Genomic DNA, 66,577 nt, shown 5'->3' on the forward strand with positions numbered 1-66,577 from the left:
CCCAATTTCTAGGGTTTTTCCATACTCTTTTTGGGTGAAATTAGATTGTCGAAATTTGGGGAAAACTATCTTGGTGTTCAATTGGGCAGAATCACAATCTCCTTGAGGGTTTCAAGAACCCTAACACTTATTTCTATTCTCAATTTGATTCTTTGCTGATTTGGGGATTTTATTTCAGATCTGAAAATTCAAAAATCTAATCTTTTAATTTTCTATTTCGTTTCAGATCTAATTGTTTAAGGTTTTCGTAGGAGTTTCTCGTGACTTGGCAACTCGATCTTGGTCCGCGCGCAACCCCGTATCAGTTGTTTTAACCAATATGATGATAAAAAGTAAGTAGCCATTAACGTATAAATGTCAATTTAAACAAGAAATAAACAGTTTTGCATTCAAAGCTTTGAGACACTGATGCCTATATATAGCACAAAAGGGCTGAGTTGTAAATTCCAAATTTTATTTTTAAAAAATTAAAATAAAACATAAACGTATTAAATATGTAGATTTATTGTATAATTCAGTGATGAATTGATATTAATATTAATTTTAAGTTAATTTCTGCTATTAGTACTCATACTTAGCAAAACTTATGGATTTAATTCATGTACTTTTCAAAGGTTAGAATTTCAGTTTTTATACGAACAATAATTGTTAAATCCATTAAGTAAAATTTTATTATTTCCAAAATCTGATGTACCAAACATATTATCTTATGTGTAATGCCATGCCAATTTATCATTTCCAGATACTACTTACTAAAAATCCGATTAGGGCTGGTTTAACATTGCTTTTGAAAGATGCTTTTAAACAAAAGCGTCGTGAAAAAGTGTTTTTCAAAAGTACTTTTTGGAAATTTTAATTTAAGATTTAAGTGTTTAGTATTGTTGTCAAAAAGTGTTTTTGAGAAATAAAATGTCCATTTTAGACATGATATTATAAAGTTACAAATACGCATTTAAATAAGGTTCAAATTAGTTAATATTATGATATTTTAGCAAGAATATAAAAAATAATTTATTATAACTCGTTAATATTTTAATATAAAAATATAAATTTTAAATATTTTTAAGAATTTAATATTAATTATTTACAATATATAAATATAACTGTTAAATATTTGTAATTAAATATTAATTGTATTATTTTAAAGTTTCAAAATCATGGTTCCTATTGGAAACCCTAATCGAGACTCCATTTTCGAAACTTTGAATTCGTTGAAATTATTGTTCATATTAATCGTCATTGTTGATAAAGTCAGTCGGTCCCAACCAATATTGTTTGCCATTTTGCTAATTCCATCCCCACCTTTATTGTGAACACAGCACCTTTTCTAACTATAAATGTTACGTACGTTGTGTGGTGTGTGAAATCAACTTAACATAATGTATATCATGGAACTAGATTCCCTTTTATGAGGGTAGTATTGAAGGGGTTCAGAGTGATAGAAAGATAATATGTTTCAGCAGTACACTCGAACTTAAATATCTTTCAAAGTGAAATAATGAATTAAGCCAACTAAAATGGTGAGGTTGTCTTTAATGCTTACTTTCCAACGTGATTGAATTGTTCTTTTCTTTTACGTGGGTCACGCTGGGGTTCTTAAAAGCACCTCTATAATTGGTCCCATTACGTGGAAAGGACACAAGTTATTTAAACTAGGATTAATGCTGTTCATCAATTCCTCAAATACAACATTGGCAATCAATCTATTGACTGCTTCTGTATAATGGATTCCATCCCAGCTCATATACGAAGAAGGGTCATTGCAACATTGTCTTAATGGCGGATAACCACAAGCTCTCGAAAGATTGTAATCGTAAAGACCTCCAGTTCCACAGCAAGCCTTCAATGTTTCTTTAAACCCTGGAACCATTCGAGAAAAAATCGATTAAGGTTGATGACAGATTATGTTTCTTGTTTCAAAGAAACTGATCAAACCAAACCCTACCAATTTTGTTTGGAGAATCGAAAATCCTCAATGTAGTGCTGTAATAATCAGCATAAACAATGTTGGTGTCGGGATGAAGGTTTCGGATTTTTTCGAGTTCTTTTCGAAGTAATTGACTGTGGTGTTGAGAGAACTGGTTCAACCATGTTAGACAACCAGTTAAGGGATCATAATGATCCTTGTCTGAACCTTGAAACAGTGTCAAATAAGTGGGAGAGCATCCAATTGGGAAGTTTCCAGGGACCAGAAATGTAACTGCACCCAACTCGATCATCTCCTACATATCAAACTCAAATGTTATAATAATCTGAAACACAGTACCGATCAACAATTGCCTTAAAAAACTGGTGATTCTTACATTAATTGATGAAGTTATAGAATCAATAACAGGAGGAACAAAGTTTCGAATATACTCGATGCTTTTTCCTTGCTTGAAGGCATGACCGTAATCATTTCCCCCAATTTCTCCCATCATAATCAAAGAGTTCCGTAGATAATGTGTTTTAGTGCACTCATATTCACTTCCTCTTACATTGACAACAATGTGCATATCAATCGAATTAAAACTCAATCGATGAGTATCAATATATTAATTATAAATAAAAATTTAATTAAATAAACTAAATATTTAGTGTGTCAACTATTCCAACAAATCATTTTTAAATAAAAAATCTTGCTATAGACTATATATATATATAATATGATACAATAAAAATAATTAAAATTAGATTATGTGGCATCTAGTGTAGGGAAGGAAAATTTTTATAGTATTTTAAAGTTACAGTTTAAACTATCTAATTTAAAAATCTTAATTTATATTGATCAGGAGGATCTCTCAAGTATTGGGTAGCCGTCGTTAAACCCGGCAAAATACTTTATAAAATGAGCAGAATAGCTAAAAATATAGCCAGAAAGGTTATTTCAATAGCAACGTCAAAAATGCCTATAAAAACTCAAATCATTATTTCAGGATAGGAATATAGAACCAAAGTAAAAAAGTTTTGTCTTGGGAATAAAAAACAATTGCTAGTTTTTTTTTTTGACAAACAATGTTTTTTTTTCTTCGTCCTTTGTTACATTGAAAAAAGAGATTTAAAAAATGATTCAACCTCAGACCCATTTGAATGTAACAGATAATAGCGGGACTTGAGAATTGATGTGTATGAATGTTTGATACCAATTCAAACCTTGTCACCTCTATATTGTATAAAAAATTATCTAATTTAAAACAAATTATAAAATTATTTAAAGACAAATTAAAAACTTTTAGTATTTTAAACTTGTGATACTAATTCAGCTTGATCAATCGAAAAATCAAAGCAAAAACTATTTGATTTAAAAATAAATTATGAAATTATTTGATGACATAAATTAAAATATTTTAGTATTTAATCTTTTCAGTTGGTATCAGATTAACTTCTGATATCAATTCAGCTTGATTAATCGAAAAATCAAAATCAAAACTATCTAATTTAAAACAAATTATAATATTATTTAAAGACAAATTAAAAACTTCTAATTTTTAAACTTTTTAGTTGATATCAAATTAACTTATGATACTACCTCAGCTTGATTAATCGAAAAATCAAAGTAAATTTAAGTCGGTTACTTCAACCAATTTAAAAAATAATTATTTATATATTTATGCTAAAATTATTTTACATTATAACTAGATTATAGTACACTCAGACTCACATGTGAATAAATATATAGAGAGAGAGAATATTTATAAAAAAATTAATATAAATAACAAATAAGACTTTGATGGAGGAGTAAAGTATAATGTTTAAAATTATAGGGGGAAATCCAAATCTTATTATGTATATATTTTTTATATAAAATATATAAAAAAGACAAAAAGACACTTAAACTATGCAATTTACCATGTAAAGTAAAAGTAATTTCATCAACTAAGATGATGCACGTAATACTGAACTTAATAAAATATTTAATATTTATAGAAATATAAATAAATAAATGAACTAATTAATGGTCAAATTAACCGAATAAATCTATTAAAAAAAGACCCAATTAATCTCTAAAACCAAGAGAGAATCAAATTTGATGGGTTTGATCGAGTTTAAAGCCATTAATACTCGCCCCTATATGCAAATATCTTTTCCAATCAAGTTTTAGCTCGATTGATATGAACATTGTCATCAATACAAGAAGACATGAATTCGTTATCGTCTTATTTATGGTCGGGAAAGGACTATAAATAATTCTAAATATTATATTAAAAAGAACAATTATGATCAGAACTTATAATGAGATTGATAATATATATTGACATTCGAACAAGATTTATAAAGATCCTGAAAAACCACTAGATTAAACCCTTTTTGTATGAATTTATTTTCAATAAATTTGTTTGTTGACGGTAGATGAAAAACACAAGCTATTTGTATAAGGAATAGCATATAATTCTTCTAAAACACCCTTTGAAATCCATCTGTAAGTTGCCTCAGTATAATGTAAACCATCCCAACTCACATGTGAAGAAGGGTCGTTGCAGCTTGCCGTTAATGGCAGATCCCCGCATGCCATTGATGAACTGTAATTGTATCGACCTCCCCCTCCACAACATGCTCTAAGTGTTTCAGTAAACCCTGTAATCATTCAACAAAAACAGAAAAGAACCATGTAAACAGGCCGAAATTCAATCGTTATGTATATATTATACAGATTACAACACTTTTACGTGCCAGTAATCTGCATACAAGACAGAAACCGGTAAAAGTATTATGGAGGCTCAAGTAAATTAGTTCATATACATTAGATTAAAGAGCAAATTAGTTCTTTAGTTAAAAATTTCATTCATTTCTACTGTTAAAAATTGGTTCTTGTATGTCAGAGTGAGGTACATATGGCACAGTAGTGTAACTATTTGATTATTTTGTCAGTAATGTTAATTTTAACAGTAAAATGAATGAAATTTTTACTAGAAAAGACCAATTTGCTCTTTAATCTAATAGATAAGGATTAATTTATCTATTTTTTGAGTAAAGGGGATGAAATCCAATCTAACTTCTAATATAAAGTTCTCTATAATACTATAAGGTATAAGCCTTACCGAATTGGTTCAGGGAATGGTAGAAACGCATTGCAGTGTTGTAATAATCTGCGTAAATGATGTTGACGTTTCGATGAAGCTTGCGAACCTGATCAAGCTTTTCCTGAAGCTGTTCGTTGTGGAACTCGGAGAATTGGTTCAGCCATGTTATGCAACCAGTTAAAGGATCATAATCCGCCATATCGGAACCTTGAAAGTATGTGAGATATGCTGGGGAGCATCCAATTGGAAGGTTTCCAGGGACCAAAATAGTGACCGCCCCTAGCCCTATCAACTCCTGCATAGCATTGTCTTTTATCAATTAAAAAAGCTTTTTCTGATACGAAGAAATTCTGTAAAAGATTGTCGTCCGTTCGATAAAAGTATATATCCAGCATGGGTATGATTAATTTTTTCTATGTTTTTTCATGTATTTAGTGTATTATTCAAAGTTATATCCCTATGTCTGTGTCAAATACAGGCATGTATGCGACACAGAGTATATTTAGATTTTCCTAAAATTTTCAAATATTTGAAGGATCTTTTAAAGTCATGTTACAATATTTAGATGTTAGACACGGGCAAAGTCAGAAATTTTTTTAGGGGCAGTCGAGATGAAGTTATATATTTTTCATAAGAACTAAAATACAATTTGATCCTTGTATTAGCTAATATCGTTATGGTTTTTAAAATGATTAAATTAAATTTCTAGCATTTTGGGGGCAAACTATAATTTTACTATATGTTAATTTATGATTTTATAAATTTTAGGATCTAAAGCATAAATTTCCCGTTTTAGGAGGGTCGGGGCCCTTGTCTACCCATCCCTTGGACCTTGGTTGGACATGAGTGTTGAATACAAATTTTTTAAAAGTTTTTCATGTATTTGATGATCTTTTGAAATTAAATAATTATATTTATATGTCAATATATAAGTGTCAAACACGAGTATCTATCCAACATGAATAAATTTGTTACCGCGATTGCTGAAGCAATGGTATCAACAACAAGAGGAACAAAGTGTAGAATCTCCACAGTGTTTTTGCCTTGAAGGAATGCATAATTGTAATCATTTCCTCCTATCTCTCCCATCACTATTAACGACTTCTTGAGGAAATCTTTACAATCTGTGAGTCAAACCACATTGCCATTAAAAGAAAAAGATATTTTAACTTTACAATTTTTCCTTTTAAATATAAGAATTAAATATTAAGTAAATTCTATAAAACATAACAAAAGTAGGAGACATGAGATACTGTAGCTAAACACTGTAGATGTCCTTAGCTCATACCTGCTACGGGCTATGGAGACATCCTTTCAGTGTTCGTAGTTGTCATTGCCAACAACTTCAATTCACAACATATCTAAAGGATTAGATTTGCACATCCATTCACGGATCGACTTATATTCGTACTTGATCGGTTTGCAAAATTTTATTCTGTTTAGGGTTTAGGGTCTATCTGCCATATTGAAATTTGTTTGGCTTATAATATTCATTGTTTTGCCTAAATGCCTTTTTGTGGAAATTGCTGAGTCTATAAGAGAATCTGGACTTGTAATGGGATCTTCTGTAAGCTTCCTCTTGCCATAATGGCAAAGACATTCAGAGTCATTCTTTAAGCATTTGATTTGCAGTCCTAAAGGGAAAGCACAGGGGTTTTGAGGCACTTTGAATCTGAACCATGTTCATGATCTATTTGTGCTCATTGCAAATCATATCAAGGGCCATATGCATAATTTTGTATAGATCTCCAAGGCGAACAATGGAGATAGAGAGGTCTCTTGCAGCTAGTAGGCTTTAAGTTTTGTCACTGAGTTGTTTTGGGATTGATATGAGGAACACTTACTATAGTTTGATATTGTTGAGTCCTTCAAGTATGAAGTAATACTTAGAGAATTTTGTAATTTCTATCAAGTGAAGAGAACAACATTTCAACTTGAAAAATTGCTCTCGGATCTTATCAATCCTATGCCCCTGTTGTCCACAAAATACTGTTGCTAATTCTTGCATAGCTTGTTTGTATCCTCCTAATGCATCCAAAACTCTTTGAACTATCCTATTACTCTTGCAACAAACTACAATAGGACTAAGTTTGTTGTAGCACCTACTTTGAATAATTCAATGTACGTCCATGCCTAGTACTCTTGAAATAGTATATTCCATTTGCTCGATGGAATGTCATCAATGTTTCTACTTGAGGTTCAATGAGAAACATCTAAGGAAGGCATTCTTTCAGCATAGTATTACACTGTCACTAGGTATTATGGAGTCTTTTGTATATCCTTGGGAGGAGTACTCAGAGGATTCTTCTATGTCAACGACTAGTATGTTATCCCTAACCATACCATTTAGTATAGAGGAGAATACACTCGGTGTATCTGCTTCCTTTGTCATCAACTATGTTGGTTGCCTGGATGAAGCACCAATTTTGGATCTAGAAAGCTTGTTGCAGTCTTGGGCCTAGTTGAATTTGGTAGAGGAGTGTTAACATGCCTTTTCTTTTTCTTTTTCTTTCTACAGTTGTTGTTATTCCTATTTGAACTTCTAGACCCATGCTTTAGTAACCCTTACACCTGGTGGAGCCTGCTGTGCTTCTAAGTTCAGGGGAGTGAACAAATCTCGTCGAACAGGAGGAGATGACAGTAGAGAAGGTGTTGTCAGAGGAGCTGACTAAAGATGTTGGGAGGAGTAGAAAGGAATATGTCATGGTGCCTGAGAAGCTTGAGGGTATGTATCAAACATCCTTGGCGCTAGCTGGTAGAAACTTTTAGCTTCTTGCTCTTAAACCTTCTAGTTGTATTGCCATTGTAAATCTAGGAATTGCTTTTGGAGAGATCTAATCTCTGCTTATTTTTCCAGACATTGTAAATATGAATCCTCGGCTCGTCTTTGAACTTTGTTGGAGTTCCTTGTTAAGAACATCTAGTCGCATTTGGATCTCATAGATTACATTTTGAAGTGTCTGGAGATGGTGGTCAAAATGTTCATTGATCTGGTTGATCTTGTTTTCAATTCTCTAAAGGTTGGCATTTTGTGCAATGGATTTTGGGTTTGCCAATTTCAAACTTCTTCTAATGCCACTGCTTTCTTTTGGTTTCTCTTTCATCCCTATCAGTAAGGTTAAGGGCTTTCAATATGCATCTCTTTTGGTCTCTTTGGTAATCTCGTAATAGAAGAAACTGTGTCATGCAGGGTTTTTGGTTGGATCTTACAGACCTAAGAAATCTGTGCCTTCTGTTTTTCTTGTCTTTCTTTTTCAATGTACGCTAGTCCTATTGCATTTCAAGGGTGTGGCTTTTATCTTCTTAGTTTTGGAGAAGGTGGAAGTGTTGGCTCATCTGAAGGAAGAATGTCCTCTTGCACTATTGTTGCCAATGGAGGTGGCGTGTATTTCACCATGTACTGGTTTGTGGTCTTGTCCAAGTGGTGTGCAACTCAGGGATCTCCATCAAGGTATCTTTTTGTAGAGTGTTTTCTCAGAAGAACATCTGTTTTTGCTTTTATTTTTCTGTCTTTGGTCCGATTGGTTCAAAGCCTGATGTGAGACTATCTTCATGGCATCCATCACAGTCATAGTTTATATCCCATGGACAATGTATAGTTGAGGAACCTTTAATATATCAAAGTTCCTTCAGTGTAGAAACTGTGATGATGGGTGTTCATCGACCAAGACCACAATCATATCTTGGTAAATACATCTAGAACCGCACTGTTTGAGACGTGAACACTGACTCTGTCATGAACTAGGTTGGAAAGACAAAAGATGCGACCTATTTTCTATCCATTTCTTCACGTTTGAATTTGGTGGTCACCGTTTTGTCCGAATTAGTGGTGCATGTTGCCTCCATAGACTGGACTTTTCATACTTTGCAATCCATGAGAAAGGGAGTAGAGAGATCCATCTGTTACCTAGTTACAACTTTAAGAACATTTACAAAAGTGACTAAGTTTTCTTGTGCATCAAATTTCACGAACAGGATCTCATGTTTGAATGGGATGAAGTTGTCAATCGCATGACCTTTAACTCTGTAAGCCAACTAGTAGTGGAGGGTTGCTTCATTTGTGGCACTGACCATTTTTGCTCCAACTGTTTCGATCTAAAGTTTGAGGCATTTGAGGAGTATTGGATCTTTGAGTGCCATGTAGTTGGGGAAGAAAGATAGATTGTTCCTGAGTTAAGGGAGGCTTCTATGATACCTATACAAGCATGTTTATACTTGAGGCATCTTGAGCCTAAAGGTTTATCCTGGCAAAGTTGGTTGTCCTTTGGTGCCATGGTAGCTTAGAGCTAAGCTTAATGCTCCAAAGTGAATGTGAGAGTAGCCATGCTCAATCCATTGCTATAGAAGTCACAAAATGTTCTATTATACTTACTGGGAGAATGCACTGGTCAATTTTGTTAACTGGATGTATGCCATAGGAGCTTGAGCTTTTGAACAAACTATGAATTTTATAGAAAGCCTAAATAATTTTTAAAAGGATTGGTATGGGTTTAAAAGGGGAAGACGAGAGCCTTCTATTTCATTAAATTCTGGGATATGGACGATTTCTAACCAATGAAACTAACAAGGAGGAGAAGATGGATGATGTGGAAGTTTACCTAGATTAAGGCGATGAGTCATTGGATGGTGGTGGGAAGAGAATGAGAGGAGATGGTGGGTGATTTTGTGTCTTGACCTTTTCTCAGATGTTATGGTGAGCTATCTTATGCAATGGCGGAGTAAGAAAATTTTTTTTGGACCGAAATTAAATTACATATCTTTTTATAATTTACTATTTTAATAATTTATATCTTTATAATTTAAAGGATTAAATCAAATTTTTATTATTTTTAAATCAAAGTTTAATTTAATTATTATTTATTTTGAAAGTTTAATTTTATCATTATTAATTTAAAATTTTATAAATTATAAATATTTAAATAAAAAATTTTCTATTTTAAGGGTTGGAGCCCTGCCAGCCCTTTTGACTCTGCCACTGAGCTTATGGATAGGAGACAGTAGAGTGATACACTGTTCACTTACAATTGTTGTGAGGTGACGTCCTAGAATATGATTTCTTTAAGATAACTGGGTAATCAATAAGCTTGAAGTAAGAACTTTCAATTGGTAGGTTTTGATTTTTGTTTATAGTTTTCTCAATTCTTTTTTCTATATTTAATCTTGTGGTACTGATCTCTATCAATGGAGGTGCCCATTCTGTAAACCCTAAACTGATGGTAAGAAAAATGAGAAGGGGTTAAGGCTAAAAGAGAGTTACCATGGTTGAAATTTTTTGTTGGTTACTCTGCTATCTTAGCTAAATATTAACTCTTGATCCTATTTACATTTTGAACTACTGATTTTTTTCAAAATCTGGGAAGTTCATGCCCTCTCATTTTCCTTCCAAAACCAAACAGAAGACACCAAAAAGAAGAAAAAACTTACCTGAAGAAGATGAACAAAATGAAGGCAAAACATCTTTGAAATATCCCAATTGAACACCCAAAGAACCATTCGTTAAGGGATTATGGATTCCTCTTTCTTTGAAAAACACAACATCAAGTGCTGTAGCACCCGCTATAGCAAAATTCACACCATTCTCTATGTTACTGGGTTTTCCATTTTCACCTCCAAAATATGGTGCTAAAAATGGAAATCCGAAATCTTCAGCTGCAAAACCATGAAAAAAAAATAAGGAAAAATATAAAGGGAAAAATAAATTCATACAATATAAACATAACCCATTTTAAAGCATGTAAACATACCAATGAAATCTATAACCAAGCTTCCATCAGAGCATCTCCCAGTTGGATAGCCAAAGAAGGTTCTTCCATAAGGAGGAAAATCAAAGTGGGAAAGTTTTTTTGATTCTGAAAGTGAAAGTTGATGTAAGTTGCCGGTATCAGTTAAGGAATCACCAAAGCTGAATATTGATGTAAAGCATCCATTGACATGTGAGATTGTGATGATGGCTATGTTAATGACAAAGCTAATAATTAAATGGTGTTTAAACAAAGAACACGATGAAGAAAAACCCATTTCAGAAAAGTAAGAAAAAGAAATTCAGATCAGTGCCTTGGAGATGCAGCTGGTGAACTTCCACTCTGCACACAACATGTTTTTTTCATACCCACCATTAACTTTCCAGATATCGTGTTAGGTATATGATATGATTCTCTGTTTTTTTTTTTTTTTTTGAGTAAATTAACTACAAGTCACTCAATTTTAGACTAGTTGACAAAACAGTCACTATTTTAAACTAGTTGACAAAACAGTCACTATTTTGAATTAAAACTTGAATGAATATTTTGTCGATCCAAAATTAAGTTATTATTGGTCTCTAATTTACCTTTTTCTTTTAATTGGAAAAACTGTTCATTTACTTCATTTGAGCAAACATCTGTCCCAATAAGTTTCCTTTAGCGTTCCAGCAAAACTGGACATGATCTCCTTTTCAGTACATCAATGGAGTTTTGAGTTAGACACATTGGGTAGTTCTTATTTTAGCCACCTTTTCCATTTCATCATCGATACCATCGGAGATGTAGTAACTCAAATTTAAAGGACTCCAAATGTAATAAACCAAAAATTTCCTGTCATTACTCCTTTTGTCTTTTTTCAAATTCATTGTTCCAGTTGTGCAGGTAAACATTTGACTATGTTTTATGATTGAATAAGAAACTGACATACTACAACCGGTAAACGGTAAACAACACCGACCAAAACTGGAAAATCGTATCGTAAAATTTACGAGTGCATTGAGTTTAATAACTTAAGAGCAAGTTCTTCTTGTTCTGCCAGAGAAATGGATTCGGCCTTGATACTCGCCGATCCAGCCTTATCTTCTTCCTTTTCACCGTCATCGCTATCACTATGAAAGTATATTTTCGATCTTTTCCGTTTTCTGTTCGCATCCGGTTCTCCTTCTGAACCTGAAAGATCATCCTCCTCCTCTTCACCATCCTCTTCTTCCCTTTGCCCTTTCTTCAACTTCATCTTCTTCTTGATCCGTTTCTCCCTAAGCCGTTGCCGCTCTAGAAGTTTGTCTTCCTTGTCCACCTGCTTCAGCTCTTCCCTCATTTTCTTGTAGAAATCATTCTTTTTGTCTGCAATGTGGAAACATGAGTTTGAAAAACATCAAGAAGCAGCGATGCATTCAACATCGGCAAAGTACGGAAAACACAGTATTTGATCCTTCTTTATGCCAGGGGATGAACCACTATTATCGGAAGTAGCATCAAATTTTGAATGGCATAAGATGATGTTTAAAACCATTCAAGCTTTTAGTAGGGGAAAGAACTGAATTCGTCCTACGATTACATTTTCAATTTGATACATAAGTAGAAAAAAGGAGACCAAGTTAACTGGCAATTTATACATTAAAAGTTGCAGAAGAGTAGCCTATAAACTATATTGGGTTGTGAATGTTGAATACAGGTATGTGTCTGACACAGATATATTCAATTTTTCCAAGTTTTTCCATAACTCTGAAGGGTCATAACTCTATACCCATCATGTCCAAACATGAGTCAAACATGGGTGCCAGACTCAGGTATTTCAAGAATAATAAAAAATCGCAGCAACATAGGCCAACAGAAGGGATAATGTAATACCTTGGTCAAGCAGTATATCGCCACTTGTCTTGTCAGCCAACATAGCAAGTGGAGCTTGTGTGTTGCCTTCCTCATCAAAGACAACCCTTGTCCCCACAGGCCTATGAACATTGATCTTCAGCTTTTTTTTCTTCAAGACCCGTGTTGCTGACCTGAAAATAAGAAAACCAACTCAAAAACTGATTTCAAGTAATGGACTACAAATAAAACAAATCATTAAGGTAAAACTACCCAGGGGCATACATAATTGACTAATGTAAAACGATCTACCTATTCCCAGAAAAAGAAAAACTAGAATCTGTGCAAGTTACCACGTAACCAGTTAAGCTTACGAGCCAAAGCAGCTATATAAAAGAATTTGCCATTTAACCTACTAGTACATAAATGAAATTATTTTTTCATTACTGCAAGGCCATCTTATCATTGCTCTGTATGTAAATATATAAATAAGGAGTATACACGATATCTCCGATTTCGCTAGTATTTCCTTCAACATCTGGTGCATCATCCTTCAAAAGAAAATCTTTGTCCCCTCTGTTGTCTTTGACATCTTCAACAAGTAGCTCTTCCTTTGGAATAACTGACTCATTTTCTTCATCATATATTTTTGGTTCAATGAGAGAAGATTTTTCTGACTTGGTTTCTCTTTTCTCTTTTTGATTCAAGAACTTGACTTTGGGGGTCATTGGCAAACCAAGTGATGCTGAATATTCGTCAATAGGCAATTTCGTGACATCAAAAACCTCTTTATCTTTTTGAATATAAATAGAACGCAGATATGTGATAAAGGCCCTCTGTGCCAGCTGCTGCATGTCTGGATATTTAACTAGTAAAGCCGACAATAATCCAGAAACTGGTTGTAACCTCTTTGTATTTGCCTGGGAAACCAGTACCATAATAGCAAGATTAACATACAAGTCACATATATCAAGATGTGATTCAGAAACGAAAGAATATCATGATTAATCTACCTTAATAAACTGTATAGGTACTTTTGCTGCCTGTAACTTTTCAAGCATCTTCATTTCTGAAGGCGTCAAAAATAAAACCGACCTTCCTCCGGAAAGATAACGAGCAGTGCGGCCAACTCGGTGTATATAGGATGCAACATCTTCGGGACAATCTACCTGTTAAGACAAGAAATGAAGCTCATTGAGATAATGAAAAAGAAATGCTGCTTCTGTTTTGTTTACTTTTATAGAATATTTACCTGCACAACCCAGTCAACGGCCTTGTTAAAATCAAGGCCTCTGGAGGCCACATCGGTTGAGAAGAGAACTGATTGAGACTCGCAGAATTGGGAATATATACCCAGCCTCTTCTCTTGGTTCATCCTTCCATGAAGACATTTCAAGGGTATTCCAGGACGCAGTTTCTTGAAGGCTTCAAAGACAAATTTAACCTACAAAACAACATTTTTCACATTATAGAAACTCCCAGGATGGCAAAAAAAGAAGAAAAACAATCACTAAAAACAGAAAAGCAGTCATAGAATTAGGACTTGGAGCAACAGAGAGTTCTTTTCCCCCTAAAATCTACCTATACTAGAAGAGGATATAAATTAAAAGTTCCAAATCCAAAAATTAAAATTCCTAAAAGACCTAAATGGGGATATGGGCAGGCAGAGAAGTTGCTTGTTCTCAATACGGTGCTGCTAAATTCTACCAGGATTTGATGAGATGCAAACAAAGATATCAAATTCCAACCAAGATAGCCAAACATTTATGGAAATTGCTGATGAAGACCCAACTGTAAATGAAATCACTTGCATTTTGACCCCCGAATATAAATACTTTAAACAGAATATACTAAGTTTATGCAACATAAATAATGCAATATACCTCTTTGCAGCTTGAAAGAAACACAAGGATCTTTGATCTAAGATGTGCCTTTATGAAACTCCACAACATGTCCAACTTTTGTTCAAGAGGAACAATCATAGCAGTTTGCTGCAAGCGACTAGGAGTGGCCGTCACAGCTTTCTCGTGCACACTAATATACTCTGGATCTTTCAAGCTAAGCCTAGCAAGATCCTGAACAGACTTTGTTTGCGTTGCTGAGAAAAGCAATGTTTGTCTACGCTTTGGTAACTGTGATACAATTGCATTTAAGGTCTTCTTAAAACCAATGTCGAGAATACGATCAGCCTCATCAAGGACCAAAACCTGTTCATAGGCCAGAAGTAACTACCCAAATCAGCAGCTAACAGAGCAGTGGAAAATATCAAACAAAAAAAGCGGAAACAAGCCATTAAAAAATTAATAACCAAATTAACTATACATTATGTCAAGTTGTTGACCTGAAGCTGAGAACAATCAAAATTTGGAGTCTCATCCATATGCTGAAGAAGACGTCCAGGAGTACAAACTAGAATATTCAGCTCATTCACCCGCTCTTTCTCACTGTCAACTTCCTTTCGTCCACCAATTAGAAGGCCAGCACTAAAATTATGATGCGTCCCAACAGTTTTTAATACATCAAAAAGCTGACCAGCTAGTTCCCTTGTGGGAGATATTATGATGCTGCCTACTCCATCCTCAGGACCCCATCTCTCTCTATGCAGCTTCTCCAGGACCTGACATAACAATTGATTCAGCATTACTGTAATATTCAAAAAGGTCCAGAAATACTAACAAAACAACACATAATTAGTTAGTTTTAAGATAATCCTGCATATCACAAAAGCCATCTGTCTTAGTTCATTTTACATCTTCATCTATAGACTTAAATCCACAAAATAAATGCCATTGTGCTTGCAAGATACTTAGGTTGAGCTCGAAAAAATTCGAATTCAATTCAGTCATTGCAAAGTTGAACTTACATACTCAATCAAGCCTGAGCTAAGCTTTGAGCTTCAACTTTCAAGTCGGGCTCGAGCTCGAGCTTAGCTCAGCTTGATTACACCCTTCACTTAACACTTAACCAACCAAATGCTGCTCCAAACCTCAAAATAACCTAAGAATAGTCCCTTCTTTCAAAATCACAAACTTTTCCTCCTAATTTTCTAATAAAAAGAAGATTAATATTCATGAATTGATAGAAATAAATCAACTTTTAATAAGAAAACCCACTAACCGGAATAACAAAAGCAAGAGTCTTTCCGGACCCAGTTTTAGCGGCACCGAGAATATCTCTTCCACAAAGCGCGTGAGGCAAAGACGCCACCTGTATATCCGTCATCTTCTTAAACCCACCTCCCTCCAACCCATTCTTCGTCCTCTTTGATAACGGCAGCTCATAAAATTTCCTCGCTCCCGCGTACCTCGAGAATGAAACGGCGCCACTTTCAGGGTCGACAATTCGGCCGATTGGCGACTTGGATTTGAGCGGGTCTAGTGACAAAGGATTGGTACCGGATTCGGGTTTCTGGGATTCTATCCATTCGTTCAGATTCTCTATTTCTTGGAGCTCATTGTTCTTCTGTTGTTTTCGGACAGCTCTCGATTTCGGTCTTCGCATCCTTTCTAAGCTTTGGATTTAAGAAGCAGGGTTTAAGAAGAAGAAGAAGAAAGTTCTTCCTCTAGTTTATTTATGTAGGGTTTTACAATGCTTTTTACATTATGATATTTATTAATTAAAACTGATAATTATTCTAAATATTTAAATTTTTATAATTATAGAATATTAACCAAATTAAAAAATAGGATAAATTTCCAAATTAGTCACTTTTGCTTGCCTTAGATTATATTTTAGTCACTTATGTTTGAAATGTTACATTTCGGTTACTTACGTTATCGCCTTATAACATTTTAGTCATTGAGCAGTAAGTTGACGTAACACTTAAGTCTTCATTTCAAACAAAAAATTTTAAGTTAATTTATACGATCGGTCCCAATATTTTTTCATTTTGAGCAAATTTTTTTCTTTTATATTTTTTTAACTTTCATTTTTTTACTTCTCATTCTCTTCTGCTTCTCCCTAGAGCTGTCCATGGGCCGGGCCGGGTCGGGTTCGGGCCGACTCTTAGGCCCGAGCCCGGTCTGTCTCGAAATATGGGCCTGAAATTTTGCCATGCCCGGCCCGATTTTTAATAAACATAAAAAAAATATTTTAAAAATAAAAAAATAAAAAAAATATTTTTAAAGTATTTTAAAATTAAAAAATAAAAAATATATATTTATTATATTCGGGCCGGGCCCGGGCCAAAAAGTTGAGCCCGAGCCCGGCCCATTTTTTAAACGGGCCTCTTTTTTTTTGCCCAAGCCCATATTTCGGGCCTATATTTTTACCCGAACCCTCCCATATTTCGGGCGGGCCGTCAGGCCGGGCCGGGCCGCCCGGCCCATGGATAGGTCTACTTCTCCCTCTATTTTCTTCATTCTTCATTTCTTTTAACGTAATTTTTCTATATTTTTCATTTGTTAAAACTAGTTCCTATAATTTTATTTTTTCTGAACAATTTAATTTTTTTGGAGTGAGGCGAGCTTGTGGACTAGTTTTAACAAACGAAAAAACATAGCAAAACTACGTTAAAAAATCAAGAAGGAAAGAAAACAAAGAGAGAAGTAGAAGAGAATGAAAAATTAAATAAAAAATTATAAGAACATAAAAGAAACAAATTAAATTACTCAAAATGAAAAAATATAGGAACCAATTGTCGAATTTAACCAAAAATTTTCATTTGAAACAAAGTTTTAATGTAGCACATCAATTTACCGTTACACAGTTAATGACAATTAATGGCTCAGTGACTAAATATTACAATATAATAACGTAACTAAAATATAATATTTCAAACATAAGTAATCAAAATGTAACCTGAGACAAACAAAAGTGACTATTTTAATAAATTACCCTAAAATAAATTATAAAAACTATAAAATATAAATATAAAGCTAATAAAATATACAATTTCTTTTAAAGTAAAAAGCAGTTGTAAATCCAAATATTATTTTTCTAATTTTATTGTTTTATTTATTTTTATTAAAATACTATTTTTATAGGGGTGGTATTGCTTGATATATTGATCACATCGCCTTTTATTGTTCAAAATGAACTATTCTCATAACAAATCCGCTTTTTGCCCCATTTTCGTAATTATTTTTCTGCACTATTAATATAAAAGTTTAATGCTAAATTTGGTCACTAATGTTTGCATGTTTTGTCAAAATGGTTGTAATTTTTTGCCATCAATCTTTGTTCTTCTTTTCAATTTATTTTTTCTAACAGATTTAATAAAAGTATCGTTAAAAAATTAACGGGGATGATGTAAAATTTCATATGTGGAATATTTTTAATAAGATGTAATTTATTACTTAGATAACCCAATAAGATAATTACATGTGGAAATAATAAAATAAATAAATAATACATTAAATTAAAAAATAACTCTTAATTTAAAAAAGTTAAACGTAAGTATCTAAAATATTAACTCAGTAAAAAAACTTCTCAGTAAACAAACGTATGAAAGATTAAAACCTTTTGAAAGAAAAAATTTTTTGAAACATTGAATTTATGCATTAAATCTGTTAGAAAATACAAATTGCATGGTCAAAAAATACCCAAAAATACAATTAGGGTCATTTTGACAAAACAAGCAAACGTTATTAACCAAATTTACCATTAAGCCTAATATAAAAAAGAACCGGATATGTGTAAGGCGATAAAGATGTGTTCTAGGTTTGAGGCTTTAAGGATGAATTTGGGATACAAGAAATTTTAATTTTTTGAGTAAATTATCTTTAAACTTTGTTTAAAATTACATTTCAATCATTTAATTTTTAAAAGTTACATAACAGTCACTGATATTATCTAATTTTCACATTCTTGTCACTTGTCTGAGGATGATATGACACGTTAATTAACATATATGATTGTTGTGTAACTTTTGAAAGTTAGATGGTCAAAACGTAATTTTAAACAAATTTTAAGGATAGTTGGTTTAGTTTACCCTAAATTTTTTAAACAAATTTAGGGTAAACTTCACCATTAGTCACTAAACTATAGGTACTTTTTTATTTTGGTCACCTAACTAAAAAAAGTTATAAATTGGTCATTGAATTATTCAGAAATTTTCATTTAAGTCATTAAACTATGCAAAAAAATTATTTAAGTCACTAGACTAATATTTTTTTTAAAAGTTCCACCGACGAGCTTCAAGCAATGATTTAGCAATGGTACAGTAGATCCGTATCCATCAACGAATAGAATAATATACCTTAGGTCAAAGTCGATCAAACAGTTAGTGTCGGAGATTAGATAAAAAAGCTATTTAAATTTCAGTTCGCAGATTCATAATGTCTAAAGTTGTTTCATAAAAAAAAAACTACATTATAGAATAGAAGGTGCAAGAGAGCTTCTGATTGGTGTAGGTATTAGGAACAAAGAAAGTCCTACAGTACCGATTTTAACAATTCAATTAGTTAAATGAAAATTTTGAATAATTTAATTACCAATTTGTGATTTTTTTAATTAAGTGAACAGAACGAAAACTTACCAAAAATTTAAAATGATTTTTATAATTTTTTATAAATTTTTTTATATTCTTCATAATTTTAATGCAAAAATGACACATCAGCACTTACCTTCAATACCATATCATTAATTGACTAGGAGTTTCCATCCAAATGGAATTTACTAGACAAAAATTGAAACAATAAGATTGACATTGTGGAAAAACGATAAGGAGAATGATGTAAAAAAAATGTAAACTTTAAGGGCAAATGGTGTTATTATGCCAATTAACTATGCATATATACGATTAGGGTGAGCAAGACTTGATTCGTTTAAAAAAATTTCGAATTTTGAGTTAATTAAATTGAGTTATTCAAATTATTCGATTCAATTCGAATAACTCGATTCGAGTGTCGAGTTTGAGTCGAATTGAATTTCACAATTCGAATAACTTGAATAATTTGAATAATAAATTGGTATAAATACTCTTTTGATATCTGTCAACTTTGAAAATAAGTAAATTTCTCTCTCACAACAAAAATTACAAAAGAAAATCAAAATAATTTTCAAAAATTCAAAATATTTATAAAAATTTCAAAATTTATATTTAAAAAATATAAAAATTTCTCTCTCTCTCTCTATATAAGTCAAAATTTTCTAAAATAATAATTTTGAGACCTAATTAATGATTCAAATTTATCATAGTCAAGTATATTATTTTTATTATTATTTTGCTTTGAAAAAAAATTCAAATATATATGGTTTCAAATTTATGTACTTTAACATAGAATTAATTATACTATAATAATATTTTTATTTAACATGTTTAATTTTTTTAATTTAACTCGAACAATTTCACTCGATTCAATTCGAATTTCATTTCACTTGACTCGATTTGAAAAAATTTCAAATTAAATTAAGATGATAAAATAGGACTTGTGAACTCGATTAACTCAATTTTTTTTTACTCAATTCGATCTGAACCCTTCCCTCTATCTACGATAACAAAGAATGATATATTGTCTAACCATTGGCCATCGTTTCCCATGATGGTTCTCTGTATCTCAAATGTCGCTCTACTTTCCTTCCTTTTTCAACTTTCTTTTTTCGATATCAAAATAGGATTTCAAATAAAGGGATTTGTGTGTTGGGATGGGAGTTAATGGGTTAAATTAAATAAATATATTTTTTAATATTTAAGTAAATATGTCATATGAACTAGCAAAATAACTTCATAATTATCTTTGCAATTTAGTCCATCAACCACGATGCTCCCGACTTTGTGAACCACCATGATGCTCCCGACTTTGTGAACCAGACTTATTTGGCAGCCGCTCATAACTCAAACATTTTATTTGATAAAATATATGTAATTCAGTAATTTTCTAAAGTTCAACTAAAGTTTTTTAAATCTTTTAAGAGTTTAAGTCTGCCGTATTGGCACGTTTCTTTGTCTGCCGTATTTTGGCACGTTTCTTTATTTTTCTGGTTCAGGTTTCTTCTTCGGTGTTTTGGTCAGATTTCACTGGGGGCTTTACATCCAATTTCATTTCTCTGTTCGTTTTGTCGGCGTATGGTGGTAGGGATGGAGGATGCGTTGGAAAATTTGAGGTTATTGGACGATGAGGAGGAAGCACTTCAAGAGCATGATGGAGCGTTGGTTTGTGTTCATCAACTTTGTTTGGTGGGTCGTTGCCTAACTGATAGTGTCGTTCATTTTCTGTCATTGCGCAACACAATGGCGGATCTTTGGCATCCCATAGGAGGGATTTGCATAACGGAGATTGGGGAAAAACGATACCTTTTTCAGTTTTTTCATGAGGTGGATATTGTAAGAGTTGTTGTAGGAATTCCATGGTTTTTTAATAACCATTTAATAATTTTACAAAGGGTTCCAATTGGGGTAAACCCTGTGGTGATGGAGTTAAACCATACGGAATTTTGGTTACAGGTTCATGATTTGCCTCCGGGGTTGATGAATGTGTCGATGGCAAAACAATTTGGTGATTTTTGTGGAAAATTTCTTGAGTATGACACGTCCATTCCGACTTTGGGGATTCAGAATTATTTACGCATACGTGTTTGTTTAAATGTTGCCGCCCCTTTGAAGCGTAAAAAGAAAGTTTTTATTGGTAAATCTATGGTTGTTTATGCCCGGTTTAAATATGAGAAGTTAAGTTTGTTCTGTTTTATTTGTGGAAAGTTGGGGCATGGGGAGAGCTACTGTCCTCTTCGGCTATCTATTGATCCTTCAAAACTTGTTTTGGTTGGGACCTATCGATACGTGCGGTGGCTAGAAATCGGAGTAGGGTGGCGAGCAGGTGGCTTCGAGCAGCAGATGGGTCACCGTGCAATGATGAAAATTGGGCAGGCTTTACTCAGGGTAATTTGGGATCTGTGCATAGTCGGGGTGTGGATAATTTAAATAAAGGAAGTGATGGATGTATTGATGCTGTAAATTCAGCAGAAGTCGCTTGTGGGCCTATGGAGTTGGTTTCAATGGAGGAAAATGTTTCAATTATGTTGACTGATGGTAAAAAGAGACAGAGAACAGTAGAGAATTCATGTGTCCTTGTGGATGCGAATGTGGGAGCAGGATCAATGGATGTTTCGGCTAGCTCTGCGGGTCAGAGCAGCCGGGCTCAATGAGAATCTTAAGCTGGAATGTTCGTGGTTTGGGGAGACCACGAACAGTTGCTAGGCTCAAAAACAAGCTAAGAGCCATTAATCCCCGTATTTTGTTTCTTATGGAGACAAAATTGAGTTCAAAAAAATAGAGTTAGTTAGATTAAAGTGTGGGTTTGAGAATGGAATTGATGTTGGCGCATTTGGTACAAGAGGTGGGTTGTCATTGGGCTGGAAAGGGAATACTTTGATTCAACTTAAAAGTTTTTCCTATTTTCACATTGATGTTGAGGTCCAAGATACTGATTGTGGTGTTAATTGGCGGTTAACGGGGTTTTATGGACATCCGGATGTAAGGCATAGAGAAGGTTCGTGGGATTTGCTTCGTCAATTGAATTATGATTCGACCATGCCTTGGGTGGTCTTAGGGGATTTCAATGAAATTACAAGTTCTTTTGAAAAAAAGGGAGGTCGACTCAGATCGAACCGACAAATGGGGGATTTTTGTAGAGCCCTTGATGACTGTAGTCTTAATGATTTAGGTTTCGTTGGTCGATGGTTTACATGGGAACGAGGACGGTTTGCTTCATCAAATATAAGGGAACGTCTGGATCGTGGGGTTGCATCTCTTAATTGGGTAAATCTTTTTCCGGGATATCGCCTTGAACATTTGAGTCACTCTTTCTCAGATCATTGTCCTCTTCTTTTGGATACGATGGGGGTGGTATGGAATCATCAAAGCAGTCGTGTGAAGCAGTTTAGATTTGAGGCTAAGTGGTGTTTAGATAGTTCGTTTGAAGGTTTGGTTAGAAGATGGTGGGAAGAAGATTCTGATGGTGTGTTGAATAAATTGGAGAAAATGGGTCATCAAATGGTGAAGTGGAGCAAGCTCAATAGTAGTAATAAGAGGAGAAACCGATTTGTGTTTGAAGATAGATTATCTAATCTTTATAATCAAGACCCTTTGATGAGATTCTAGCAGAGATTATGGAGGTCCAATTAGGACTCAATCTGGAAGCTGATAAGGAAGAATTATACTGGGCACAACGTGCCCGTGTTAATTGGCTGCAAAATGGGGATCGAAATACTAGCTTTTTTCACAAAGTTGCCGTACAATGACATTTTCGTGGTAAGATTTCAGAATTGGAAGATGCTGCTGGTAGGAGGACTACTTCCTCTAAGGAATTTTTACAGATTGCAACTGACTATTTTGGTAAGCTTTTTTCTGCATCTGAAGGTGGTTCGGATGAGCACTTATTTGGCTTAGTTGAAAGAAAGGTTACTGATCGAATGAATGAAAGGTTACTTAAACAATTTACGGATGAGGAGATTGTAAATGCTATCAAATCATTGGCACCTTTAAAAGCTCCTGGAGTGGATGGTTTTCCGGCTCTTTTCTTCCAGCGGTATTGGCATATTATTGGTCCTGAAGTTTCCCAATTTTGTTTATCTGTTCTGCACGGTCATTCTAATATAGGTGATATCAACAAAACGCGCATAGTTTTGATTCCTAAGGTTGATAAGCCGAAGAATATGTCGCATTTCAGACCTATAAGCCTTTGTACTATTATTTATAAAATCATTGCGAAGGTATTGGTTTTACGTATGAGTGATTTGCTGGGGCTCTGTATTCATGAAAGCCAAGGGGCTTTTATCCCAGGTAGGCTTATTTCTGATAATGTATTGGTTGCATATGAGATACTTCATTCTTTAAAAATGAAGAGGAGAGGCAAGAAAGGTAATTTTGCGCTTAAGCTCGATATGAGCAAAGCTTATGATAGAGTGGAATGGGATTATTTGGCGGGAATGATGAAACATTTGGGTTTTCATTTGAATTGGATTACCCTCATTATGCGGTGTGTCTGTTCTGTTACATATTCTGTTAGCCTTAATGGAACTGTTAGTGATTGGTTTTCACCTTCTAGAGGACTTCGGCAAGGGGATCCTCTTAGTCCTTACCTGTTCTTAATTTGTGCAGAAGGGTTTTCTCTGCTTCTTCAAGATGCGAAAGTCAAAGGAAAGATGATGGGGGCACCTATAGGTAGAGAGAAGTTTTCGGTTAACCATTTATTCTTTACCGATGATTGTATTCTGTTTGGTGATGCAACTCGTGAGGGTACTGAGTTGGTTCGGGACATTATCCAAGAGTATGAAGTGGTTTCAGGCCAGAGAGTGAATTTTGACAAATCTCTCACATATTTTGGTGCTAATGTTGCTTCTGACGTTCAGGAGGAGATTATTGATCTGTTAGGGGCCCGCTTGGCTTCTAATCCTGAAAAGTACCTTGGTTTGCCTATGATGGTGGGGAGACGGAAAAAATGGGCTTTTGCTCATTTTGTGGATCGTTTTAGGAAGCGTGTCGAAGGATGGAGTATGCGCTATTTGTCAATGGGGGGTAAGGAGGTTTTTATAAAATCAGTTTTACAGGCAATGTCAATCTATGCCATGCAATGTTTTCAGCTGCCAAAGACGTTATGTTGTAAACTTGAAGGTATTATGAATCGTTTTTGGTGGTCGAATAATAAAAAATCAAAGGGTATCCATTGGAGTACTTGGGATGTGTTGTGTAAACCAAAATATTTAGGAGGTTTGGGGTATAAAAATCTATTTTTATTTAATAAGGCCTTATTGGCAAAGCAGGTGTGGCGCATTTTATCCCAGCCTCAGTGTCTGTTAGCTAAGGTTTTAAAAGCCCGTTATTTTCCTTTTTTTGATATTTTAACTGTAAAGGTTGGTTCTTACACTTCCTTTACCTGGAGGAGTATCTGCAGTGCTCGGGAGCTGATTGGAGAGGGGATTTTATGGCGAGTGGGTAATGGTGATCGTGTCAACATCTGGAATGATCCTTGGTTACCTGGAAGAGAAAATAACAGAATTCCGATTCAGAAAATTTGGCCTGCCTGGACAACGGTTAATCAACTTTTTAGTAATGGGAACAGTATCTGGAACAGAGAGTTGGTCCATAAGTTAGTGGATGTCGATACAGCAAATCGTATTTTTTCTATTCCAATTTCTGAACAGAGACCGGAGGATGTACTGGTTTGGAAGCATGAAGGTTCAGGTGAGTTTACTGTTAGGAGTGGTTACCGGGTTCTCTTTACAGAAAGGTTACAGAATGTTTTGTCCAATAGCAATGAGGACTACAAATGTTTTTATACTAATTTATGGGCTTTGAACATCCCTAGTAAAATTAAAATACATGTTTGGAGGGTGTTTAATAATCTGGTGCCTCATTATGGGAATCTGAATCGTCGAACTTTGTGTGTGGAGACTGCGTGCCCGCTGTGTAAGGAAGTGTTGGAGGACACTGAGCATTTGCTGTGGTCCTGTGGGGTTCTGCGGAGTGTGTGGACTTCGTTGCAAATCAAACTCCCTCATTTTGATGCTTCGCTGGATTATAAAAATTGTTTTGTTAGTACATTTCTTGCAGAAGATGGTCGACAAAGAAGACTCATTTCAATCTCTTTATGGTGTCTTTGGTATCATAGAAACAAGTTGGTCCATGAAGGGGTTAAGTTCTCAATGTCAAAGGTATTGGGATTCATTAGGGGGTATGACCATGATACTTGGTTAGTTAACAAGAATCCTCTTTTATCCTCTGGTTGTCGGGGCAAGGATATTTGGAGGCCTCCTGAATCTGATATTATCAAGCTTAATTTTGATGCGTCTTATTTACCGGAGAAGAAGATTGCTATAACAACAGTATTAGCCAGAGATAGTAGAGGAAAGGTTGCAGGGACTGATACTTATCTGTTTGAGGAGGTTGGTGATGCTTTTGTGGCAAAAGCACGAGCTTGCGAAAGGGCGTTGCTATTCGCGCGTATGATGGGCTTTCGGCGTCTGATCGTGGAAGGTGACTCTTTAACAGTCATTAAATCTATTATGAAAAAAGAGGAAGACAGATCGGTTCTTAGGCCGATTACTTTTCATATTCAGTGTTTACAACAATTGTTTGAAGAAGTCACTTACATTTATGTGCCTCGGACGATTAATAGGGCGGCTCACGTTTTGGCAATGGAAGGACGGAGAAGAGGAATATGCGGGAACTGGATTGCAGGTATTCCGGATTCTGTGAAGTTGGTGGTGGAGAATGACTGGTTGTGTTGGATTCAGAGGAACTGAGTTTTGTTTGTTCGCTTTGAGGATGGAGAAGGTTCATTGAATCTCCATTTTTTAGATTGCAAAGTGACGTTTGCTCTTGGTTGCATGTTACAGTGGCAGGTGTTGAGGAGAGCTGGTTGGCTGATATTGGATGTTGAAACGGTGCTTCTGCAGGCTCATGGGGTTTCTTTTGCTTTAATTTTGTTTGTTAATTTCTAGGTCTCATTTATTTTTATGCTGGACAACTGGTCTATTTAGTTTGTCGTTTACTTTGCTGTTTGTTGGTTACTTTTCAGTTCCATTTTCTTGAGCCTAATTAATAAATATCAGCTTATTTTTTTTATTTTTTTTGACAAAAAAAGTAAATATGTCATATTTTATATTTATTAAAATACGTTATTTTTGGAGAGAAAGTGAAAACGTATCCTACAAGATATAAGTTGGGTTTGAGAATCTAAAACTGGGACTAAGAACTAAAAACTGGTGAACTGAACACGGTATGAGAAACTGGATCGATGGTCCAACCAGTGATTCGACCAGACCGATCAGATCATCATTGACCCGGACCGAACCAGCAACAGCAGAACCAACTCGTGGTGCCGTACGGGTGTCGCACCTATATCACTGTACATAAAGGTGTCGGCGATTGCGACTATGGCATTTCGATGACCGGCAACAGTTAGTCTTCGGTGGTTAACCAAATTATGTTAAAAAATTTCTAGAGATATTTTTCTGATTACAACTTGACTCAAAAGTTTAGATAAATTACGAATTTATCCCCTTGGTATTTTTTGTGAAAATTTATTCTGATTCGAAGTGAACCAACACTTGATAAACATGAGTTTGAGGATAGCGGAGAAGACTACTTGATCGAAGCGCTCATCCTAAATTTATTGAAAATATACAATTTTGATTATATGTTTAACTTACCCCGCAATCTTTCATATGACTCCATCATTAATTGTTTGATTAACCCATAACACCAACTCTGAATATAACACCAATTAATATCCTTACTATTGTAATCATATATTAGATATAATGCCTAAAATATCCATAAATCTCTTCACTCGTAAATCGAAAAATAGAATATACTTTAATACGCTCAAACATATATATATTTTTATTTATTGTGTCAATTGAACTAAATCTCAATTTGGATAAAATAAATAAGATATTAATTGATTTTAAAAATGTTTTTCAGCTGTCATTATCAAAAACAGTGTATTTTTAAATAAATAACATTTTAATTCTCATTTAAGTAACGCCTAAAATTAGAACATTGGAAGGGAAAAAACTAAGAAAATTGCATTTTGTCTCCTTTTTGTTTTTCCAATTCCCGTGTAATCAAATCAAACCCCACTCCTACTTCAGATCTCTGTTCTTCCATATATACAGTTTCTTTTTTTTTTTCTTTAGAATTGAAACAGAAAAGGAAAGGAATAAAGGAGTAGAGATGGGGCTCAAAAACAGAGTAGAAGAAGATAATTGTTCAGTGAATGAAGCTTTGTTGTTTGTCACCATCTCCATCATTGGTCTGCAAGTAGATGTACACTTGAAAGATGGCTCCGTTTACTCTGGAATCTTCCACACTGCTTCTGTTGAGAAGGAATATGGTGCGTTTTCCCTTTATTTTTATTTTTATTTTTATTGAGTTTCTTTTTTGGGTTTCTTTTGGCATTACTTCATTTGCCAGAAACCAATTTTGGGTTTTGATTGTTGATTGAATTTATATCTGGGTTTTGTTTTTTTTATGATGATTTTGTTTGCAAATTGGATGAGATATTGAGATCAGATTGGTTTCTGTTTTTTGTGCTGTTTTCTTCTTGCCTATCTATTTGATTTATAATAAAATTATATATAAAAAATATCCTGGTTTTTATTGTTGTTGTTGTTTTTACTTTTAATGGCAAAGGTTTTAATTTTAACATAGGCAATAAGTAATTGATTAAGGGGTTCAGGGATCAGATTAAGGGATACATTTTTACTTTTTATTAAATATGTTTGATTGTGTGTTAAATTCAAGTATTTTATTTATTTTGCTTTTAGTCTTGTGAGGAAGTTAAAATGGAAAGTAGAACAAGCAAGGAGGTAACCAAGTGAACACTGTCCAATATATAATATGGCACACTTAGGGTGACCAAAGCAGTACAAAATGAAGCACTTGAGTGTTATTTATTTGCTACGTTGGAATATTGAGGATGGTTATTTAAGTAATTTGTGTTCCATTAGGTATTGTTTTGAAGAAAGCAAAATTGACTAAACAGGGCAGATGTGCCACCAATGTTGCGAATGGCAGTGTAGTAGAGACGCTTGTAATCCTTGCTGGTGATCTTGTTCAAGTTTTTGCGAAGGTATAATCACTCTTATATCATTCTTGGGTCAGGGATTTTATTTGGCTAATGTGAAAGTGAATGATTGATTTTGACATTTATGAATGTTGTGTGTAGGGAGTCCCACTTCCTCTTGATGGTTTTGCTGGAAATATAGCTTGCGGTAATGGAGAAGCTGCTTCTGAGATTCCCCCTTCTTCTGCCAATTCGCTGAATGGAACCAAGAAGTTCAATAAGTCTACCATGGATGAAAGAATAAGTAATACGAAAAGGTAGCATATATTCATATTTATTCTTATTATTTTCGGCTAGCATATATTCATTTTATTTTACCTATCAAAACAGAAATTCAGCTCCCAACGAGAATGGATTTGCTGATGGTTTTATATCCATGGGTGCTGGAAATGAAGATGAAGGTCAAAAGTTGCTAGAGAAACCTATGGGAAATGGAAAAGGAGTTGAATATCACAAAAGAGAGGAGACAAACATCGAGCAGGTAAATTTTTCCAGCTCAAAACTATCTTTTAGTCAAGCATTTCTTTTTTGGGAAAAAAGTGAAGATGTCAAATACAGATTACCAAATATTTATTATCTTTTAATCATTAAAAAAAGAGTTGTGAAAGGCTAGGCTTTGTTGATGGGCATTAGTTTAATAGGAGGCTTCCACTATTACCACAAAATTTTTGCACTTCCCATGGAAGAAGATCCAATGATGTTGCTTAGTTCATATGATTGGCTGGATCTTTACATCAAAGAAACTATATGGTAGAATGGCATAAATTCTGTGGTGAAATATTGCCTGAGGGTGATGATTGATCTTTCATCTTTTTCTCTTTCAAAAAATTTCATTTTTGTCTCCTTGCAGAGAGAAGATGTTTCTGGTGCCACTGTTGCTAGGAGGTATGAAAATGACTTGTCTTTAAGTTTTACACTTGTATGAAAATGACTTGTCTTTAAGTTTTACACTTGTTGCTCGAGTTCCACACTAAGTTTCACATCATATTGTTGGCCGAAAGAACATGCCTTTTTCGAGTTGAGTGATCTATGTTTAGACATGAACATGCACATGAAAACAACTAGTTTAAGCCAAAGCCTCCTAGATTTTGAAAAGGAAGAAAAGGTGTTTCTATTTAACTTATCTCATTTGTTTTTTTTTACTTTCACTATAATGTTTTCATGCTAGGAGGACTGAAATTACATTAGCATCTCTTGGATGACATTAAGGAAAGTTCTTAAGGAACATGGTCATTCCCAATATAGAAAATGCTTTATGAAGAATGTGCTCAAGCATAAAAGATATTGCTTCTTTTCTGTTTTACCTTAGCTAGTTTGCCCTTTCCATCCCAGCTGCCATCATTAGTTCTGGCAACTTTGATTACTCATTTCATTGCTTAAAGAAAAGAAATGAAATATAATGTTTGGAACCCTTTACCTTGTGTTTTGTTGGATATAGGTAACTTGGAACTCATCATATTCATGATAGATTCCTTCCAGATGTCAACAAGCATTCTTCAATGTATCTCTTTCAAATTCATTCATATGTAAAGAAATATCTTTTGTATTCTCAGATTTGTATCAATTTATTTTTTCCGACAGACAGGTTGGAGAGGATAGGTCTCAGCCTTCGCAGGATGAATTTGGCCAAAATTTCAAGTTTCATGTTGACGGGAGTGTAAGTAATGAGAGTTTCACTTGTTTTCTTCACATAAGACCTAGAGTTAAAGCTAATATTCAACTCACAAATGAAGTTATTTCTACAGGAGAAGGAAGTTCAATCCTCGGTTTCAAGCTGCGAGTCTTCTGCTGTTGATACTCTTAAGCCAGGTTTTGAACTATCTAAATCTCCTCAAAATAGAAATCAGATGGCATGCTTTGTCTTAGCTGTGAAAGTTATATTGCATCAATAGCCTTTTGACTTGTTGGTAGCTGAGAAGACAATTAAGCTATTTTTTACTGGAACATTTCATGATACTCCAGTGGATGGTGAACTTGACAATCATTGTGAAAGGCCCTCTGCAACAGACATTCACCAAGATGCTGTTTGTTCTGGTGTTTCGATTTCTTCTAATCCTGCTATGAATGTTTCCCCGGAATCATGCCAGAGGTCTTTTGCTAATCCGACTGCCATACTTCCTCCACAAAATTCAGAATTAAATAAAAACTCCAAGGTAAAACAATTATATAAAATTTGACTTGTAATATCTGTAACTCGGACTCAGGTGTGAGTGTCGAGTAAGGGTTTTGTTAGATTTTTTAAAATTTTTTTCCATATATTTGGAGGATCCTTGGAGGTCATATCCTTATATTCATGTGTTGGACACAAATGTTAGACAAGGGTACTTCAAGAAAATGAAGAGTTTGAGCAACATAGCTTTAATATCCTGCAGAGAGAATATTCATGGGTCTCTTTAATGAGGTTGTCAATGCTTTAATGTCACACGCGCAGGATGCTAGCCATATGGTTTTATGTTTCATCAAGTAGCTAACAGCTTACACTTTGATCAGTCGGTTATTTTAGGCACTAATGATGCAAGTTTTGTAGTAACTAACATAGCACAATTGTCTATGTCTATGAAGATGGTTTCCTACTTAATTTATTTATTTTGTGTCAGGAATTTAAGCTCAACCCCGGAGCAAAAATTTTCTCTCCATCTTTTGTTACTGCCACATCAGTGCCTCCTCCAATAGTACCAACAGTTGCAAATATGTCTTACATACCAAGCAACTCTCCTATGGTAGCTGTTGCTGGTTCTCAGCCAGAGGTTGGGATGGGCACTTTTGCACCTCGTTCCTCTGCTCCTAAGTTTGTCTCATATGGCAACTTATCGGCTGCAACTGGTGTCAATGGTTCTCAAATTTCTCAACCTGTATGTATTTTATATACTTTTGTAGTTCATTAATCTTAATGTTGGATTTTTTATTTTTCTCAATTTCTCATTCAAAGTTCTTTCTCAAAGGACTTGAAATTTTTCTTGGCTGCATTTAAAATCTGTCAAGATAGATATATACATTAGAGTTCTTTCTGTTTTAATCCATAAACTATTCACCTATATAATATTTGTTTAGCTTTAAATTGATCGCTGCTCAATTTCAAGTGCCACAAGTTGAATCTTCATATGACCATGTCAACTGTCTACAGACAGGGAGTTATTAGTATATTCATTGGTGAAGTATTCCTAGTTCCGATTATATTACTAATATTGTTTTAGTTTCTTTGACTATAGATTGTTGGGCACATGGGGAATAGAACCCAGCCACTTCGATATGCTAGTCAATATCATCCTGTTCAGGCTGCACCTGCATATTTGAACCCAAATTCACAAGCAGTAAGCAAAAGAAGGAACTTTCATCCCTATGTTACTTCTGTCCCTTAGACGGGCCACGGATTACGAATACTCTTTTGATCGTTGATAAAGTGGTCATTTATGATTTACTAATTACTCTCCAACCGCTCTTTCTTTCTCTAGGTTATGTTTGGGCATATGGGACAACTGATTTGTGTGCCTGTTTCTCATGTAAGATGATCGATCATCAAACTAGTGAAATGACCTTGTTATCATTTAAGTACTTTGACATGAGAGTTTCGAGTATATAGTTGTCAAACAACAAACCGATGTTTTATTTATTTATTGCTAAATTTCTGTTTATTTCATATGAAGGACTTGGTTCCAAATGCAGCAGCTATCTCTCCGGAACCCGCACGTCCTCCATTGACTCCACATCACGTCCAATTTCCGAAACACCAAGGTTTACTTTTCTTTGCTATCAAAAAGTAGAATGCAGTCATTGTACACATAACCCAATTATCGAAATCTTGAAATATAGTGCATTGTTATGTCCTAAAGCACTCTTTGTAATTTGCAGGAAGTGCACCAGACCAAGCATTGCAGCTTTGTGTACCTCAGCCTTTCATCGCTGGGGGACAGCCGCCATTGACAGTGCCGAGCCATATTCCATATTTGCAGCCTCCCTTTCCTGTCAATCGTCCCATACAAATCCCGGGATCTAATGGTCTCTTTAGCACGAAGCTTCCCTGAAATTTTGTTATTTTTAGTTTTACCCTTTGTTATTTTTTATTTTTTCCTTTGTTCTGTTTGAAGATAAATAAAAATTTTGACCTATAAAATTTCATATTTTGGGAGCATCCAACCAGTCATTTAAAGGGTAATGCATTTTGCTTTTGTTTTCTTTTTTGAACAGCATATGGCATGAGTAAAGAGTGACATACTGTATTATTTATTAAAAAAATGTAGAGGAAAAAAAACTTTTTAATTGACAAGAATACCCTTTATTATTAATTATATTATTAAATTGATATTTGAATAATAATTTATTAGTATCATTATGGGATAATAATAAAGTAATATTAATTAATATGATAGTATATTCATGCAAAATTAACTAATTGGATCAAGTTTTTAAAAAAATCCCAATTAAAAAAAAATATTATTAATTTAATAAAATTATAAAATTATAAAATCATTTAATATAATTGGGTAAATTAAAAATAATAAAAATCCAATTTTTTGAAATAAATATAAAACTCTCAATATAATCGGGTAATGACTTCATTCATACAATAAAATAAAAGCATAATTTCAAATTGCAAGTCAAGTTAAAGAAATTAGGATAAAAAATCCATCAAGTAAAAATTTTTATTTTTATTATCTATATTCCTCATATTTTTTTTAAATCAATAAAATCACTACTATAATATAAAAATATTTATAATTATGGTTTTTTTAAAGAAAAATATAATTATGATGTTTCTATTAAATCTTGAATACAAAATTCTACCGGATTGACAAAAGAGTTTTCTCGAGAATCTCTTTCACTAATAAAGAAGATAAAAAAACAGAAACAAATGAAGAACAGTGGTTTATTTGAAATTAGGATTGATCGATAAAAAAAATTGTAGGAATGAGTCTAGCTGATGTAATAGAAAAGCCTAGCCAATATACAATTAATTACATATTTAAGGTTTAGATTGCATATCGTTAATAGAAAAATACACATTATAATATCGTAATGTTTTAATAATTATATAACAGTTAATATATTATATGTCCTTAAACATATATGTATTATATAATATGTACTGAATATAATTATGTGATATTACAAAATAAGTTAATATCATAATATTTATTTTAATTATATAAATATTTAAAAAATTATTTTAAAAAATTATTAATTGAATTGATCGAATAATAAAAGATACTTGCAAATCTAAAAATTTTGATGACTCTATTTTATTTTCCATTTAAGTTTACAAATAGAAAAAAAAAATTTAAGAGAAGTTACATGAGATTTAAGAGCATATTTAAGTTTATTATTAATTATTTTATTTAATTTTAAAAATTATTTTATTCATGTTTATACATTATTTATTAGTTTGTGTAAATTTTAATTAAGGTTGAGGATTAGCTATAATGGTTAAAGCATAATTTTAATTGTCAAAAGTTAGATGTTCAAATATTGTAGGAAGTAAACTTTTATATATTTTGTAGCAGTCATATATCTGAGTAACAGATACAAATATTTGACGGATAATCATATTTAATTCGGATTCAGATATGGATATAAAAAGTTGGATAATTTAGGAAATTTGCGGGTATCCGACTCGCTGCCATCCCTTTGAATAGATTCAACTTAATTGATTTATTCAATTTAAAACTCATAATTTGAATTGTTGATTGAGTCTTAATTCAGTTGAAATCGATATTACTATTACCAATTTTTTTTAATTTTTAATTAAATAGTGTGATCAGGAATAATTTTCAAACTTTCAATTTCTCCACTCCAAGAATTCCTAGGGGAAATGGGTAAAGCCTTGACAATATCAGGTCTACAAGGCCCAATCATGTTCCATGGCGACTTTATCTTCAGGTTATAAATTCCTAGTTGTTGCCAGAACTGGACATTATAAGACAGTATGGTACACAACTCTTACTGGAATAGCATCTTGAAAGAGATTAGTATTGCTTGATCATTGATTTGAACTAATGACTTTTTCTAGTTTGTGCTCTTCACTCAAAAGAGATTTTAGATTTTAATAACTCCAACTTAGTTACAAATGACAAACCATTGATGAAGATTACCGAATGTTCTCCATGTTCACTACCAGCGGTACAAGAAGGAAGCCCAGTGGCCAATTATCAGAAGATGCTCCCTCCTCGCATACCACTATTGGTCCATTAGTTTTACGCCAGAGCAGCATCGATAGTAGCCAAGTCTTCGGCTTTTACTTGTTTGTGCAACTGCAAAAGAGGATTCTCAAAGTAAGGTGGGAAGAAATTCTGCAGACATATACCTTTAACAAAATGAGATCATAGTCAATATAACCAAGATTCAGCACAATGATGTCATTTGGATTTACCACACCATCAATAAATCCCTCAAACTCGAACCAAGACCACACCCAACTTAATCAACAATGGAAAGGTTTTGAATGGACTAGACTACTTTTAGACTAAATACATTCTCTTGCCTTTGTCCAATGGCTATAAACCAATGAATGTAACATCAATAATTAGTCCCTAAACAATCAGCCACATATGATGGAGAAACTTACAGCTTCTGCAACAGTAAACCAATGGAAAGAACGCAAGAAGGGGTCGTCTTTTGAAGGAGGGGTATCATGATTCCAATATGTCAATTTATCAAATTTGGCTTTCATTTCCCAATCGTTTGAGTTTCCTTCAGATACATCATAAGCTTTCCTCTTTCCAGAGTTGTTCTTCACAAGAACAAAGCCTGCAAGAGCAACCAGAAATAGTAAAACCAACAAATTTACATAAAAGAAAACAAAAATGTATGATAGAATCAAATTGGTGCTAACTTCAGTAAACAGACATCCTACAAACCTCCTAAATTTGAGGAGCTTAGCTAGATTAAAGACATGAAAACTCTTCAGGAAGAATAGTGAACTGAATTGTGGAAACCTAAACAAAAATAGTTTTTTGAACCAAGACAATGAAGAAGAAAAAAAGAGGAAATGGTAAGCTACAACTATATCAAATGCCTGTTAATAATATTAAATTTAGAGCATGAAGCCTACTGAAACTTCCTAAAATCTAATAATCAACACAATACAATATCTTGCACATTGTTTTCCGGATAATATTTTCCCTGTAAACAGAGAAGCATATAAAATTTCCAAACTATTTTCCTTTTCTTACCCTGTTTTTTCCGCAGATTCAATGGGCTAGAAAACATCTTATCAACAAAATGTTAATAGTTTCAATGTCACAAGCTTAGACCAACATTATTCCTAACACACAACTACAACTCAAGAGTTTCAATCAACAAACATCAAGGAGAAGAAATCATCTTTCCAACAAAATCAAATTTGCAAAAATCCATTAAACCCCCCTCCAACAAAAAAATACCAGCATATCCATTTGGAAGAGAAATAGTAGTTCCTTGAAGCTTCCTTCCTCTAAAATGCGCTTCCTCTACTGCTAACCCATCAATCTCCATCGCTACTTATCATAAAACCCAAAGGGAAAAAGGGGAAAAATCACATCTTACCTTTGCATGATATTTAATTATAAAACAAAAACAAAATAAGGAGAAAAAGTTACCTTTAAGTTTGGGTTTGAAGTACTGAGAAACATTGCAAGGGCCATTGAATTTGATGCAGCATGGAAGATGATGAACCTGACCACTCAGATTTATTTTCTCTTCTCTACCGTTCAGGCTTAGGTTTATGCTTCCTGTTGTTCCCTTCTCTTCCTCCATTTCCCCTTCTCGATTCAAACCCTAAACCCTAATTCTCTTTGCGCCTTAAAAATTAGACATTTTTGGGATTTTCCCGGTCCTCTGCAGTGGCACCCAATTTTCTTTTTCCCGCACTTTTGACCATCTATTTGGATATTATTTTCTCCATTTTTACCTATTAAAAAAAACAAAAATGAGAGACTAATCCGGTTTTTTATATTTATATTATATATTTTAATATTATTTATTATATATTTTTGAAAAATTATTTTTCTAAATATATTTTTTTAGCTGTTTCAGTACTACGAATGTTGAATTTGGTATACATGTCAAATTACCATATTAATTCATACTACAGATGTTAGGAAACAGTACTAGTACCTTAACACCCGCAAAAGTCAAGTTCAAAATTAGGCTTAGGGTTTAGGATTGAAGGCTTGAGGGTTAGGGCTAAAGTTTAGGGTAGATTTAGATGATAAAGAAGGGTAAACTGGGTTGATACTTAGCTTTAGTTCAATTCAATGACAAAACAACTAAGAGTTGGAATAAACAAGTAGAAGAAATACAAAGAAATGACCTTAAAGATAAGGGTGTGTTTGTTCCGGACCCATAATTAACATACACAAGCAGATAACATATCATAGGATAACTTTAACTCTTGTATAAATTAATCTAAAATTTTTATTTGAAATGATAATTTAACGTGCTATGTCAACTTACCGTTATACCGTTAACGATAATTAACGGCAGAGTGACTAAAATGTTACAACTCGATAATGTAAGTGGCTAAAACATAATATTTCAAACATAAGTGACTAAAATATAACTCGAGATAAATAAAAGAGACTATTTTAATAATTTACCAAAAGAAAAAAGGTTATTGGTTTTTGTATTTTAACTTTGAAATCAAATTAAGATTCTTTTTTAAGTGTTCCACTTGTGGGTGTGGGTGTCAAAATAAGTGTAGGAGATGAAGGCGTGGCTCGGTCATAAGGAGAGAGCCATTTTGGCATTGATATACTCCGCTTTACGCCATGGAGGAATATGCATTCCCCTCTTCTTGAGCCTTTGCTTTGCTGCCTCAGAAACATTAGCAATTATCCTTTGGAGAGAGACGGTGGACAGTGGAGAGGGAGAGGGAGAGGGACTGGGTAGGGAGGAGGAGAGGGTTTTTTATTATTTAATATTAATATTAATATAAAATTTAAATGTATTATTATATATATTTTGAAAATATTTATGTATTTTTTTATATTTGTTTGAATTTTTTAAAATTATGATCAAATTAAGATATTCATAAATTTTAAGGGTGATTTTTTTAAAATTAGGACTAAAACGATATAATATGCAAAAGTTAAGGGCTAAACTTGTTATTATACTAAAATTTTTAACTGTCAAGTCACTCTCCCGTTAGTGCAATTAAGGGAAATGGACCAAAAAAAATCTCGATTAGTAGGGTGATCAATTAAAAAAATTCATAGTTCGTTGATAAAAAAAGAAACAACCCATAATTTGGCGACCAATTTAAAATTTGATAGTTAGGTGACTAAAAAAGAAAATGACCCACAATTGAGTAACCTCTAGTATAGTTATGAAAATATTTACTTAAAAACAAAATACAAAACATTTTTTCTCAAAATTATTTAAAAATAAAATCAATATTTATAAAGATAAAAAATATTTTATTTAAAAAAATTGTTGATTGAGTCATAACTCGATTGGTACGGGCATTATTGCCAATACAGGAGGATGTGGGTTGAGTGCGTTGAAGCACATTATCCTCCTATTTATGGGTTGAGAGAGGCTATGGGTAGTTCTAGGCATTGTATAAAAAAAATATATATGATCAGAATCTATAATGAGATTATTAAAAAAAATTAATTTTCCCTTAAAACCTAGATATCCACCCTTTTCATGCCGAATTTTCTAAAATTTTAATTAAATTGAAATTAAATTTCAAAACTAACCTCAAAACAAATTTTAAGATTAATTGACTTCCAATATTAACTTAATTATGAAATTCTCTTGCAAAATTCGATTCAAACTCGAAAATTTATAACATCAATCCAACTAGTCCTCATCTCATAAATAAAATTAAAATTTGATTTCAAAGTTGATTTTACTCAACTTTAAAACAAAAGTTAATTTTGGTTATTGAGGATTGCATACACACTCTTCCCAAAGGAGAGTTTCAATTTTGTCCTATGCTTGATTCTTTGAGTTACAACCTATTCTCTAAGTAACTATGAGTTTGAGAATAATAGAGAAGATCAATTGGTTGAAAATTTGAAGAGTTAATACTTCAATTCAAGGACCTTCCTATATGGGTATCATGACAAGGACTATCTCCAATAGGCCTCGATACAGAAGTACTTGCTTGATCAGATTTTTTACTTTAAATATCATGACAAAAGTTTGGTTTAGAATTTTTTTAGATTTTGTTGCACTAGCTCTGGCATATTTTTCAAACAATAAATACGTGGGCTTTTCCAATGGTAAAATTGTGAATATCAACCAGTTTGATTGAAAATTGCCATGCTAGATAAAATTGCACAGCTGCATTGCTATTGATAATGGCTATGTTGTTAGCATAGAAAATGAAGGCCATTTTGTGTGTGAAGTGGTGGGATGAGATGAAAAAAAAAATTGCATTCCATGGATCCATTCGAAGGAGCTTATAAAGCTCTAATACCATAAAGAGAATGAATAAAAGATATAAATGAAGGCTTAAAAATTTATTCATATAACCAACAGGTGGTTAGAAGAAATAGATATGGATTTCTTCTCCATGTATTTGGAGCGAGTTTGAATCTTAGAGTTATCATTGTTGGGATTTACCTAAATAGCACCCCCAGTTCAAATAGGATTAGCCTCAGGCCGTAAAACGGATGAGGACCTATGCTACCAAAAAAAATATTTATATAATAGCGAGGTATATAAATAGAGATAACTATATCCACAAAGGTCCAACAAAATGACGAAATATTCCAAAAACCTAAAATTATAAAGAGGTGGGTAACAGATATAACTGTCGACATATTTTCTATTAGTTTATTTTGATATGGCTCATATATTTAACATTGAATATAGATTAGATCAATAAGTTTGGAGCTTTAGTCCTCCTTAAATAGTTGCTACTTGATTCATTGACAAAAAGAAAAATAACTGTTTATAAAGTAATAATTCTTTAAGCTTATCATGAGTTAGGTTAAACTACAGTTAATTTAAAAAAATTTTAAATTTAGACGCAAATTTAACTCGACTCAATTCGATAGCTTGTATTACTATTGATAAATAATAAAATGTTAAAAATAATATTTATTTTTTAAACTTAAATAACTTGAAATTAAATATATTTACAGTAAAAAAATTTAATCATTACTTTATACAAATCAAGACGATAATCTTATTATTATTTTTCAATCTCCCAATAATATTGTTGTCATCATGAGGTCATCAACATTATGGGTCCTGCATTACCTAAATAAAAATGGAAAAATAGTAGATTTTGATTTGTTTAAGATTGATTTTTTTTGGGGTTATATTATTAATTCTAGGTTTGTCCTATCTATCTATAGCTTCATTTTTGTGATGTCTTTGTCACAATTTTTGGTAGTTGCATGACTAAATCAACAAATTTCATGACTCAGCATTCAATATTTTTAAAAAAATATATAAAATTATACACCAAAATCAAGATAACGAAAACTTTGTCCCGGTAATCCTTTTATATATATTTAAAAATTTTATAAATAATACTCGATTGAGTTTTAGTTCGATTGGCATGAACATTGTTGTTAATGTAAGAGGACATGAGTTCGAGTGCGCTGAAACACATTATCCACCTATTTATGAATTAGGGAAGGGTATAGGTAGTTCTAAGTATTGTGTCAATAAAAGAGCCAAATATAATCAAAACCTATGATGAAATTATTCAAAAGAAAATTTATCATTTGTAACGCATATACATATATAATTTATACAAATAACTAATGAAATTATAAACATTGAGGTAAATTAAATTTTAAATTTGAATATAATATAGGGATCAAAATTGAAATTTCACCATTTCATGTAATCTAATTAAATAAAGGGACTAGATTAAGTTTTTTTTTTTCAACTTTTCTATTCAATTAACTTTTACTTAAGTTTTTTTTTTCAAATTAATTAAACAGTATGGAATTTTTATTAGTTTTGTTATATAATTATAATAAAAATAATTCGACTCAAGTCCGACCCTATATAACAAAAGTGGGTTTCTTCTTCTCTACTTCATGATTAAATTCTCTTTCATCTTTACCTCTGTTGATATAATGTATCAACAAGTTTATATAATTAGCATAAACTATTACGAAATTTATACTAGTTTACGTAATTAGATAATATTTTATGTAATTAAATGAATATTTTAATAATTTATGTAATTACACAAAAATATTATGAAAGTTGTTATAATTTACGTAGTTGAGTAATGTTTTTATAAGTTAATAAAAATTGTGTTATTATGCAATTATATAAATACTATACAAATTATAATTGAATAATATTTTGTAGGTAAAAGTATCCTATTAGTAGGAATCAAATTACTTTCGACTCAATTTATTAAAAAATTAAATAAATTAGTCATTATACAGTAGATTAAAGAGCAAACCAAATTTTTTTGTTGAAAATTTCATCAAATTCTATAGTTAAAAACTGATGCGACTGACGGAATAACAAGACAATTACACATGGCTTGTCATATATACCTCATGCTGACATATAGAAACTAGATTTTAATATTAGAAATTGATGAGATTTTTATTAGAAATAGCAGTTTGCTATTTGATTTAATATACAATGACTAACTTGTTTATAATTTTAGTAGAAATGACAAAATGCAATCTGACTCCTGATATAAGACCTCCATAGAAATTTTATATGTTTAGTTAAAGGTGAGAAAATAGTGTTTATAAAAGGAGGAATGATTGTATAAAATTGTGATTTCACATCGTCTTTATCTCTTTTCAATATGAGAATAACAAATTAGATTTTTCTTCTTGATTTTTAGCATTTTTAGTTAGATTTAGATTTTTTTAAGAGAAAGAAAAACTGAAAATTAAGAGAAAAAATCTGATTTGTTATTCTCGTAAAAAAAAAAAAAAGGAAGAAGCACATAATCATAAGCTTTTGAGTAAAATGAAAAAGGACCTCTTTTAATTCTATACAAACAAAAACACCATGTTCTTTCTATATACAAACTGATCAAAAAAACCCCATAGAATTTTTCTTCTTTACTCTCTACTTTCTATCACTTTCCCGAGAAAATCAATTAAACCATATGCCATACAAGAATCCCCCCCCCACGCCCAATAGAAAGAACAAAAATTCTGGGTTTCATTTTTTTTTCTTCATGACCAGCTCAATTCACCTCAGGAATGCTTTGTAGTGCAGGCCTCCATGACCGTTGATTTGTTTCATCAAATTGATTACTAACATTAATCAACTGTGCTAAAACCTGTTGTACTGATAACTCCTTTACATCAACCCTACCTAATAATTCCTCCAACTGCTTCTTCGTTATCTTCACTTTAACTTCATGAACAGTTGGAGTCGAAGATGTTGTAATAAAACCATCTTTTTGATGATGATCTCCTACAATACCCTTTTCTTTCGTTTTAATGTCGGAAAACCCGTCGTCTTCGCCGTAGTCAGCCACCGTTGTTCCCCAGTCGTCGCCGGCCCATTGTGTTGATGATTGATGCCGTAAACAATTACCCATTAAATTTTTTTTAAAATGAAAATAGGAGAGAGAGAGGGCAAGTACTTGAATGTTAAAAAGGCTTGGGTTTTATATATAGGAAAAGTGGTGAACGAGTCAAACCTAAAATGATACCACGTAAGATGACATGTCGTCCGACGTGGCTGATTATCAATGGTTGACCTTCTCACCAACTCAATATCTGCATGTGATTGACACCTTTATTAGGTTAATCATTGTCGGTTAAGTCGCCTTCAATATGGCTCGGCTTGGCCTTTTCAGTTTGGTCCTTCCTGTAATAATATAATTGAATTAAAATTCAATCGGTAATTTTATTTAGTAACTATCAAGAAGAATTACGAAATATAGTTGAGTTTATGAAAATTTTTGTATTTACTTAAAATTTTAGAAAATTATATTAAATAAAAATAGGAGCCAAGCCATATTGAAGGTTAGAAGGCAAAGCATTAGCTAGGATGAAGCCGAAATGTTGCAAGTGTGAACGCGGTTAAGCGTGGAATCTATTAAGTGTGAACGCAAATTATAGAACGGAATCTAGCAAAGATGCCATCTTACTGCTCCACGTGATGTGATGTGCTGCCTTGCATTACTTACTTTTTTTAAAAAAAATTTTAATAAATAATAATAAATATATATTTGTTAACAAGCACTTTCATCTTTCCTTAATTATTGACCAAAAATTTAAAAATTATAAAAAATTATAAAAATCAAGCGAAATAATAAATTAAACCCTTTTAAAAAAATTATAAAATATAATATAATAAAAATTAAAAAAATTTGGGGCGCTAGGAGATGAAGCATTTATGGTGAAAATTTTAAAGTCTTAGGAATTTAATTAATTAATTTTAGTCTAAAATTTTTTTTCTACATTAAAAGCTGAAAAATATTTTGCTCCACTACCCATTCGACTTCATAATGGATGTATGATCTTAAAATTCAATACCACTTCCATGGATATTGGATTTGTTCATCGCTATGTCACCCGCTCTGCTTCAATAGAAATTTTACTACTTATATTTAATATTTTTAAAGACAAATAAATATTTAAATATAATTATTTTAAAAATATTTGAACATGAAACATAAAGATTTTTCTATAGCATATTATTACACTTTTTACCATTTTAATAATTATATATATAAAAATAAAATGATGATTTCAGATAACGGACATGATAATAACACTATAATTTCTTTATACTCACTATAAACAAAATCCACCCACTTTACTCTACATTATCTTTAAAAAAAATCTACTAAACAAATGGATTTAAAATGTACCAAACTAAATTTAACTTATATTAAATCATAAATAAAACTATTTTTAAAAAAGTTTTGATGGGTACACCAATGTAGAAAATTAGAACCCATACGAATGAAATTAGCTAAAACAAGGGAGAGTCGTCCCTTTCCCCCCACAAATCCCCAAAAAAGGTAGGTGAAGTCTCTAAGTTGGCCCCTAACCCCACAAATCCCAATGCTATAATCCAAAAGTCACACTCACCAAACCAAAAACAAAGTGCTTTCTAAGCATGGTTGTAACTCGATGATGTTAAGGTGTTCCTATCGCTTGATTATGCTGATATATAGCCTTTGATCCACGTTTATCTTCTGTTCGATATATTTAGTTTTTTTGTCTCATGTTATAGAATCGTTATAGTATTTAATTTTATCTTCATCGTTATTTTTACATTCGAAGTTTCTCTACTTCATTTTGTGGAAACAATGTTGGATGGGTTCATAACTCTTTTGTTTTGGCTCCTCTCCCTTGACTCATCACTTTTTTTCCAAGTGACCGTTCCTTTTCATCCTAATAATAATACTGATCCTTGCCGAGCCAAAAATAGAAAGAAAATAATATTTTGTATATTTATGTTATTTTTATATTTTTTAATGGGTTATAATTATATTTTAAAATATTCTATATTTATATAAATAAGAATTTAAAAATATTTGTATGATTAAATTATGTTGATGGTATTTATTTTCATATGTGTTTTAGTATTTCTTAAGATAAAACATGAAATTTTATCCAATTGTAATGTGATAGAAGAATTTTGATTATCGAAAAAAATCAGAAGAACTTTGATCTGGTGTAGTTATAATTAGAAAATTTTAATTTTAATTCAGTTGTAAATGTTTAAAATAAATAGATCAAACTAATTTCATGTTAAATAAATATAATTATTTGTATATAAAATAAGTAAATTAAATGGTATCCAATCGGGAAATCAGAATTTTATATTACAAAAGGGACGGTCGCACCAACGTCGAAACTAGAAAATTATTTGGAAAGGGTAAAGATAAATTATAAATTTTTTAGAGAATTAAAGTATAATTTTACCATTATACTAATATATAATTTCATAAATTTTGAAAGGTCTTAATCATTTGAGGGGAAACGCTGCCTAAATCTTATGATAGTGTCGCGATCATAAAGCTATTAATGATAGGTGAAAACAGAATGAGAATCAAAATTTTATAAACACAATTACATTAAATAAAAAAATTTGTCAATTGAGTCTTAGTTCGATTGGCATGGATATTGTTGTCAATGCAGGAGAATGTGAGTTTGAGTACGCTGAAGCGCATTATCCTCTTATCTATGAGTAGTTTTAGACATTGTGTTAAAAAAAACATATATAATCAGATCTTATAATAAAATTGTTAAAAAAAAAATCTCATTGAATTATTATATATATATATATATTAAAGATAGATACTTTTGTTGATATGGAGTCTAAAGTTGGTAAAATGGAGTGGGGGCAGTGTAGCACTTTAGTAGTGGCGATCAATTTGCATGGTGGTGAAGAAATTTGCCTAGTGCTTTTAAAAGTAACCATCGGAAAGGCCATCGTCCTCTTTGTCTCGTCTAAGTGGACAGTGGTCACAATAATAGTTCCAAGTAAGGATATCTTTATCTTCATTATTTTGAACAATACAAGAAAAATTTGAGGGAAAAAAGTCAAAGATAAACATTATTGAATTTTTGAATTTTTTATACCCGTCTTAGAGTTTATGTTTAGGTTCGTAATTATAGTTTATTATCATATCTGTTACTTTTGATATAATGCTTAGAGCTATTCATAGTTTTTTTTCAAACCCTTAAATAAGAGGATAATACGCTTCAGCACACTCGAACTTACACCCTTTAACATTAGCAATAATATCCATACTAATCGAGTTAAGACTCAATCGATAATTTAATTTATATTTTTAACATTAAAAAATTGATGATGAAATGATGATGTCACCTTCTGAATTAATTTATCATCTCACCACAATTCTTTTAATTACATTTCAATTGACTAAAGAAAATACTTAGCCCTTCGTTGGCAAAATTATAGCTAAAGCCACACGTACGAGTAAGTCTTTTCATGGAAAATTTTGCCTTCTTTTTGTTTTTCTTTTTAATTTTAGTCTCATTTTTTTTCCATGGTAGGTGGACGATTGATGTATCAATTGACGATGTTAGAAATGTTAATGAGGAGGGTCGGAGTATTTAAATAAAACAAATATGTTTAAAGTAAACTCGACCTACTTTTAACAAGGTATTCAAAATTCGGGATGACGGGTTAGATCTAATTTCAACAAAATATTTTTAAATTCGGGATTACCTTAATTAACGAGGGTCAGAGTATTTAAATAAAACAAATATGTTTAAAGTAAGTTCGACATACTTTTAATAATGTATTTTAAATTTGGGATGACAGGTTGGATCTAATTTCAACAAAATATTTTTAAATTTGGGATAACCTTAATTACCAAAATTTAGGAAAATAAAATAAGTTAATTGCTCAATTTCTACCAGATATTGTAATTATTTAAGTTATTTGTTATTTATACTTAGATATTGGAATTATTTAAATTTATTTTTACCAAATTAATATTTAGATACTACTTTGTATTAATTTGTCAAATGTTGCTAAATTTATCATAAAAATTATAAGTTCTATAAAAAGAATCAAATTAAAAGAACTTTGGGGACCAAACATAAATTTATCCCAATTTTAAACACTAATTATAACATCAAATTAAGTAATAATTAAAAATTTTGTACTTTCACAAAATAACAATTTTTTTAATCTTTTCCTAATTTTTAAATAAAACAATACTATAATAAAACTTGATTTTAACACACATAATCTTTAAACATTTCAATCTACATTTATGGGTAATCCACACAAATGTGTAATGTGTTTAAAATTAATCCAAATTGGAATTAAATCTAAGAGTTTGCTTTTAAAATCCAAAAATTTCAATACATATAAAAATTAACTTAATAAATTTGGGTTTAATTTAAAAAAATCATATATTTTTATTTTTTTAAAGATATAATTGCACCGCCACAAATATAAATAGCACACATCGGAATAACTATTATTAGAATTAATCACTTCAAATCACAATAATAAAATATCACTTAAATTAAAATAAACTAAAATAGAATTCACATATGTGGTGGAATTTAAATTAAATTAAATTTAGAGAGAATTCACACATGATTTACAAAGAATGAGACGAGAAAAGATTGTATGAAATTGTGATTCCATGTTATCCTGTCCCTTTCCAATATGTGAATAACAAATCAGATTTTTCCTCAAAAAATTTAAATCTAACTAAAAATGCTAAAAATCAAGAAGAAAAATCTGATTTATCACTTCTCTATTAAAAATGGATCGAGATGATGTAGAATCACAGTTTCATATAAGGATAGAGATAACGGAAAATTACAGTTTTATACAATTTCTTCTCCTCATCTTAAAGATGGATTTTCCTAAAATCTAGGATACAATTTTTCAATCACGAAGCTTTGATCAATTTAATAGAAAATATAATCCATATATAGTTGATGGTGGCGTGCAAAATTGAGTGCAAAAGTCAGTTAAATTCACCAATCACCATATTTTTACACGTATGAAAAGAATATTATATAGTTTTTTGTTTTCTATCGTTCAGTCAAAATTGTTCACTTAGCAAAGAAACCAATAAAATAATATTTAGAGAATTTGACCCCAAAAAAATACCTTTCTCATCAGCCTTTTCGCTAAGATCAAGATTATCATTGTACGCACGCTTTTGATGAATATTTCAACCAAATTGTTTTTAACACTATATATAGAAAGAGAAAGGAGAGGTTTACTTAATATATTTATATAACATTTTATGGATAAAAGTACTATAGACGCGTTTATATTAAGAGTTAGATTACATTCTATTTTTTTATTAAAAAATGGGTAAATTAATCTTTATACGTTAAATTAAAAAATAAATTGATCTTTCTATTAATTTTTATTTTTTAAAATTGGTCATTATAAGTTAACATGAGGTATGCGTGATTAGTTTGTTCATTGATTTAATGTACAAAATATAATCAAACTTTTAGGATAAGAACTTCTATAGTGTTTTTTTTATTATATATATTTTGGGTGTAAATGTGATCTATATAGATTACTATTTGTGATTGCACGTCATAGCGTTTTGGTTGAGGTAAAAGATAATTTGAAGTGTTCAATTAGATTAAGATATGGTTGAAAATTGTTGGAGAAGCTGTTGTTGCTTGTTTCATGTACTATTATAATGAACTTGTTTCTCTGCTTGGGCAATCGTTTTGGGCCCTTTATAGGTTTCGGTTGGGTTGAGTGTGGTCCGTTTGATTATGACATATTTGAAAAAAATTGTATCATGGGTTGATTAAGAGATCTTAGTCTCGCAATTGACTTCCTTGAGGTGGTTTGATAAGCACGAAAGTCTTATTATTTCTTGATGATTAAATGTGCTTTTTTTAGGGATAATTATAAACTTTATTAGGGACTTTCTCAAGGACTTATCCACTGTTTTAAAGGTGAATATTTTGCTTCTTTCCAAGCCTACAAATAGGCGACATATTCCCTTGGGAATGATCAAGTTTTAAGAGTTGATTTCTACCAAAAGTGTGTGTTACTTATGTTTTGATCAACTTGTTTGTTTCTTTTCTTGTTCGATTGTTTGCTTAGCTGACTAAGGTAGTTGTAGAACTTATTCGAATCACTGTAGAGTAACCATTGTGAGTTGTGGGATTGTTAATTCTTTATTGAGACTGCATATACTTGCTTAGAGAAGAAGTTGTGGGCTTCAGCCGATAGGGAAGAAGTGTACTCTTGAATCATTTGGTGTTTGAATTAAAGATCAATCTTAAGTGAGGCTCGACTAGGACCATTGTGTCTGAACTGTAACACCCCTTGTCTGACCCAACCATCAAGTTTGAGCTACAGGATGCCACAGTCAAAATCGGAACTAAAACCAACAATTTATTCATGCAGACATTCATTCATACCATAAACGTTTTCATATCATAATATGCAATTAAATTCAACTCTAAATCGAGCTTACGAAAGCTCTTTTGGTGTCCTAGGCATGTATTAGGACCAAATTGCAAAGTTTTAAAAATCTAGACCTGACGTCGTATGTCGCCAAAACAGTGTATCACGTCACGACGTTGGACCACTTGACGTCGAGACGTCACAAACTGTTGACTGTTGTTGTGACGAGGAAAGTTTGACATCGGGATGAGAATTCTATTTAGTGCAAAAATAGGTCATTTGGTACCTACTCCATGCCAAGCCACACCATTAGCGCTTCTCGTGCTTATTAACACATCTATATCGGCACAAAACATTCCATAATACTTACCAAAGACCTCATAACATCATTTTAATTTATTCTATCCAACATGTCTTCATTTGAACCTCAAAACATACCAAACTGACTTAATTAATCCAATATAATCATCCAAGCATATCAATATTTTATACCATTACATTTACCACATCATTTCATACATATCATGCCATTTTAAGCACATAAGTTACCAAAACATGTATCCTTATACTTGAACATTATCACATCATGATCCAAATATTAATTATGTTCAAAACTATTATCTAGCCAAAGCAACTCATATAGTTATAACACCTATGTACATGCCACATAACCAAGTATAAAACAAACAAAAATATACTGAGTCGATAAAGGGATAGTGTGATCTTCAAGCTTATCTGACTGGCGAATTTTGCACATAAACAATCTACAGAAAAGAAAACAACAATAGAGTAAGCATTTCGAATGTTCAAGAAGTTCATAGGTTTTAAAATAGTAAACTTACCTCAATTCACTATTAACATAACGAATTAACTAACTATACAACTTTTCTGAAATCACATTTCACAACAGTAAGATGAGATCAAATATGAGTTGTATGACCTTTTAAAATGTCAACCCAACGACATTAAACAAAGGTATTTTTTGGGAGGCAACTCAATTTTATTTTATTTTCTTATTTGTTTCAGAAATTTTCTTTAAACTTAATTTTGTTTTTAGTTCTAGTTATTTCTAATTTATGTGATTTTTCTTTAATAGGATTGAAATTTTGTGGTCCCTTGCATCACCTCCCCATCACATTGCACAATCATAGGGAAGTTTTCTCTTCATGCTTATTTTATTCATTTAATTTTACTGCGATACATTGAGAATAATGTATGGATTAAGTGGGGGGAGATTTGAACTTCATTGTTTGCTTTGCCCTTAAGAATTAATTGTGTTTTCACCCTTGCATTCTACTTTCTTTCGGAAAAATTCAATAGTTAGTTTATCAATTCTTTGAAGCATCTAGACGTTAGGAAAATGTTGATTCTATAATTCGATTATGATAATAAAACATGTATATTTACTTAATTATTTGAGATAAATGTGCGTGCGAAATTGAATGCTCTGTGATGTTAATTTTGTGTCAAATTGGTTGAGACACCTTATTTGCATGATTTTTTTTTACCGTAAATGAAATTTTGTTTTATCTTGTGGTCGAAGAAAAAGAATTAATAAATACTCCGTTAATTGTATAAATTACAAGTAAAGCTTAGACTTGTGACTAATTGAGTAACTGAAGTCAAGTGCTTGAGTTGTTATCTATCTTGGTTAAAAGATCAAGTGGTGTTCTAAGTTATTCACTTACTCTACTAATCTTAATTAACAATTATAAGTAGAGTTAATAGCCACCTAGAGATGTGACGAATTGAATAATTGAGGTGGGGTGCTTGGGTTGTCATACTTCTTCGCATATAAATATTTAGTGACACCTTAGACAAGCTTTTTAATTTTAAAAAAAAAGGAAAAATGAAAGTAAAAAAATCAAACACAAGAAATGGGACAAATGATTGTTTATGGATACAAATTTTTGTTTAATTTTGGTGTCTTGACAATTTAGCATGAATGAATATTATGGAACCTAATTATGAGAATGTTTGATAATTTTGTGCTTAATTGAATTACAAATCGACTTGTTAACTTGAGGGAGATGGTTATAGGATCAAAATTTTACTAATGCCTATTTCCTTGATTGAATCAAGGATCCTGGTGGTTGAATTGACTTGAATACATGTGGTGTGCTAGGATTGAAAAATGCATGAAATGCTTGAGGATAAGCTTTGGCTAAGTGGGGGGAGGAATTGGATAATACGCTTAATTGACATAATTTTTTTATTATTTATTATAATTAATTTTGGATGTAAATTTTACTTAATTTGACATTTAATCGATTATTTTCTATGTAGGTACAATTATTGTCCAATGTGTCGAGAAATGAACGAATATATAGATTACACGAAAAATTTGACGCGGGAACTCGAGTTGACACACAAGATAAAGAATTTTTTATATTTTTAATCTTGTTTTGTTTTTTATTTTGGAGTTTTATTAATTTATGTTATTATTATATTATATTGTATTATATATAATATAAGAGACGTGAATAGGCGGGCGCAGCCACCCGCTAACATGTTTGCATCTCAATGATGTGATAACATTTAACTTCATACTCTGCACTTTCCATTTCGTAATATCCTTCTCGCATGGAATTTTCTCCCATTTCAACATCATCTACGAAACAACCTGCTATGACATCTGTTATAATAAACGTTGATAAGAACGAACGCAAAGTAATAAAAAAAAAGAACATATAAATTTTATGTGAAAATTTTTTCGGAAAAAACTATGGACAAAGGAGAAATTCTCTAATGTTGAAAAATAAATAATACAAAAAGAGCTTTGACGACATCTATTTAAGGGTTGAAAAACCTTCGACCTTTCAAAATTTTATTCTTAAAAGGATACTTTTGATTCCTCCATAGCCTCAATCTCCATTCCGCCACCATCAGAAGGGCCATCCTCCTCTTGAAACCTCAACTTTTTTGGTCACTCTACCGCCACACACTATTGTCGGCAATGACTCCCCTAGATCTCCATAGTAGGTGGTTGATTGATGTATGTACTTTATTGGAAAATTTCCAACAAGTCACCGTCTGCCTCCAAAATTAACTTTAATTTTCTTAATTCCATATTGATATATTAATCAAAGTTGATAGGTACATCCATCTCTATAATATATTCTTTAACATTTGTCCAAATTGGAAAATTTTGAAACGGTCCATAAAAAGTGTACATGGTCAAGTGAAAACAAACAGATAATTTGACTCAAATAAATCGATATAAAAAAGTTAATTAAAAGTAGGTTGTTCAAATTTGAATCCTAAACTTAATGTAAACCAATCAAAATAATTTATTTTTCCATTAAACTAATTCTTAAAAGTGGATTTAGGTAAAATTTAGGGTTCAATTTCATATTCTTTTTGAATTATCCCTCAGTCTTTGACCACCTTTCTAAACAAACACTAAATCAAATTATATCCCATGTTTAGTTCATGCAGCCGTACCATTGAGTACAAAATCCATCTATATTTCATTATCTTTTGACATGTATAAATAATATTAATATATTTTTTGTTTAGTACTGTTATAGAATTGCATAGAATAATGGAATATATCATAATCTGACTCGAAATTTGATCCGTTCTAGTGACTCAGAATCCGACTCATAAAAACTTTTTTATATACACTTCTAAAGGCCCTCTTTAGGGGGTCAGCTCTCTCAACTCTTCACTTTTTTCCATCTCTTTCCTCACAAGTCTAATCACTTATATCAGAAAGAAGATGAACTGGCCAACATACGAGTAGAAATTGTTCCCTTAGCAAAATAAGAAAAAACCCAGTCTCATATTTTGAGAATTTGACCCAAGTGTGTGCTTGTGATTATCATTGCAAGCACGTTTTTGAAGAATTTTTCAAACAAGTTATAATAAGTATAGTTATTATATAGGTATAAAGATAGGTATATACTATTTATGATACTTTTCTCATGCATATTGACTTCAATATGCATATGGTTGGGTTTTGGATAGAGTTAAAAGTCATTTTGAAGTGTTCAATTAGATCAAGATGTGGTTGAAACCAACATAAAAGTGATTTTACAACTTGTATAATTTAATTTAGGAGTCAAAATGTTTTCTTAGGGCCATTTTGTGAATCATGGGTTTAAGTTTACGGCTAGAATATTAATATTGCATTAATTTTTAAAATAAAATTTGGTTTGTTTTATTTTTAATGGTTTTTTTAAGATAGTAGTTGATAAATTGAAAAATTAAGTATCGATAAATTAAGTATAAAATTTCTAATACAAGATTTTGTAAGAGTTGAATTTACATTATAAAATTGTTTGTTATGTTAGTAAAAATTAAGGTATTATGTTGTTTGATAACAATAAAATTTGATTTTTGAAAAATATTTATTTCATAATTTAATCTTATTAATATAATGTTTTATATTGTTTTGGATCATAAAATGTAACACCCCTTACCCGAGACCGTTTCCGGAGTCGAGCACGAGGTATTACTTAGCTTATCTTACCAATTCGGAGCATAAAAACTAGGTTTGAAAATTTATTTCACTATTTACAGCAAATCTGTCCAATCGCGCAGCAGTTACTAAATTAATTATAACTTGAGCTACAGAACTCGAAATTTAATTCCGTAAATTTTCCCTAAAACTAGACTCATATATCTACTCACCATAAAATTTTTAGAATTTTTGGTTCAGCCAATTAGTACAGTTTATTAGTTAAAGTCTCCCCTGTTTCACCACCTGACTGCCCTGACCTCTAGTCACTAAAAATAAGTTTTCTCACTGTAGGATTTTCATATGAAGTTCTTACTTGTTTCTACAGAAAATAAACTCAATGAGAAATCTATACATATAAACTATAACTCATAACTATTTTTTTACAATTTTTAATGATTTTCTAAACTCAAAACAGGGGACACCAAAAACTGTTCTGACCCTGTCTCACGAAAATTCACATATCTTAAAATATAAAATTCCTTTCGCTACACTGTTATTTTTCCATGAAAATAGACTCAACAAGCTTTAATTCCATATATCATTCACCCTCTAATTCATTTTATACTATCTTGGGTGATTTTTCAAAGTCACGTCACTGTTGCTGCCTGAATTCTGTTTCTTTGCAAAATTTTATCCTTTCATGATTTCCATGCATAATTTATCACCTAGACTCTTATAACAACAAATACCTTCATACTTAACCATTTTAATAACCATACATCATCAAATACTTACACACCATTCTTTAGCAAAATCATAATCACAAACATACAAAATAACTAAATCCCTATACATGCCATAACTCAAACGTGATTCGATATAAAATACCGAGCAGTTGTGGTTGATAGTGTGGACGATCTCCGACTTCTTTAGGATCCTTGAAGTAGCTTTGCAATACTATAAGAGAAAGAGAAATAAAAGAAGTAAGCATAAAGCTTAGTAAGTTTACTAGCAAATAAATAACAATATTTAACTTAAATAATTAAACTCAAATGTCTATATCTCTAGTTGACTCTTTAGTTAATCTCATACTAGTTCTCTTGCTTGTTTACTTAGAATACTTGTGTACATAACTTACTAAACTCTTGCTGCATCGTTGAACATCAATTGATAGTATAATAAGTTCTTAACTCTTATAACTTACCTGAGCTTGCCATTTATGCTTTAAACTGAACTTTCATGAACATAATTCGTTTACAAGCCCGTTGAGCTACATTGGAATAATAAGGATACTCGGGTCTCTTCTGATAATAACATGCCAAAGCCATGTCCCAGACATGGTCTTACATGGGATGTTCTCATGTTGGTGCCCATGCCATGTCCCAGACATGGTCTTATAGGGGACCTCTCATCTCGATGCCAACGCCATGTCCCAGACATGGTCTTACATGGGACCTCTCGTCTCGGTGCCCATGCCATGTCCCAGACATGGTCTTACATGGGACCTCTCGTCTCGGTGCCCATGCCATGTCCCAGACATGGTCTTACAGGGGACCTCTTATGATCTTAAGGATGCCAATGCCATGTCCCAGACATGGTCTTACATGGGATCTCTTTACCCAAATGTCATGACATTCGTATCCAGTACCATCCTTATGTATCAACGGGACTTTTAAATTTTAATTCTCTATCATTTCATGCTTAGATCATCATCAAATAAATTCATAAAATAAATTCATAGTTGCTGGAAAATAACAGCATTGATAATAAATATTAAAATATTACATTTATTTACCGTAAACTTACCTCGGTATCAAATATTCAACAACTTAGTCTTCAACTTTATTCTTCCCTTTGTCTAACCTCGAGTTTCGTTCTTCTTGATCTAAAATAGCAAATTTAACTTATTTAATACTCACATTCAACAAAACAGCCCTTGACTCTAACTTTTTTAAAATTACAATTTTGCCCCTAAACTTTTACATAATTACATTTTTGACCCAAGGCTCGGAAATTAAACTTCATCCCTTATTCTTATGTTTTATGACATGATGAACATTTTTCTCTTCTATGCCAACATCAAATTCCCACTCTAACATGTACTTATGAACATTAGGTATTTTTACCGATTATGTCGTTTTACTCGTTTTTACTTAAAATCGGCTAACAAAAGTTGTTTAACATAATTTCTAGCTTCATATTCTATCATAAAACATCAAAATAAACACTTTTCACCTATGGGTATTTTTCCAAATATAAACCCTAGGTTAAATTATTGCTAGAATAAGCTAAATTAAGCTACCGGGACTCCAAAAACGTAAAAAAAACATTAAAAACGGGACTTGGGATCACTTACTATGGAGCTTGGAAGCTTGAAAACCCTAACTATGGCTTCCCCCCTTGCTGATTTCGTCCTAATGAAGAAGATGATGATTTTTGCCATCTTTTTCCCTTTTAATTCATTTTAATTACTAGATTACCAAATTGCCCCTAACTTAAAAATTTTCTATTTCACTTATCTCATGTCCATTTTTGTCTACCAAGTTACCAATGGTATAATTACCATATAAGGACCTCCAATTTAAAGTTTCATAACAATTGGTCACCTCTAACATGTAGAACTCAACTTTTGCACTTTTTACAATTTAGTCCTTTTGACTAAATTGAGTGCCCAAACGTCGAAATTTTCGAACGAAATTTTCACAAAATCATTCCGTGAAATCATAGACCATAAAAATATAAGAAAAATAAATTTTTCCTTATCGGATTTGTGGTCCCGAAACCACTGTTCCGATAACCTTGAATTTAGGCCATTACAATATAGAACTAATAAGTGTTGGGTACAGTGGTAAGACATATGCACTCTCAAAGAAAGAATAAGGTTCGAGTCCTGAAGACAACATTATTAGAAAGAGCAACAATGAAACCTGAACATGGAAATTAAAAAATAAACTATTTTAAATAACATTCAAATTCATTAATATCATGAAATATAATATATATTCTATACATCATCAGTAAATTAGAAGATGTCAAATTATTAGAAATATATATATTCGATATAAATGAGGATGGTAACTTTATATCAGAATTAACTTTTTACAAAAATTAAAAGCATTTAAATTTATTTTTTTATATGAGTATTGTTGTCAATAAAAGAGGATGTGGGTTCGAATGCGCTGAAACGTATTATCCTCCTGTTTTATAGGTTGAGGACAGGCTATGGATAGTTTTAAGCATTGTTTTTAAAAAATACCCGATATAATCAGAACTTGAATATATATTATTTTGAAAAGTGAATTTGAAAGTAAAAAGTTCTTTATTTAACATTATTATTTTTATCAAAAAGGTGCTTTTACTTAAACGGGGCCTTAGTTGTGTGAAGCCAAGTATGAAGCACTTGAACACTAACTTTTACAAGAATTTCCAATTTGACTAACCTTTGCTATTTAGTGAGAAGTTAAAATGTTAGATAATTTGTTGAAGAATCATTACTTCATTGGAGCATTAAAGTGGGAAATTGAGTGACTGTTGGTCACCCACTAGATATTGTACCCCCAAACAATGTGAACTTCTTTTTTTCTTTTCCAAATAAATTAATCATTAGGACATCATATTGGATTTATATTAGTCTATTTCTCAACTTTGTATTTGTAGTTAACAATTTTTTCCTTTAAAAAGAAATGATTTTTTTTTACTCTAACACTATGTTTCCTTTTGAAAGCAAAATAAGATATATAAATTTGAACTAATATATTTATATGTGATTATAAAAAAAGTTGGACTCTTTTTTTGGAAAGAAAGATGTCGATACTACAGAAAGTAGTATACCGCCCAAGTCTCCTAGGTTTAAGCATCAAAGTTGTGCTCAATCTCCTTCGAAATCTCTGTTTGTCAGTGTTAAAGAAGTTGATTTCCTCTTATAGAACATGATCTAGGGTTATGTCGACCAATATAGAATATTCAGTTAATCAATCAGATGAAGCTCGAAGAGCTTACTTGAGAGCATGACCATATCAAATTTATCTCTCTAGCTATCCACATTCACTAGAAAAGCATCCTAGCCATTTTCAATTCTTGGTTTACTGAATTTTCTTCTTAGCTTGAGTATTTTCCAAAGGATGCTGCAATTGTTTATCGTGTTGCCCGTGCTTTGTGTTTTTAAGGGAATTTGTCGATTATGTTTTGGGGAGAGTGTGTTTTAGTTGCGATACATCTGATTAAGAGAACTCCCTCTAATGTACTTCATAATAAAACTCCCTATGACATTCTGATTGGCTCTCCACCCTTGTATGATGACTTACGTATTTTTGGTTATTTGTGTTTTGCTCATAATCAAGGAGCAAAAGGTGAAAATTTTGTGAGTTGAAGTCAGAAATGTGTATTTGTTGGGTATTCTTTTGGAAAAAAAGGTTGGATGTTATATGATTAGGAGAGAAATGTTTTTTTTGCCGCATCTAAGGATGTTCGATTTAATGAAGATATTGATGAGGAGGTATATATGAAACTTCCACCTAGGTCTGACACTTTAGATTTGGGCATGGTGTGTAGGCTTCAAAAACCCTCTGAGAACGGTTCCCAATAGACCTAACGACAACCTCACCTAGGCAAATCTTATATATACTTCAGAACAAGACTAAAGTCTAAAACCACCTTAACTTTCAATGAAATCAAAGTGGACAAAATAAAAACTACGAAAGTGCAAACAAAAGGCACGATAATGTGGACTAAAAAAATAGAGAATAATGTTTAAGAAGCTATGACTAGCAACAAACTCAAAGGTCAGCGTCGTTATTGGCAAAGCAAAGATTTGATTTGAAAAAGTTGAGCCATTAGGATTTTTTTACCTACTTGTATTATAAGTATATATCATTGTTTTCAATTATAACAATTGATTGATTTATAAGTACTTAATTGGAAAATTTCCAACAAATCGCCTTCTGCCTCCAAAATTAACTTTAATATAATAATTCCATTTTCATACAATCAACTTCGATGGGTAATATATATATATATATATATTTCCTTTAACATTACTTTTTTTTTAAGATTAATCCAAATTGGAAAACTTCCAATGTCCATAAAAAGTGTTCATGGTTAAGTAAAAAAAAACACATAATTTGACTCATAAATTAATGTCTAAAAAAATCCAAAAATTTATATATCCTTTTACGTACTTGATTGAGTCATAGTTCGACTGGTATGATCATTGTTGTCAATATAAGAGGACGTGGATCTGAGTGCACTGAAGCGCATTATCCTCCTATTTATGGGTTGATGAGGAGCTATGGATAGTTCTAAGCATTGAGTCAAAAAGAATAAATATGATTAGAACCTATACTGAAAATATTATTAAAAAAATATGATTATATTTTTTCATTTAGTCCATATTATTCAGTTAGCAAAAATACCAACTCACTCATATTTTGAGAATTTGACCCAAATTTACGTTCTTTATGATCATTGCAAGCACGTTATTGAAGAAAATTTCAAACAAGTTGCAATAATTAATATATATTAGATTACTATTTATGAATATTATTTTCTCATGCATGTTGACTTATTTATTTAAGTTGACCTGATCAAGTAAACAAGTTAGGTTTAATATGCACATCGTAGGGTTTTGATAGAGTTAAAAGACAACTTGAAGTGGTCAATTAGATTAAGATGTGGTTGAAATTAATCAACATAAAAGTGATTTGACAAATTGTTTAATTTAGTATATGAGTATTTGTTAGATTTCATGAGCATAGGTTGGGTTAGGTTTCGAGTTAACACTTGAATATCATACTAATATGATATTATTTTTTAAAATTTAAAATTTTAATCTATTTTTTTAAAATGGGTTTTATTAGCTGATTGAGTCTTAATTCAATTAATATATATGATTATTGTTGTCAATGCAAGAGAACATGGGTTTGAGTGCGCTGAAGTGCATTGTCCTCTTATTTATGGGTTAGGGAGGGGCTATGAGTAGTTCTAGGCATTGTGTTAAAAAGAGCATAAATGATCAGAACATTTGTTATTATCCTTCTATTTATGGGTTGAGAGATGGGCTATGAGTAGTTCTGGACATTGTGTCAAAAAGAGCATATATGATTAGAACCTATAATGAAATTGTTAAAAAAAAAGGAGATTTTATTATCATTTGGGTTAAAGTGTAAATTTGTCATCATACTATAAGTGAATATTAGAATTTGTCATTATACGTTATTTTTATTAATATTTATCATTATAGTAAATTTGCCATTCAACTTCTAAACTTAAATTTTATTAAATTTTGCCATCAACTTTGATTCTTTAATTAAATATTATCACTTAATATTAATTTTGATGTTTTGAAAAATAATTTAATAAGGATTTTTTAAAATATTTCATTTTAATAGTTAAGAATAATTTAACTTATAAGTATTAAAAAACAATAAATTAAATTAAAACTTCTATTTCATTAAAAATTAAAATACATATATCATAAAAGAAATTTTTTATAAAATATTCATTTTTATTTAATTTTAATTTTATATTAATTAACTTATTATTAAATATTAAAGTAAAATATAATTTTTTTTAAAATTTGTCTTCAAATTATTTTAAATTAAAATTGAATAGAAAAATTCAATAAAAAATAATTTTAGTGGTAAAATTCAATCAAATAAAAGTAAAACAACAAAATTCAATATAAAATTAAAGTATAGTGATAAAATTATCTTTAGTTCACAAAGAAAATGACAAATTTCAGTGAAGTATAATAATGACAAATTTCAATTTCCACTTAAAGAATATCGGCAAATTTGCATATTAACCCTTATCTTTTATGTAAGTCTGGATAATATTACATTTTACTATTAATATCGTACTATATTTTATGAAGATGTAGTTATAAGTATAGAAGAAAGTTGATAAAACTTGCCGATTGAGTCTTAACTCGTTTAGCATGGGTATTTTTGCCAATGCAGGAGAACGTGAATTCGAATGCTTTGAAGTGCATTATTCTCCTATTTATGGGTTGGAGAGGGGTTATGGATAGTTCTAGGCATTATTTCAAAAATAACAGATATGATCAGAACCTATAATGAGATTAATAAAAAAGTTGATAAAACTTGCCTAAATTCAAAAAAGAGAATTCAATCCATAATATTCTGAATTTGATTCAATCTACACTAGCAATCCGGGCAACCCAAGACCCAAATTTTAGATTTAAGTCCTCTTAATTTTCAAGCTAAGGTTGAAGCATATGAACACTAACTTTTAGAAGAATTTCCATTGTGGCTGATCTTTACTATTTAGTCAAGTGTTTAGATAATTATTACTTCATTAGACTCTAACTTGATAAAATAAGTTAAAGACTTTGGAGATGAAAGGTCTCAAGTCTGTTAATTTGAGTCAATTTGATGTGTAATAATCTTTCACTTTTCCATATATGTTCAAGGTTTGATAGGCCAATCTAGACTCAAGAGTAGAAAATTGAGCATTAAAATGAGAAATTAAGAAATATTTGGTCAACCACTAGATATTGTACCCCCAAAGAATGTGAACCATTTTTTGTTCTTTTTCTTAATCAATGAACTTGATGATTAGAATGAACAAAGAAAACAAGAACTTAATGATTAGAACATATTATTTATCTGAGATTTTATTCAAAAAGAAAAGCAGTCGTGGAATCGATACTAATATTTGAATACTAAAGGATAAATTACACTCAATTTCATTAGTTACTTCAAAAAATTACAATATAGTCATTAAATTATTTGAATGCTTTCATTTAAGTTATTGGATTATTAAATTTTTTTTTTAAAAAAATCTAGTTGGCGAGCTTTGAGCAACAATTTAACGATTATTACAGTGGATCAGTACCCATCAATGAATGGAAGAATATATCTCAGATTCAAGCTAATCTGATGGTCGAGAGAAGAAAGCAAATCAAATTTTGATTCATAGACTTGTGACATTCACAACTGTTTCATGAAAAAAAAAACTAAATTGTAGAAGAGGGGAAGTTTACCTTTCGATTGGTGTCGGAGGTGAGAACGGAGAAGACCATACAACAGTTGTTTTAATAGCCCAATGACTTAAATGAAAAGTTTTGAATAATTTAATGATCATTTTGTAACATTTTGAAATTGAATAACTAAAATGTAAACTTATTAATAGCTTAATAATATTGATGTAGTTTATCCGATATTAAATTTGTTGAATACGAATTAAGGGTGATTTAATAAATCCTCGGCTAAGCTCACTTTACAAACTTTATCAAAATTGATAGTTAAGATTTTCTTTTTTTCTTTTTAAATTTATTTATTTTTATCATTCATTTTTGTTTTATTATTCATGTTTGGTTTTTGTAATTCTCCCTCTTAACAACGTTATCTTCAAGGTTCGAACTTGTGTTCTGTCGTTGAGAATGCAATGTGCCTTACTATTACACCTAACACTTTTTTCTATGAAATCAATGAGGCCTTGACATTGTTAACAAAGGCCAAAAGGCTCGGCTTTGAGTACCACCATTTGTAATTGGAATATGTGGGTCTCCCTCCTACCTTGTGTATATGCCTTATATGGGTTTTGTCTTATTCTGTCCATATTAGTTTGGTTTTTGTTTGGTTCTCCATCTGATGTGCATTGTAGTGGATGGATTCTACATTGTAATTGATCGAACATATATTTGTATTTATTTTATACATATAATTATATTATTTTTATATCAGTGAAAATTTAAAAAGAAAACCTTTTTTTAATGAAATTATCGAATAATGTTACAATATTTTAAAAATTAAAGTAATATTTTTTTATGTTTTTTATTTTACTCAAATAAATTTTAATTTTGAATTTTACTCAAATAAACTCTTATTGAAGTTGAAAGATTAATTTATATTGGAGGTTTAGTCATAAATAAAATGTTGAATGTAAAATGTAGATAAAATATTAGTTTGGGTGTAATTAAAAATTAAGGGTTTGTTTGAATACACACAAATAAAAAGACCTTACATAAATAAAATAGAAAATTTCAGTAAGAGTTTGTTTGGAACGCAAAGTAACTGAATGAAAGTGTAATTATTGGGTAGTAATTACACTTTCTTATAATTATAAAGAATTGTAATTCTTTAAACATGTTTGGCTCACATAATGTAATTACATTATAATCTCATATGTCATGTTTGGTAGTACAAATTGTAATTGCATAGTTACATAGTTTATATTTTTAAAAATATTAATTACTATAAAAAAATTATTAGCACGATAAAAAATTATAAACAAGTAACAAAAATGAAAATAAAATCATCATATGTATTATGTTAGTCCAAACAAGTAATTGATAATATGATTACTAATAAAAATAACAAGGAAAATAAACATCATATGCAATTTTATCTAATTGCTCTAGTGTTCCATATTTGTTGGGTTGTTTCCTCTTTAATATCTAATATAAGCTCCTTTGGTTCTTCACTGAGTTCATCTTAATATGGATTTGTAGCATTAAGAATATCAATAACTCTTTCTTCCATGTACTTTTGGAAGTATGGGTCATCCCAAATCAACGCATGAATGAAGATATGAAGTATGTAACATACTAATACAATCCGACTTTTATTTATGCAATAATAAAGTGATGTTAATATGAGAATTTTTTTTAGAACAACAAATATCCTCTTAACCACATTCTGAAGTCTTGAATGTCTTAAGTTAAAGAGTTCGTGAGTCATCTCTGGTGCTTGTGTCTAGCCTTATTATCTCAAATGGTATCATACCTCACGATATGATGCAAAAAGAACCTTTTGTATTTGTATAATTAACATCTATCATATAATATTTGGGCTCATGATGCAAATAGTCTGTAGTTCTAATCATGAAAACTCATATAACCTTTAGGTTATAACTCGTTTTATAATTTGTAGATTAAGTTAAAAATAATATATAAAATTTATAAAAAAAATTATAAAACATCCAATAACTTTAATAACACTTCTTATAAATATATATTTTTTGCCATAACACTCATACGTGTTCATGTTATATAATATAAAAATTTATAAGTTAAACTTGTATAAAAAATAAATTTTTAAAATTGAATTTTGATGTAATTATCTGCTTAATTACTCCAATTCTTACCATTCTCTAAGAATTAGTAAGCATAATCGAAGTGCTCTAATTACATCCATTTCAACGAGACGCATCAATTATAATGAATGCCTTATATAATTACAAGTAATTACACTAAAAAATTAATTATTAAATGATTTTTCAAACACGGTATAAATTTCTTTTTGTTGATGCACTAATAAATCATTGACTTAAAAAACTGTCGAGCAGTTGAATTTGTGAAGAGTGTGTATATCTTGTTTCTTTCTTATTTTCAAGAGTAAGGTGGGTAGTTGTTAAAATTGTGAAAGTGGGTAGGTTTTTTTTCTTTTTCTTTTTTTTTTGTAGAAAATACTTTAACTTGATTTTTAACTTTAAAAAAAAATTGTCGGTATACACAATTGTCAAATCTCTACGTTGTGCTCTTCGAAGAGGTAAATAGATGGTTATAAAATGTGTTTTATTCTCATAAATAAGGATCGAACCCTAATTACATGGTTAGGGATGACAACAGGGCGGGGTGGGGTGGATTTTTGCCTGCCCCGATCCTGATTCTTAAGAAAAAAATCTACCCTAAACTTGAAATTTAATAAAAAAAACCCGACTCCACCCCTACCCAACCAGAATTTAATTTAATTATTTTTATTTTAAAACAAATAAGATTACATTTTTTAATTGTTTTATTTTTCTTTTTAAATTAAATAACATTAATTTTTTTTAATTTAGACTTAAAACTTAATATATATATATATATTATTTATATATCTATTTATTGAAAGCAAAAACTTAATATATATGTTAGGGGCATTTTTGTAAATATCTTAGGGCGAGGCGGATTTACATCAAACCCTACTCCGCCCCAAACCTAATTTTTCAAAAACAAAAATATCCGACCCTAATGGGTCGGGTCAAGTTGAAACCCACCGGATTTGAGTTTTTTTTCTCATCCCTACACATGGTTAAAGGATGAGATGAACAACCACCACACCACACCTCATGGTTTAACCTCCAAAATTTTTATCATTTTGGATAGATTAACTGTATGTAGACTTATAGATAAAATAATTGGTTTATATGTGTCTATAGTCTTTGTAATTTTCAAAAATTAGGAATTCAATGTTTGTATTTGTATTTCTAGGAACGCAATCCTTCTACTTTTTAGATTTCAAAATTTAGGTCCAACTTTTAACACTATTATTTTTTTGGTTAAATTTGTTGCTATGACATTTTAAAATAAAATAAACTACTCACTTAGTAACCATGTAATTAAAAAAAGTGTTGTAATTAACCTGAGTTTAACAAAAAAATTAATTGTATTTAAATCTGAAAAGTAAAAAAACCTGAATTCTTAAAAATGCAAACACAAAAACTAAATTTTTAATTTTCAAAAATTCGAGAGATTAATATTTAAATTTCACCATATAAATTTTCAATTTGAATATAAAGTGCTTAAAAATATTTATTATTTCTGTTTAAAAATGAATCAAGTGATTAAGTTATCGATTAACACTAAATTTTATAATTAAATTAACATAAAATTTCTCTTAAATAATAAATAATTTCACGAATGAATTTAGACTCATTTTATCTTAAATTTTATTTTTATTATTTAATAAATCTTCACTTTTCGAAATTTTTGTTTGCTTTTATAGCTTTATTATTATTATTATTATTATTATTATTATTATTATTATTATTATTATTATTATCATCATCTAAAAGCCTATTGACAGGCAAACTTTAGCTAGAGCCCAACCATTGCGAACAAACTTTGCAAATTTATGTTCTTGATTATCATTGATGCTCCTTTTTGAACAATATTCTCAACAAGTTGTAATGATTAACATACACACCTATAGTTATTATATATATAAATTACTATTTATGGTTCTTGTGTCATGAATATTGACTTTAATATGCACATCATAGGGTTTTGGTAGACTTAAATGATATTTTGAAGGGTTAAATTAAATTAAGATATGCGATTTAATGTTTAATCGAATTGAGTTAAAATATTTTGAGTTAATCGGATTGACGAGTTTTATTTTATCATCTTAATTCGATTCGAAATTTTCTCGAATCGAGTGAAATTGTTCGACTTAAATGAAAAATTTAAACATGTCAAATTAAAATTTTGTTACAGGCTTATAGTATAACTAATTCCATATTAAAATACATAAATTTAAAACTATGTATATATTTGAAAACTTTTTTCAAAACAAAATAGATACTTTAGTATGATAAACTTGAATCATTTATTAACTTATTTAGGTCTCAAAATTATTATTTTAGATTTTTTTTTAAATTTTCACCTTCTTTATATATTCTTTAGAATTTTTTAAACTTTGTATATTTTTTTAAAAAATATAAATTTTAGAATTTTTATAAATATTTTGAATTTTAAAAATTATTTTGATTATTTTGTATTATTTTGTATTTTTTTGTATAATTTGCTCATTTTCGAAATTGATAGGGACCAAAGAGGTATTTATACTAACCTGTTATTAAAATTATTCAAATTATTCGAATTGTAAAATTCAACTACTGGAAACCCACATTACTTATTCGAGTCGAATCGAGTTTTATTCACCCTACTTCAAATCAACATGAAAAGTGAGACAAAATTGTGTATGGGACAAAATGTTTTGCTTAGGGAGACTTTGTTACATTTTATCAGCCATATACTGGTTTATTTTATTTTTCAAAATTGGTAAAAAAAAATTAAAAGCACTCAAAATTAAAAATTCGACCTACTTTCGATGGCTCTTATTTAAAAAATAAAATTAAACGAATGTTTAAGCTTGGACTGATCTGTGAATACTAGAAGTATTATAGTATACTTTATGATGAAGTTCAATAATATTATAAAGCATGGACGAGCCCATCTCTAGACCCAACCATGGGTTAATAATAGCTCTTTAGTATTAAAGTAGCATCCTTTTCTTAGGATTTTAAGAAAAATACTTAGGGAATTATAAAAAATAATATATAAATATAACACAATGCATACAATATATAAAACAATATAAGTTGATACAAAATGTTATTTACCGCAAAAAAAGTTTAAAATAGAGGAGAAAAATAAATTAACAGTAACTGCAACGCTAAAAAGATTCAGAAGCAATTTAGAGATGCATTATTTTGATCAAACGGTTGATAGTTGCATTCTAGCCTCGCCATTATAGGTCTACATGATGATGAACATCAGTCAATCGAGATACCATTGTCAAAAGCCCTAAGAGACCCATAACATCAGATGCACAAAAAAGCAGTTTGAAATGGTCTACTCTCCTTAGCATCTCGAAGTCCAATTTTGCAAACACTCTCCTGATGAGGTTATCCGGGAATGATTTCCAATAGATCTAGTAGTGTCTTTGCCTTGGCAAATATCATATATATGCTAAAATACATCTAGTAACAAAACTTATAAACTAAACTGAAACCACACTACTTCGTAGAAAACATGGTGGACAAGGATCATCATAGCTTTCAGAAAAAGTAGAGTGAACTAAAACTAAAACCATTATTGTTTTTAGAAAAAAAATACTAAATGAATACAAATTGTTAAAAAATCGCGGTTGAAAACCAACTTAGAGGCCAGTGTCATCGCCAACGAAACCAAGTTTTGGTTTAAAGAAACCTAGGAAGCCGAATTCAATTTCCCCCATTTTCTCCACCAATTATTTTAGGTTTCCATATTAGGGTTTGAAGTTACAACTGATCACTTTAGAATTTGAATCAATATTAGGGTTTGAAGAGAAAAAGTTTATAGGGAAGCAATAAATTTGTTTCCTACATACAACAAGCACAATTAAGAGGATGGAAGTCTAACACGACGGAACAAGGTACTCGATGATTTTGATTGAGTAGATGGAAGACTAAGATGATAAAGCAAGTCTCTAAATGAGTTGAAACCATTATGTATAAAATTTATTATATTATTTCGTACGTATATTTAATTTAATTGAAACCATAATAATAATTACGTATAGAATTTTGCAACAAAATATTATGGTCTCTAAGTACAACAACAACTACATTTCATTGTGTAACATAAAGATGTAACCAAATATTATGTCGTTACAAAATTAATATTTCACAACTATATAAATATTGTTACGTAAAAGTATTTATCAACCATATAGATTGCTAAAATAATTTTTTGGCAATAAGACATGGTCATTGAGCAGTGTAATGTACAAGCAATTAAAATATCGTTGCAAAATTATATATGACAACCAATAGTATTATTGTTATGTAAACGAT

General features: G+C 31.2%; 7 protein-coding genes across 8 annotated transcripts; 2 read left to right on the forward strand and 5 right to left on the reverse strand.

Annotated features, from left to right (window-relative positions):
• Positions 1-1,582: 1,582 nt before the first annotated feature.
• Positions 1,583-2,495, reverse strand: LOC121217292 (GDSL esterase/lipase At1g28570-like). The gene is made up of 3 exons (XM_041092815.1): positions 2,304-2,495; positions 1,946-2,222; positions 1,583-1,860 (listed from the first exon to the last, which is right to left on the reverse strand). The coding sequence occupies exons 1-3, from the start codon at positions 2,493-2,495 to the stop codon at positions 1,583-1,585; spliced, it is 747 nt and encodes a 248-aa protein (XP_040948749.1).
• Positions 2,496-3,997: 1,502 nt separating this feature from the next.
• On the reverse strand, positions 3,998-11,200 carry LOC107902122 (GDSL esterase/lipase At1g28570). Its single transcript, XM_041092455.1, has 5 exons — positions 10,745-11,200; positions 10,425-10,649; positions 5,976-6,124; positions 5,019-5,295; positions 3,998-4,554 (listed from the first exon to the last, which is right to left on the reverse strand). The coding sequence occupies exons 1-5, from the start codon at positions 11,016-11,018 to the stop codon at positions 4,304-4,306; spliced, it is 1,176 nt and encodes a 391-aa protein (XP_040948389.1). The 5' UTR covers positions 11,019-11,200; the 3' UTR covers positions 3,998-4,303.
• Positions 11,201-11,554: 354 nt separating this feature from the next.
• On the reverse strand, positions 11,555-16,152 carry LOC107903330 (DEAD-box ATP-dependent RNA helicase 32). Its single transcript, XM_041092456.1, has 8 exons — positions 15,668-16,152; positions 14,892-15,167; positions 14,434-14,757; positions 13,803-13,994; positions 13,564-13,719; positions 13,052-13,470; positions 12,593-12,744; positions 11,555-12,085 (listed from the first exon to the last, which is right to left on the reverse strand). Exons 1-8 carry the CDS (start codon positions 16,049-16,051, stop codon positions 11,727-11,729), a joined length of 2,262 nt encoding a protein of 753 aa, XP_040948390.1. The 5' UTR covers positions 16,052-16,152; the 3' UTR covers positions 11,555-11,726.
• Positions 16,153-22,597: 6,445 nt separating this feature from the next.
• LOC107902151 (uncharacterized) lies at positions 22,598-25,380 on the forward strand. The gene is made up of 4 exons (XM_016828374.1): positions 22,598-22,658; positions 22,752-24,013; positions 24,251-25,328; positions 25,373-25,380. Exons 1-4 carry the CDS (start codon positions 22,598-22,600, stop codon positions 25,378-25,380), a joined length of 2,409 nt encoding a protein of 802 aa, XP_016683863.1.
• A 1,596-nt stretch (positions 25,381-26,976) lies between these two features.
• On the forward strand, positions 26,977-32,212 carry LOC107903379 (polyadenylate-binding protein-interacting protein 4). Its single transcript, XM_041092457.1, has 13 exons — positions 26,977-27,327; positions 27,944-28,065; positions 28,162-28,316; positions 28,390-28,540; positions 28,910-28,944; positions 29,641-29,716; positions 29,805-29,868; positions 30,022-30,212; positions 30,657-30,911; positions 31,269-31,370; positions 31,512-31,559; positions 31,704-31,791; positions 31,909-32,212. Exons 1-13 carry the CDS (start codon positions 27,168-27,170, stop codon positions 32,079-32,081), a joined length of 1,620 nt encoding a protein of 539 aa, XP_040948391.1. The 5' UTR covers positions 26,977-27,167; the 3' UTR covers positions 32,082-32,212.
• A 1,797-nt stretch (positions 32,213-34,009) lies between these two features.
• LOC121216959 (ribonuclease H2 subunit C) lies at positions 34,010-36,107 on the reverse strand. 2 transcript variants are annotated; one of them, XM_041092458.1, is made up of 4 exons: positions 35,631-36,088; positions 35,436-35,528; positions 34,619-34,800; positions 34,010-34,304 (listed from the first exon to the last, which is right to left on the reverse strand). In XM_041092458.1, the coding sequence occupies exons 1-4, from the start codon at positions 35,785-35,787 to the stop codon at positions 34,248-34,250; spliced, it is 489 nt and encodes a 162-aa protein (XP_040948392.1). In that variant the 5' UTR covers positions 35,788-36,088; the 3' UTR covers positions 34,010-34,247. The 2 variants fall into 2 exon arrangements, with proteins under 2 accessions (XP_040948392.1, XP_040948393.1); XM_041092459.1 differs by lacking the exon at positions 35,436-35,528 and having other exon boundaries at positions 35,631-36,107.
• A 5,060-nt stretch (positions 36,108-41,167) lies between these two features.
• On the reverse strand, positions 41,168-41,527 carry LOC107903327 (uncharacterized). Its single transcript, XM_016829344.2, has one exon. The coding sequence runs from the start codon at positions 41,525-41,527 to the stop codon at positions 41,168-41,170; it is 360 nt and encodes a 119-aa protein (XP_016684833.2).
• Positions 41,528-66,577: the final 25,050 nt, after the last annotated feature.

Source organism: Gossypium hirsutum, chromosome D05 (assembly GCF_007990345.1).
Source record: "Gossypium hirsutum isolate 1008001.06 chromosome D05, Gossypium_hirsutum_v2.1, whole genome shotgun sequence".
In the NCBI taxonomy this organism is placed as follows: Eukaryota; Viridiplantae; Streptophyta; class Magnoliopsida; order Malvales; family Malvaceae; genus Gossypium; species Gossypium hirsutum.

Excerpts from the sequence above, each read along its gene's own strand:
- LOC107902122 (XM_041092455.1), bottom strand. The coding sequence starts at position 11,018 with ATGGGTTTTTCTTCATCGTGTTCTTTGTTTAAACACCATTTAATTATT. Across the intron at positions 6,125-10,424 it reads ATTTTGTTCATCTTCTTCAG|ATTGTAAAGATTTCCTCAAG; the intron begins GTAAGTTTTTTC and ends TTTGACTCACAG. Across the intron at positions 4,555-5,018 it reads CCATTCCCTGAACCAATTCG|GGTTTACTGAAACACTTAGA; the intron begins GTAAGGCTTATA and ends GAATGATTACAG.
- LOC107902151 (XM_016828374.1), top strand. The coding sequence starts at position 22,598 with ATGGAGGTCCAATTAGGACTCAATCTGGAAGCTGATAAGGAAGAATTA. Across the intron at positions 22,659-22,751 it reads AGAATTATACTGGGCACAAC|AATTGGAAGATGCTGCTGGT; the intron begins GTGCCCGTGTTA and ends GTAAGATTTCAG. Across the intron at positions 24,014-24,250 it reads TGTCAATGGGGGGTAAGGAG|GTGTGGCGCATTTTATCCCA; the intron begins GTTTTTATAAAA and ends TTGGCAAAGCAG.
- LOC121216959 (XM_041092458.1), bottom strand. The coding sequence starts at position 35,787 with ATGGAGGAAGAGAAGGGAACAACAGGAAGCATAAACCTAAGCCTGAAC. Across the intron at positions 35,529-35,630 it reads CTTCAAACCCAAACTTAAAG|CGATGGAGATTGATGGGTTA; the intron begins GTAACTTTTTCT and ends TATGATAAGTAG. Across the intron at positions 34,801-35,435 it reads TCTTCCAAATGGATATGCTG|GCTTTGTTCTTGTGAAGAAC; the intron begins GTATTTTTTTGT and ends TTGCTCTTGCAG.
- LOC107903327 (XM_016829344.2), bottom strand. The coding sequence starts at position 41,527 with ATGGGTAATTGTTTACGGCATCAATCATCAACACAATGGGCCGGCGAC.
- LOC121217292 (XM_041092815.1), bottom strand. The coding sequence starts at position 2,495 with ATGCACATTGTTGTCAATGTAAGAGGAAGTGAATATGAGTGCACTAAA. Across the intron at positions 2,223-2,303 it reads CTATAACTTCATCAATTAAT|GAGATGATCGAGTTGGGTGC; the intron begins GTAAGAATCACC and ends TTTGATATGTAG. Across the intron at positions 1,861-1,945 it reads CGATTCTCCAAACAAAATTG|GGTTTAAAGAAACATTGAAG; the intron begins GTAGGGTTTGGT and ends GAATGGTTCCAG.
- LOC107903379 (XM_041092457.1), top strand. The coding sequence starts at position 27,168 with ATGGGGCTCAAAAACAGAGTAGAAGAAGATAATTGTTCAGTGAATGAA. Across the intron at positions 30,912-31,268 it reads GTTCTCAAATTTCTCAACCT|ATTGTTGGGCACATGGGGAA; the intron begins GTATGTATTTTA and ends CTTTGACTATAG. Across the intron at positions 31,371-31,511 it reads TGAACCCAAATTCACAAGCA|GTTATGTTTGGGCATATGGG; the intron begins GTAAGCAAAAGA and ends TTCTTTCTCTAG.
- LOC107903330 (XM_041092456.1), bottom strand. The coding sequence starts at position 16,051 with ATGCGAAGACCGAAATCGAGAGCTGTCCGAAAACAACAGAAGAACAAT. Across the intron at positions 15,168-15,667 it reads CTCTTGCTTTTGTTATTCCG|GTCCTGGAGAAGCTGCATAG; the intron begins GTTAGTGGGTTT and ends TTGTTATGTCAG. Across the intron at positions 12,086-12,592 it reads CGATATACTGCTTGACCAAG|ACAAAAAGAATGATTTCTAC; the intron begins GTATTACATTAT and ends TCCACATTGCAG.